The sequence below is a fragment of the Frieseomelitta varia genome, unplaced genomic scaffold (genome assembly GCF_011392965.1).
Source record: "Frieseomelitta varia isolate USP_RPSP 00005682 unplaced genomic scaffold, Fvar_1.2 scaffold_918, whole genome shotgun sequence".
Lineage (NCBI taxonomy): Eukaryota > Metazoa > Arthropoda > Insecta > Hymenoptera > Apidae > Frieseomelitta > Frieseomelitta varia.
This window is the reverse complement of record NW_025110721.1, coordinates 70,982-139,100: the sequence shown is the minus strand read 5'-3', so window position 1 is coordinate 139,100 and position 68,119 is coordinate 70,982. Positions and strand designations below refer to the sequence as shown.

At 29.4% G+C, this 68,119-nt stretch overlaps 1 long non-coding RNA gene across 1 annotated transcript; it reads left to right on the top strand.

The window, feature by feature from the left end:
- Positions 1 to 7,642: 7,642 nt before the first annotated feature.
- On the top strand, positions 7,643 to 15,966 carry LOC122537579. Its single transcript, XR_006308649.1, has 3 exons — positions 7,643 to 7,956; positions 10,737 to 10,742; positions 15,952 to 15,966. It is a non-coding gene; the product is annotated as an uncharacterized LOC122537579 (long non-coding RNA).
- Positions 15,967 to 68,119: the final 52,153 nt, after the last annotated feature.

Sequence of the window (68,119 nt, the reverse complement as noted above, 5' to 3'; positions counted from 1 at the left end):
ATATAATATAATATAATATAATATAATATAATATAATATAATATAATATAATATAATATAATATAATATAATATAACATAATATATAATATATTTATAATATAATATAATATATAATACATAATATATTTCGTGAATCATAGAAACATTATATTATTCACGAAATATATAATATATAATATAATGAAATAATATATAATATTAAATAATATAATATATAATATAACGAAATAATATATAATATTAAATAATATAATATATAATATAACGAAATAATATTTAATATTAAATAATATTATATATAATATAACGAAATATATAATATATAATATATTTCGTGAATCATAGAAACATTCTCAGAAACAATTTGAGAGCAACTGTTTGGGAGAAGTAGAAAGAATTACTCGCGAAACGTACTTTAATATATCAAACGTTACTTTAATATATCAAACGTTACTACAATATATCGTAGATACGAAGAGCGCTTAATCTCTTGCGCTGGAATGACATGCCACGCACGTCGAGAACTTTTTGTCCCAAAATTACGATATTTTCTCAGTTTTAAGTATATTTAAGTATAACCCAGGCAAAACAAATAATAAATTTATTTCTCAATAATTTATATCCAATGATACCATACCGACGAGTTCAGAAGGAAAGCGACGAATTATTGTGTACGGTTTGGCCACTCGTCATGGTCCGCAATCAGTTGCCAGCGCAAGCGGTTAAATACATTTGGCACTTGTTTATTCCGTGCGTCAGAGCTCTATATCTTTGTATCAAGAAGTTCCCGTAAAAATAAATGAATTGAAACTAAATTAAATTAAACTGTATCATCTTTAAGCGTTTGCATGTTTGTATATAATTAAATAATTAAATAATTTATCGAGCTTGAATTTTGTCCCAAATTGCAACATTTTCGCAGTTTTAAGTATATTTGAATGTAACCCAGGCAAAACAAATGATAAATTTATTACTTCTCAATAACTTCTATCCAGTGATATATCATATCGAGTTCAAAAAGAAAGCGACGAATTATTGTAAACGGGTTCGGTCACTCGTTATGGTCCGCGAACCAGCTGCCAGCGCAAGGGGTTAAAGGTACTCGCGGCGGTTTAAAAAACTAAATGCTTTGGATATCATACTGCGACGCAGCGTTGGGGCAAAATTTTATTCGGATGACAGATAAGAGAGAAGAATAAAGAAAAAAGTTTCACTTGTTACTACATGAAGATTTATTCTTTATTCTTCGGATAAAAATTTATTCGGATAAGAATCTTATCATCATATTCATTTAATTGTGTAACACCATGTGTTACACAAAGAAAGATGTTTAATTTTTCACGCTCTTTTTTCGTATTGGCCTTTCTAATAATAATTGCCCTTCACTGATAGCTGTTAGGAGCAATCGAAATAAATTTTCTCGTACAGTAATATTTAGTTATGAATTTTTTTCCATCAATAATAACATTATTATTAAACATCGTTTCGTTGTTTTGGGAACGAAACAATTTTTTGGGCACTTGTAATCGTTGATGGAAACCATTTTAGTCGACAAAGAATAATTGTTACGACTTCTTTTCTAATTTTGATCGGAATAATTATAAGTTGGAACAGTTCTCTGCATAAATCTTCCAACGAAATTTTATTCAATTGAGCGTCACGTGACACGTTTATCCGCACAAATTATAAACCGAAGGTATATTATAAATTCAGAGCAATTAACTTGAATTTTTCAATAACTTTCGACGAGGTTTCAATTGTTTTTTTATTTTATTTTATTTTTTTTGTTTGTAAATAACATTTTAACTTCTCTCTCAATAGCCATCTGTTATAATACGTGAACTGTATCGGTCCAGTTTCATATCGATTCATCTCAATTTGAAGGCAAATAAAAACAATATTAAATTTAAATCTCATATTCGACACACTCGACTCGTCAACAGGCATTTTAGTTTGATCGAACATCGCAATAATGATAGACCAGTAAACAAAGGAAATCCTGTAATTTGAATTCACCCTCCTCCCCCCCCAAAAAAAAGAAAAAAGAAAAAAGAAAAAATGTAATAACGCACATCGTCAGAAAACTTCACTTTCGCGTTCTTTGGAGAAACTGTATCGGCGAACGAAACGGTCTAACGAGCATTCACGGTGCGCGACAAATTTCATAAAAAATTCGTTAGAGAATGTCGTTCTTGTTTTCAGCTGGAAACGCGAATACCGCGCGCAACAAGCCAATGGACATGAAAAGCTCGTTCGAAACGTTTCAAAGTTACTCTATTAACTTTATATCCTCTCAGAGGACTTTATAGAAACGGTTTCTATGCAACGTACTTGGAAAACTGTCGCGAAAACGTATTATTGTACATACAGGCTGATGCAAAAACGATTCGGCACACTCAAAGGGCTCACCGGCACTTTACTCACTTTAGTTCACTTTGAAATGGAAAAATGTTTAATCAACAAGAATTTTCGAAATTGATCCTTCTCGCGTAAATACGGTCAGCTTTTATTACTTTGTTATTTTCTTTTTTTTTATTATTTTATTTTGATATTATTATTATTATTATTTTTTTTTTTCTAATAGTATTCGAGGTAACGAAGTCATCGAAGATTCTCAAATTCTTTGAGAAATCGGAATATTTTTCAAGTACGTTAGGATAGTAATTATACATAGATAAAGAAATGCAATAAAAGTTTGTGCTTGTCAATATATATTCATCTTTGAGTTAAATTAAATTTTAATTAAATTATAAATAAACGTATTTTAACTCGAATTTTCATTTTAAGACACTCGGCGATCATTTCGCGGATCTTATCCGAATCTCAAGATTTTCAAAACATCAAGATATACTCGAGGCTAAATCACACTGAATTTAAAAAAAATTTATTTTTGAATAACTCGCAAAATTTAAAAATTAGGAATTTTGAATCACGCGATTAGAATTTTTTCCTACGTATAGAGACTCAAGTGCCATCATTGTTTGTATTATTATATATTATTTGTAATATAGTAATTAAGTAAAATATTATAGAATATAACAACAATATAAAGTAAGTATATAAAATGTAGTAAAATATATAACAATGTGTTTATCATTATACATTAATAATAATCTAATTTCATTGCGTTAGATTAATTTTAATATTAATAGATTAATATTATTGATAAAAATAAAAGAATACGTGGATAAATAATAATTAATGAATAATCAATATTGATAATAATATTGTCATATTATACTAGTTATTAGTTATTTCATATACTAGCACTAATTAGAAAAATTTTACGTTGAAGACTTGAAACTAATGTTCCTAGAAAACAAAATAGCATACACATAATTCTAAAATCATTTCAACGTACTATTTCAACAAATAGAATGGTTAACTAAATCCGCGATAATGTCATATTATATTATACGCGATTATATTATACGTTCAATGCATTGAGAAAAGACTCATCGAACACTGATAAATAATAAATTTATTTTGCGTCAAAAAGGATGTTTTAGAATCTGCTATTTCTGTTAAAAACTACAAATCCTTTGACACATTTAAAGATAGTTCCTATGTTAAAAACGATCTCCCGTGTTATTTAATGTGTTTCAGTAATGAAAATTAAATCCGAGCTAAAAATGTAAAGAACAAAATTTAGAAAATCGATTGAAGTTTTTGTCGAATTTGTCACAGAGGTGGAATATTTTGAACTATCAAAAATTAGATGGAGAAAAATCGTAATTTTGCAGAGCACGTGAATCTGATCTTTTTTTTTTAGAGCAAAATGTAACAAAATGACGGAACCATTCATTAGTTTCGGAAAGTTCGTTTCAAAGGACTGAAGCGTTTAAAGCAAAAAATTCCTACTGATCTGTAAATGGAACTGTACTGCCGAAAATATAGCGCGTAAATCATCAAAAATACGGATTTTCATGCAAAATAATTAACAATCGGTAGAAAAGTTTTCTACATCAAACATCAAAAAAAGTATTGTAATTTAAATATCTTATCCTTGCGATTTTGTATTTTAAAATTTTCTACAACTGCATAAAAATCATAAACGTGGCAATAGATTGAAATAGTAAAAACTGTTCTTCCCGAGAAAAATCAATTTTTACAAATCGAATAACTGAAAAATGATACATCACATTTTAGATAATTGATCAATAGAAAGTTTTCAATTTCAGAAATTTCAAAAATTTCAAAAATTTCCTGTAGCTTTGAAGGTTAATAACCGAAATGAAGAGAAAGACTAACTCCATGATTTTTCAACATTTTCTTTAGTTTAAGAAAAACGAAAAAAATTGAAATATAAAGCTGAAAGTCACATTTATGTATATAAATACATATCTCGAAAAAAAATTGGAACTTTCAGTTATTTTACAATTATCAACGAAAAACGTTTGAAAATTTTTGGACAGAATTCAGAATTAATTTCAGATCAATTAAAATCGAAGTTATTATTTAATTATTTATAACTGATATAATATATACAATATACGATTTATGAATTATTTAAGTATCCAATACTTCTTTCATTAATATGTGTATCTACAATATCGTAAATCCTATGTATAAAATCATAATTCAAGAGTACATTGTTAAAGTAATCGAATTTCACAAAACTGATTTCGTAAATCACGAATGCCGTGACATTCGTTAAACACGGTTAAGCGTACAAATATTCTTTTGGCTCGTACCACGCTGCTATTACGCAGAAAAAAAACTCGGCTATAACAATCAAATCGTTAGCCAAATTTTTAACAAGTTTCAGCCGTTATATTCTAAATGTAACTGCGCAGAAAATTCTAGTTAAAAGCGCGTGTTTAAACATTCCCTTGTCACAATTCATACGAAACAGCCATTTTTAGTGAACTTCACTTCAACAAAGAAAAACAAGTGAAACGAGAAAAGGAGAGTTTGATTTAACTAAAAGATTAAAAGAGGATCCAGTATCGAGTATGAACAACATAATGGAATTTATCGGTAAATTAGTTCGTGGACCTCACAATTAATTTAATTTAATTCCAAGTTTGAAATCTTCGAATTTCTCAAGAACTTCATGTCAGAGTTGAAAGACGAAACAAACGAAAGCTGTTGTAACCACACAAAATACAATAATCCACACTTCGAGCGTCTAAACTTTTCCCCATTTAAGAGTCCGTCGTTATTTTCACCAATTCTTGGAATTAGTACTACCCTCACTCTGCGCTACATTACCGTGTGAGACTTGTCGAAGGTCGCGTGAAACATGACACTTGTATAATACAAAGCGAGTGATACCTGATATTTCGGCACAATTCACCTTCCCACTTAAACATCCGTTTCGGTCCTACACTGTGGACACTTAACCTCTTGCGTCAGTAACTGGTTGACGGACCATAACGAGCGACCAAATCGTATACGTTAATTCGTCTTCTTTTTGAATTCATCGATATATCGCTGGGTAGAAATTACTAAGAAATAATAAATTTATTATTTGGTTTGCCTAGGTTGTATTTCAATACACTTAAGACTGAGAAAATGTTGCAATTTGGGACAAAAAATTCTCAACGTGCGTGATTTGGTCATTCCAGCGCAAGAGGTTAAATAGGATTCTACTGTACTTGGGCACAAGAATGTCACCTAACACTAAATTCTCTGTATGCATTTCAAGCGATAAATGCACAACTATGTAACAAAAGAAGCAATATATTCTATAAATATATATTCTATAAATATGTTCTATATATATTCTATATATATTCTATAAATTATATAAATATATTCTATATATATTCTACAAATTATATAAATATATTCTGTATATTCTATACATATTCTATAAATTATATAAATATATTCTATATATTCTGTATATATTCTATAAATTGCGAACTTATTCATGCTCGGATTATCGTTTGTTTCGATCACTTCCAAACCCAAGGATTTGAGAAAGTTACTAGTGAGTTTTTTTTAATACAAAATCACTATATTCTTTTATGAGAGAAGTTTCAAAATTTGACTGACCAATAATAGAAATGTACACAGAGATTACTTTTTCGGACAAAAATGTATTTCAGTTTTTCACAAATAAACGACAAATTTTTGAAAAAGAAAGAATTACGAATTAATTTATACTTGTAATATAATGTTGCAATGTATTTAACACACAGAACTCTAACCTATACTACTGTTCTATAGAACAATAATTTTTGATCGTTATATTAAAAGTATTGAAGTAACAAATTCGCATTTCTGTGATACATATATATTGAACAAAATAAATAAATCTACAAATGCGGACGAAAGAATTATTCAATGAAAAATGATCGATATTTCAAAATGTTTGATATTTCAGGTATTAAACATCGTAAAATAAAATCGTTGGCCTCATTTTAAATTTCGTGGAACCTCTATTTTATCGACCTCAAATTTTTTTTTCCCCCTGAAGATATTTTTACGTTAAGCAGGATATAGAAAAGCAAGGATACCTTTGTTGACAAAAACTGTGAAAATTTTTTTTCATAACTAGATCTACCATAATCTTGAAGATTAAAGTCAATCCTTAAAAAGTTTCTGTACGATTTTCTTTCACTATTTTCTATCGCACAAAATTAAACGACAAAAATTCAAGAAATTCTAACGTTTCGCTTGATCCTAAATGTTCCAAGTTCAATAGGACGGCGAGAAAAAAATCATACAGCAAGTTTTAAGAGATCTTTGTAAAAAGGAGACTTCAATCTTTAAGACCATGATAAATTCAATTGTAAAAAGAAAAAATTATTCAACGTTTCCAGGACAGTTGAATTTTTACAATTTTCGGAAACAAAAGTATCCTCGCTTTCCCAATTGCTACACGACGTAAAAATACTTTTGAAAAAAAAAAAAAAAATTGACACAGAACTGTCAGAATGAGGCCAGCTGAATTACCGTACGACTTTCTTTTACGAAGGTGTAATAGTTTAAAATACAGACGATTTTTTCATCGAGTCAACCTCCGTGGATTCGATCGATCTTTACTGCGTTCTTTATTAAAATTCTGCAATCAATAACAATTAAGGAACGGAATGAAAGAATGTATTTTTCGAGAGAATAGAATGGAGAATACCATATTCTGTTTCACGATCTATTTGATCAACTTAGTAAATTTGGGCTAGCGGAACGAATTCGACCAGTGAACTGGGTATAAACATTCCGGCTTTCATCTCTCATATTCAGTGTGGATGAACCACCCATAATCCAGAATGAAAAGATGTATGTAAATTCGGGGAAAATGTTACACGCAGTGTAATTTCCTGGAATTTAAATACCCTTTTACAGCTGGAATATAAAAGTCGCAAAAAGCACGTTTAATTTATTTGTAATTTTCTAACAAATGTATAATTATATTTTCTAACAATTATATTCCAACCAATAATAATTATATTTACAACATAATATTCGCAATACTGTTACATACTTTCTTGCCAATTTTTTTTTTTGTTGAAACCAGTGGGTATCTATCATGAAATTCAATTTTATATATGTCACTTCAATGGAGACTACATTCTCTCTAAGTACTCTTCGATCAGTCACATCAATTTTAAAAACAAAACTAAAAAAAAAAAGATTCTAAAATATCGTAATGAAATATTTCTCTGCAGTTTCATTATGAAATTAATATTTTATTTATTATTTAATTTATTAAATTTATTTAACAGATTAAATTTTTATATTTTAGAAATATTAAACATTATGAATATTAATAATTTAAAATTTGTTTATATAATTTTATCTTTTTTAGTAAAAATTCCAATATATATATTTCATGGATGATTATTAAAAGCTCATGTTGAAGCTTCATTTTTTAGTTCAATAATTTCAGCTTCAATTATATTAAAATTAGGAAGATATGGTTTATTACGAATTATATATATAATAAAATTTATATTTAATAAATTTTATATGAATTTAATAATAATTAATTTAAGAATTATATGTTAATGTCTATTAGATATAAAATTAATTATTGCTGTTTCTTCAATTCTTCATATAAGAATTATATTAATAAGAATATTATTAACAACAAAATTAAGATTATATAGAAGGTATTATATAATAATTAGACATGGATTTATAATCCACTGATAACTGATGACAGATTACAACATGTGTGACGAATACCATAAATTTATTAAAGTAAATAAGTTTATATTATTTGAAAAATAATATTCAATTGTTCAATTTTTTGAATAAAGTCCTAGCAAAAAGTGAAATCCAATAACGAAAATGTAATAATAATTCTTCTTATTGGATAAATGAAATAAATTTCTTTATAAAAACGAAAATTTCTTTTATATAATGAACAAATATATAAATTAGCTGAACAAGTATTAGGATTTAAATATAGCATAAATAAATAAATGTAAAAATACGAATTCTTCTATTCTCAGAAACAGTTCTTAATATGAAAGTTAATGTTAAGAATAACAATTTTTTTTTAAATCTATTTGAGAATTGACTGCAGAACCCGAAATTAATATTGTAATTGTAGAAATTAGTAGGATATAATTCTTACATTTCAAATTTATATTTTAAATAAATTTTCGTATCTTTTTCTCCAGATATATGAGATGAAGTTAAATAATTACAAAATTACTGAATGGAAACTCGTACAACATTTTAAAATATAAAATGATTATACAGGCTAACATAATGCAATTACTACTCAATATTATCACTAAAAATCTTTATTTACTAATTGTACATACACTAGGATGATCCTTATGTTCTAAACCTGTAATAAGGTGTCACAATGACACGTGGAAAATTTCGGACTGATTGGATAAATGGATCGATGTCGCATCCGAGTAAAAATTTTGACATTTTCACGACTCCACGTCAATTTCGAACGTGATCGTGTTCCGTTATCTCACATTAGAGAAGAAACGTCGAGATATCAGCCGGCAATAAAACTATTGTAAATAAAAAATGCTGCAGGACATGTGACAATGCTGTTTATTTTACAAGTGAAACTGAAGATGACTCACAGTACTTCATTCAAAACTAATGTTAATTAAAAATATTGGACGTGAGATCGATAGAATTCGGAAACTGCGCATTCGATTTTCTCGCAGAGTGTCACAAAATCGCAAACTGAAACTCAAAAAGAAACCACCTTATTCAAAACTCTGCCTTTAAGTACATACTTATATATAATATATATTTAAGTACATATACTTAAATATATATACTGTATATTTAAGTACATACTTATACATACTATACAAGTACAATCTATACTTATATAGTATAGATTAGACGAAAAGGGACTATGAAAACGTGGTTTTCAAAAACCTTGTTAAGAGACCATAATTTCAGCAAATCTCATTTGAACCAGACGTAAGTAAATGCTAATTCAACAATTACATATTCCGTTAGTCATATATTATTCAAACATTTACAGTTATTTATTTTACAGTTATTTTTTTCACATCCTCAAAATGAAAAATTGGAATAATAAAATGGTCAGAAAAAGCAAACATGACACAAGAAATGATTCATGGTATATATATTCATATTTTGTAGATACGATGTAATTATTTAATAACTTGGTACAATCACCGTACTACAAACTGAAAGAATAACCACGTTCTTTATTTTTAGAACGTATATTAAATAAGAATATATATTCTTGTACAATGTAAATTACAACGAATCAACTGAACTACTCTCTATGCTCAAACTCTCTTTTTTAATTACTTGACTGTGTGTTTATCTCCTTAGTGACTGTTACATATATCCCTAACGATTATTTCTAAATCTCCTTGACGATTGTTATAAAAAGCTTAACGTTGATGTTGAATTTTTAGTACGTGCACTAACAATTCAACACGGAATACGAATAAATATATAATATTGGTTGTAGTGGAATTCAGTGTTTCGATTGTTTCAATATACTGTCTCAGAAATGCACGCCAAATGAAAAATTTCGACGCGTAGGTCGGTGAATTCCTACCGTATGGTACGTCTGGTACGTCTCAAAGTCTGCCGTAGTCAAACCATTAATGACGACCGTTCGTAAATCGTCGAGGGACAGCAGGAATCGTCGTAGTGATCTAAATAACAAGAATCACCCGTGGCGGCGGCTTGTTCTCGAAGCGTGTATACCTATTGCGATGATACTTGCTTAAACGCATCGATAACACTAGGCTGACATACTTGGAAAGGGTGTGTTATGTTTCGTACGGCAGATTTGCACGTGATTTCTGATCCGCCCGTGCAGTCACGTCACGAACTGTCACTGTAACAGCAACTATCCTCACGCAGACATCCTGTTGACGGACCGTCCCTATAACTACGTTATGCACACGTACGTGGGAATCCTGTTCACCGACGGGCCACCGATTGCCTGTGACAACTGTCATGTCAAAACATTCCTCTCGAAAATGCTCAACAGTTCGCGACGATGACGTCGCGTTAACCCTTAACGACGTACTTGCAATCGATACGCGCAAGACTCGAGGAAATATATAACGGGCCGATAACGTGTTTTGCCGAGTCGGGTAAGAGAATCGAGGACCTTGGTGCAAGCTTGGTGCAAGTTTCGTTGTTTTAATCGTTGTTGTAGCTTGTTCAATGTTCCTTTGCAATTCAAATTGTATCGCATCTTGTCCCAACAGTGACTAGTTTTAGTGACTTTTAATCTCTTGCGCGCTGGAACGACGTGCCACGCGCGTCGAGAATTTTTTATTGTCCAAAATTCGAATACTCTCTCAGTTTTAAGTTATACTGAAATATAATCCAGGCAGGACAAATAATAAATTTATTACTTCTTAATAATAATTTCTATCCATCGTATCGACGTCGTACCGACGAGTTCGAAAAGAAAGCGACGATTTGTTGTATACGGTTCGGTCACTCGTTATGGTCCGCAATCAGCTGCCAGCGCAAGTGGTTGAGCGTGACTTACGTTACTATAGAGTGATAGACTTGAAAAAGTCGTAATCTGTACATTTTCAATATTCTGTATTTTCTTTTCTTGTAGGTTATAGGAAAGATACTGAAAAAAATTCATTAATTATATATCCAAATAGAATAATGAAAAATTTAAAAGACAATTTTGCTTGTAAAAGTTAGTTTTATTTTATATCATTCAGTCTTTGAGTGACCACCCTATAGTTACAGTGAGTTACTGGTTAATAGTTGTTAATTGAGCATCGTAATTTTCATTGTTCAAGAAATGGTGGAGTTAGTGAGTTCATCGATCTATATCTATGATTATAATAATTTCGTTTAAGTCTTTTGAAATTATGTTGGGATTTTGGTTAGGTTTAGAGAGCGAATGAAGTGCCTAATTGAGTGTTTTGTACTTCCAGGGCACCTGTCAGTTTAAGTATGTCTGTGTGTCGTTATGTATATCACGTATGTCGTTATTTACAAGTAAAATTGTAGGGAAAATTGAGATAAGATAGTCAGTATTATTGTTTCTGTTTCCGTTGAATTTCAGATGACACACTAAGGTAGACGAAAATATTCGCAAATTCGATGAAATACTGTTATAATTTCATAAAAAAAAGTCGTGTAATTCAATTGGCCTCCTTTTGAAACGCGAAGTCGCCATTTTGACAGCTCCAGATCAGTTCTTTTCAAAGATATTTTCACGTCATATAGCAAGCAGGAGAGCAAGCAGGGACACTTTTTTTATTCAAAACCTTCGAAAATATTAAAAAATTTTCCTCATGTTTGAATTTACCATGGTCTTGAAGATCGAAGTCTTTCCTTTTTACGACAATCTTAAAACTTGCTGTACCATTCTTTTTTTCTCAATCTCGAGCATTGGGAAAAATGTTTGGATTTCTTGAATTTTTATCGTTTAACTCCGATATTTAAGGTTCAATAAAATGGCGAAGAAAGATCGTGGAGTGAATTTTGAAAAGTTAATGTAAAAGAAAAACTTTAATCGTGAAAAACATTTTTCAGTCACTTTGGAGGCACTGAAATTTTTATAGAGTCATGATGCACGATGTAAAAACATTTTCGGAAAAGGAAACACGAGACTAATATAATAGAGATTTTATTAACTAACTTAGCTAGACTTATACACGATTTCATTTCATGAAGTTGAAACAGTTTAAAATGTCGATAATTTTTCATCGAGTACCGAATGTATGATACGATGATTTTTTTTCTTATTTCTGTTAATAACACAGGTCACTTTTTCTTTTTCTTTTTTATTTTTTGGTAGACCATCTATGTATGTGAATCAATATCTGATGTAAAGTAGACAGAAATCTAATCATATCGAATAAACCAAAAATATAATTTTTTAAATCTAATAAATCTAATACAAAGTAGACAAAAAATGGCAAATTATAATACAAGGAGCAATCGTGTATTTGTGTGGAACAAAATGTTCAACTTAATTTTTGTTATACGAATTATAAATAGTGGAATCGAGAACTTTCATAAATAAAGCAACAGCGGATGTCGGATCTGCAAAATATTACAATGAAAAATTTCAAGCATTGTACACAGGTCGTAAAATGCAATTACTAATCTTCTACGAAAAAAGAAAGAAAATTATGAATGAAATAAAAATGATTCAGGCAGACTATCAATGTTCCAATTGTTAAACAGTAGTATTGCAGAGAAATACTAGTTCCAAGTAGTATTGAGAAAAATTTTGCGGACGATGAATTACAATGCGATTTAAATCGAGTCGCATAAATATGTTACACATTTGATCATTTTTAGAGATACTGTTAGAGATAAAATATAAAATATAAAATATAAAATATAAAATATAAAGTATAAAGTATAAAGTATAAAATATAAAATATAGTAAGTATAAATATAAAGTATAAAATATAAAATATAGTAAGTATAAAGTATAAAGTATAAAATATAAAATATAGTAAGAAAAAATATAAAATAAGTATAATTATTTAAGGTGAAATATAAAATCGTTAAGCTTCGAAGCTACATAATAACTATCACGATATTGTTTTCAAATAAAATCGTATAGCAGAATTTTCAAACAATAAAAAATTGCTTATTTTGATACTTAAAAACGAATATAAAAAAAATTTTCGATACTTCAGAGTTCTTTTTTAGCTGCTAAATAATTCAATTTTTTAAATAGGTAAAGTAACCTGAATCGTTGAATTTCTTCATTAATTATATTGAATATTTTAACATAAGAAGATTTTGTATTTTCATCATGAGAAAATTGAGAGATATTTATATCTTCGTTACTCATGAAATGTTGATTTATTACGGAATTAAACACGGAATTATATTTAAAATTAGATATAATAATTTTTTGAAAAATCGCCACATCTTCTCGCGATATCTTCTCTGATATGTTATTTAATCATAGATCTCATTTGCTAGATGACCCAGCTAGATTAATAAATAAAAATTCGATAAATTAAAAAAAATATATATATATGTATTAATTCAATAAATTAAAATATTATATATATATATATATACACATATATATGTATGTATTAATTCGATACTTTTTTAATAAAAATTTGTATCTTTGTAAATTAGTGAATTCTTTTTGCACAAACACGTCATACAATATAATAATACGTATAACACAAAAATTTAATACACGAAACAAAGTAGTTCTACTAAAACAGTTATACTAAAATATTATTGTTCTGATGGTGGGAGGATTGATACGATGTCGATTCTACGTTATAAAACCATAGCTCAATTTGCACAAAATATGAAAGTTTGAATTTGAATAAAAATCCGCAGACTAACTGATGTTAAATCTCAGAATTATCGAATTAAAAATCATTTGGCCGATATATGTATAGTTGAAATGTACATAAAAATGAAGTTACAGTACGAGTACTAAGAATAGTGGTTCCGCGTTTCAGTTTCGTCTGGCTTTCTTCCGCAGAAAGTAAATCATCGTATCTTTCCTACCGCGAGTTTTCGGCACAGCAAGTCTCTATTACATTTCCTACCAGACTCAAAACGCCACGAAAATCTGATCGCACCTGTGCTTTTATCGCACTATATTGCTTCTCCATGGCGATCGATCGAACATCTCGAAAAATACAATTCGTATCAAGTCAGTGTTTCAATTGTTTCTTATTATGCAAGATGTCAAAAGTAGATTATTGTCTATTATCTAAGGAATCGAAAAAGAATTGGTAACGTAAGTTTGAAAACTCTTTTTTCCAATGATAATATATAAATATATAAAAAATGAAATATATAAATATATAAATATAAATATAAATATAAATATATATATAATTTTATATTAATAAATATATATATCAAAATAATTTTATATTAATAAATATATATATATATTAAAATAATTTTATATTAATAAATATATATTAAAATTAATAGAAGCTCTGTTTAAATTCTTTAAATTCTCATTTGCTACATTTCAAAACCGAAAATTTTGAAAGATTACATCATTATCTATGAAAAGACACGGAACACGCTAGAAATTTCTAAACATTTTCGATTGTTTTTTGAACATGTATTGCTGCAGAAGGAAACTATTTTCAACAATTTTTTCAAGTCCTGTATCTGGAAAAGTTTTTGATTTTTATGAATTTATATTTTCCCGTTTCTTTCAAAAATAGTGGAATAATTTTCTTGACATACTCGATTTTTTATTATTTCTAAATAATTAACTTTTATATCGATTAGGATTTTTAGGTGTTTTTTGTATCTAACCGAGCAAAGACTGATCGGAAAGAAACGCCTGTTTTCCTTAATTTTTTGAAAATCTGAATTTGGTATCAAGCTTGTGACGAGCGAACTGCGGATTTTCATGTGTTCGTAGGAAATTTTAAATTTAAGTAAAAATTAAGTAAAAAATTGCACAGAATGCACATGATATGAAAAATCGTAAAAAATATTTTCAATATTCGCAAATACTTACAAAACGATTTTTCAATTATGTTCTCAAAAATACAAACTTGCATAAAAATCCACAATTTAATGATGACACGCTCGTCACAACGAATTTCTAAGTTGAGCCAAGTATAAATTTCTATATGTAAAAGAAAATATATTCATTAAGAGTTCAAGTTCAAACTCGTTGTTAGGACAGAAATAAAAAATTTTCGATTAAAAATATTACAAATTCTCGATTTAACAATTTTTAATACTTTTCGTAAATCGATGCGTATTTTTTTAAACCATATCCCACAAACTAACTGTCGGCTTTGCTGAAAGATTTTTTGTAACCGATATCTCAATCATTTGGTGTCAAATTTAGATCGAAGGTCGAGATATCAGGAACAGGCGAAAAATGTTCGCTCGTCAATAGTTTCCTTCTTGGAAAACGAAAAAAGACGAGTAACATTGACGATAGGAGTCAATTGAACACATTAGATACGGCACGTAGTCAAAGTTCCTCTGTTGGACACGAGTGACATCCGTTTACGGTTCACACTTATTTGTGTTTAGTATGTAAGTGCAAGTATACATTTATTTATACTTTTCGATAAAAGTTGATTATTTTTAGCGATTCTGAATCGCTAAATCATCGCAAAAATCTGAATCATATTATCATAACTATAACAACATTATAATATTGATAATATTATAATAATTTCTAGCAAAAATCTGAATAGCATTATCTGAATAGTGTTATCATTACAAAACATTAAAAAAATTTATTAAATATTATATTCACGTTATATATTATTATTATATTATAATATCATTTCTATTATGTATATTACAGCTATATAATTTATTAAATTATATTTTCCACTCTCGCAAATTTTTGTTGTTGATACTCGAAAAGTTATGACTGTTCGTGACTTGAACATAAGCATGCAATTAATATTGATGAATGTGTAGTATATATTTTGATCTCACGACTCGAATCATAAACTTCAAACTATTTACAAATTGATTCGTTAATTGTAATTCATTCAGATTTCTAATGATACAAACGAAACGATACGATCAATATATGAATTAATTCTAAAATTAGAAATAATATGTTTATTATATAATAAAAGTAGCAGGTCCTCGTCTTTCAGGTTCTGTCTTTTGTACGATGCCTATAAAAAAAAATCATCACTGCCACATCATGGCCCCCTTAGTAAGGAATAACTTTCATTAACAAAGTTCATCCACGTCTCCAAAAGCAACAGAGTTATTTAGATTTAATCCCTTGCGCTGGAATGACGTGCCACGCACGTTGAGAATTTTTTGCTTGAAAATTGCAATATTTTCTCAGTTTCAAGTATATTTAAATATAACCCAGGCAAAACAAATAATAAATTTATTACTTCTCAATAATTTCTATCCAGTGATATCATACCGACGTGTTCAAAAGAAACAGAAAGTGGCGAATTATTGTACACGGTTCGGTCACTCGTTATGGTCCGCGGACCAGCTGCCAGCGCAAGGTGTTAAAAGCTTAAACTTCGTGTAATGATAGTCTTGAAAACTCAGCATTTAAACTTGAAACTTCGAAAATTCGAGCTTCGTGCAATACTAATTTGACCAATATTAGAATGAACTCGTGCTGGTTGAACCAATTTATTTGAACCTACATATAGAGTAAGTGACTTGTGAATCCAAGAATTTATACACCAAGAATTGTGTACTAAGAATTTATTGACTTGTGCACTAACCTACAATCCATAAGAAGTCATTATTATTAACAATATAAAGAAATTTGGAAAATATGCCTAAACGAAGGAATGGAACATAAGTAGTTTGTTTTCGAATAATTGAATGGAAAGTTCTTGTCTCTAACTATTTCAAGTTCTTGTCTTTGAATGTTGAGAATTTATCTCTGAACAAATTGACAGTCAAATATTTATTCCAATGACTGAATAGTGAGTATTAGTGTCTGCGTACAGAGGCATATACTCTATCGTAATAAATAACTTTCACAACAATAAATTTCACACATCTTAATGAACTCATGAATGCATGACTCGAGCCTTGTACAATACTACTTCCAAGTATACACAAGTGAATACACAGTTATCTTTGTGAAAAGACACGAACCATTTATTTTGAGAGTGACAAAAATCCATTTTCCGAGGAAATTGTAGAATCCAAAAAATGTACATACACTATAATATGAACCTTTTATCTGAAAACAATAATTTATAATTAAAGTCGTTGGTTTTCGATCGGTGAAAATTTCGAATTATTATACATATGGTTTGGTCACTCGTTACGGTCCGCGGACCAGCTGCCAGCGCAAGTGGTTAAATCCAAGTGATCCAGCCTGTATACCTTCCAAAATATCAAGATTTGGACAAGGGGGGATGTTCGTTGTTGCAGGTGACATTTCCTAAAGAATCTCAAGGGGCTCTGGCGTGACAGTAGGGAGAGAGAGAGAGAGAGAGAAAGAGAGACATGCAAGGAAGGAGGCTGCACAAATACCCGTGAGACAGGGGCGTCGCGTGCATCATTCCCTGTTCACGCACACACGTATGAACCATATATCCACCTGTAGGCGCGATACACGCGTAAGGAAGCCAGAGGAGAGAAGTCGGTCGATTCGCCTTGCACATTTTGAAACGTCGTCGCCGAAGATGGCGTCCGTTGAACGAGAGAGAGAGACGAGAAAAGGAGGATGGGGTACGAAGGAGGGATGCCAGCTGAGGACTACGCTCTGTTTGCTAATTACTCGGCGTCGGCACATTTGCATCCACGTTCGCGCCACCCACCCCGACCGGCAGCGTTAACCTTCTCATTAAACGTAATTGTTTGCAATAATTTGATGCCACCTGTCTCTCCCTCCTGCCGTTTACGACCAGCCAACTTCTCTCGTCGCTCTCTCCTATCTACCCATCCTCCCGATCTAGTCGCGAGAGACTGTTGCGCCCGCTTGTCTCCACCCTCTCTCGCGCTTCTCACATCCGATCCTTTCACTCTTCACGCGCTTGATCGAGTTCTCGTGTGTGTGTGTGTGTGTGTGTGTGTGTGTGTTCGTACACGTGCGTGTGCAACGTGCATTCACCGAGCACGAGTATTTGGACACTTGTGAATGATTGCAGTTACGGTGGTTGGGAAGGATAACAAAGACACCTCGGCAATGGTGCACGAAGCTGGGCAAAATTTTGTCAAATTCAAGCAGAATGCCATTTCAAATAGAAAGTAAGATTTTCATTTGGCCAAATCAAATCAGTAAAATATTTACAGTTCGGTTTAAATGAGAAAAATAAATTAGGGAAAGGAACAATATTAATACTGGAACTACCAAGGACTAAAGGATAGAATTTTCATTAGAGGTATTAAAGTGAAATAGAATACACAAACTTTTATTCGTGTATTTTATAAAAAAAATCATTTAAACTTCTAAAAATACACTGTTCTGTATCTGTAATTTATCTGAAAAGGAATCATGAATTAGTCATTTTGATCACTTCGATAATTCCGTGTTTAATTTATTAATTTTTTTAAGTAAATAAGTTTGCTTTTCCGTCACTTTGGTTAGAGAAAGTAAAAAACTTCCAAAGAAATAATTTTTTAAAAATATATTGAATTCGAGAATCATTGTCACTCAAGTATTGCAACAATTATCACATCGTCTTTGCATCGTCGCTTTGCAAAAATAAAGAGGATTGGTTTGTACACCTGGAGTTGTTACTTCTTCTAAAGCTTTCAATATTGTTTGTTTAATATAATTACTAACTGTATTTGCCACTAAAGACAAATACCAAAAAATTGAGGAAACATTTATACAATTAAGAATATCGAAGAGAAATATTGCAGAAATAATATTCGATCGTTGCCAGCTGAGAGAAAATAAAATAAAATAAATATTTTAAATAAAAGTTTCACTATCCTAAGTGTATCCTCCAATTAAATATAATTTCAAATGTTATTTCAAAAACCATTCCCAACGAATAAAATATACTATTTTCATACGATTCAAAGTGAGATAGACCATTTGCTATTTGTTGTTTGAAATAATATTTTATCTTCGTGAATTAAGTGGATTTTCAATTTTAGATTAACACACGTTTGCTATTTAATTTTCGCGGGATCGTTGGATCATTTCTGACATATTTATTGAATTTTATTTTTGCTGGATATAAACTACAAAAGTAATTACAGAGATTTATTACTCCTACTTATAATGACGAAAATAAGAAAGTTCCAAACATGGAAGAGATCGAATTCGTAAAAAATTTTAAATAATATACAAATATATAATTATTAATTAATTATAAAAATAATCAATTAATCAATAATTGATTATATAATTTTATATAATAACGTTAATAATAATGTTAATAATAATAACGTATAACTATATATACTGAATAATTTCGTAATTCAATTATTCAATTGAAACACACGAATGAATATATTCTGAAATTTAGTGAAATTTAGTATAAATATCTCAAATATTTAATAATTATTCAAAATTAACCTATGCAACAATTCGTAAGTAATAATCTCTGCGAATATTTTTATTTTTCATTTCAAATACCTTTTTATCCCGATTTGGGCGAGTCATCTGAAACTAGAAATTGAAACATTTTCGAAACGACTAATTGTATCAAGAAATATTTCAACGAAACAAAAAGTTTTTTAAACAAAACTTGAACGATTTCGAAATTAATTGACGTAATTGATATGTTTCAACGCCGATGCATAGAAAGTATTTGAAAGTCAATTTTTTTCATTTCTTTTTCAGGTAACATTGCATATTTTTACGTTAAAAAAATTAAAAAAAATGTTAAACCACGTCAAACTTTAAAATAATACAGCGCGATAGTTGTTCAAAGTCGACATTCGACGAGCTAACGTATTAAAAAGTCAACGTATTAAAAAAATACCAATACAAAATATTTTATAAATAAACCATTAACAAAAAAAAAAAAAATACCAATTACATCGATTAACGCTTCTGTCGACTAACTATTATATTTCATTCTTGTGTAAAACATATTTTGAAGATAATTAATCGTTCCAGAGATATTTCAGCCTCTGGTTTTAGGTGCCCTCGCTCTGCATATTTATTAAATAGTTTTTATCTAGCACCGTACATTTACTTTATCCAGCATTGTACACGCGAACCACTCGTTGGCTTTATTCGAGCCGTGAATACGAGCCACCATGCATGTACACGCGTTCCAGCCCAGAGATTCCTGATTACGCAGTTCCTCCTCCTAAAGATGGGAGAGAGGAACGTAGTCGTTTTGTCCCGGATCTAGCTGCGAAGCTGCTTTTGTTTCAACGATGACATCCGCGCGCCGCGTATACGCAAGTAGGTATGCTGTACGCACGTAATAATGGCAACTTCGCGTATAGGCGCGTCCTTGGACGTGACAATTACAGATGACCCGATTAATTGGCGGAGATCTCGAATCGGATCGGCCATAATGGAGCCGAGTAATAGCCATGTAATTTCTGTAATTACGCGCGTGGGAAATTTATTCATCCCGAGCGTTTCTTCTCGATCAATCGTCGAACAACGATTGCAGTATCGCGGTAAATTGTTTACCTGACTGTTCTGTCGTCGGTGTTGGTTTTAACAGTCGACGAATACCAAGCAATTGTGTAACGACTTCGATACCAATTATAAATTCACCTCTCGCTGCAGGGTGAGATTGGAAGTTACACACTCTCTGCTTGAAAATTAATATTGGGGGCTAATATTCGTTTCGATCGAATTTTTTTGGAAAACTTTTCTTTCCAGTCTTTTGACTACTTTGGGGAAATAATAATGTAGTAATGTAAATATATAATATAAATATAATATTAATATAATTTATATTAATATAAATATAAATATAATATTAATATAATTTATATTAATGCAAATATATTAATTAAATAAATATAATTAATATAAATATGAATAATATAACTAAACCTAATTTACGAGTTTTGTAATTTGTACCTAAACCTAATTTACGAGTTTTGTAATTTATACCTAAACCTAATTTACGAGTTTTGTAATTTATACCTAAACCTAATTTACGAATTTTGTAATTTATACCCAAACCTAATTTACGAGTTTTATAATTTACACCTAAACCTAATTTACGAGTTTTGTAATTTATAGTTTTATACCTAATTTACGAGCTTTGTAATTCCGATTTACCACTAATTATCGGATTTGCATCTTGTTACAAATTCTTTCAATAAATAAATTTTTTAGAATTTTCAGAATCGTCACCGTCTTCATTTTCATCGTTAGAAAAGTTTTCATTGCACGACAGATCATCTGTACTATATTTCTTCGTCACTCTGTATCCATTGTTTTACCAAATTGTAAAAAACTACGTAACAGTAATATCAATAAAGTAAAAATAAATTATTCTAATAAAGTAAAGATAAGTTTCACAAGAACGGATGAGAATCGATATTCGGTCAAACGAAATAAATAAAAAACACATCAAGAAAACAGAAACTGTAATCATATATAGCTTTGCAACAGAGATGTTAATATTTTTTTCTGTAGAAATATATGAAAACGCATTTGGGCTTTAGCGTCAGTCAACGTATTATGCCTTAAAGCGGATCCGGCGTCACAAGTGTTTATTTGATTAGCTTTTATTTAATTTCATCTTCACGCTTAAGTGAATATTAACAGAAGCAGTTTTTAATATGTTTAATGTTCATTTACGTTTTGTTTTCTTTAGTAAGTTTATTCAGTCGATATCGAACCAAATTCAAACGAAGAGATTTTTACTTTTGACTCACTCGAGATGAAAGGAATTTTTCCCATCGATCTGTAATTTATGAATTTTTTCGATCTCAGATAAATTTTTAGTAAAACGTTTATTTTTATTCGATTAACTTTTTCTTAATTTTTTCTTCATCTTTGGGTGGAATATTAACAAAAAGTAGTTTAATATTCACTTATGTTCCGTTTTCCTTAATGAATTTATTGGCACTCGGTCGATATTGAAACTAAATTCAAACTGAAGAGATTTTCAAATTTGATTTTCACGAAAAGTGAGTTTCGAACGAGAGAAATTTCCTCGGTCGGCTGCAGTTTCTAAAATTTCTGTTTCGAGCGAATTTTTTGCACATTTTCTGCAGAACAGTTTTCAATTAATTTAATTAATTTTGTCTTCACGTATCTAAATGGAAGAGCTAAGTAAAATATTATTTAAATAATAAATAGTAAATAATCCTATTTATTTTAAGATATATTATCTACTTCACTTTAAGGAATGTGTATAAAGTTTGAAAATAAAATATTTTATTTTGGCACTTTAAAATAGCATTTTATTGAAAATATTTCAATTTCTTTTCTTTGCTTTAAACATTACTGTTAAAAATGATGATTCAATATTTTTATATGCACGAGTATAAATAATTTTTCTATGCATAAAAATGTATCATATTAATTAAATGTAAGAACTGTTTTTTATTTGGATCATTACTAAGACAAGAAATATTATTTCATTCCATAACTGTAGTTTCTAAGAGTTTTAAGACAGGAAAAGGAAATATTGAACATTATCAAAAATATCTTTCACCACCAGTATATTTAAAACTTATTCTGATCTAAATTTCTTTATAATACCTCAACGATAGAAATTAATTTACGTCAACGAATGAATTGAGAAAAGCGCATTATTATGTGATCCAAATGCTTGAAGAGAGATTAAAGTATTTTATTATTTATATTTCCTATTTTATTCTTCTAAAATAGATAACTGAATTGAAATACTTCGTCTTACACATTTAATCTTTCAGATTATTAAAACGAAAATATTTCATTTAAATCGTTGAAATGAAAATATTTTCCGTTCGCCGACATAAATATATATATCGTTTTGTTTAAGCCGAGCAGAATCTAAAATATTAAATAATATTTAAAATACTCGAGGTTTAAAGTATTTAAAAATCGTAGAAATAACTCTGTCTGATACGCGATAAACGCAATTCTCGGTCGGAGAATCCCGCGCCAACGAATTTCCTAGTTTAGCGATATTTTCTCGAGCTGACACTCCCAATATCCATGTTCGTTTCTCCGCCTTCGGCGCAACTCCTTTCAAAACTGCAACTCCGCGTGTATCCTCAATGTTTGCCGTGCAAAGTGAGTACACCTTGTATCATTTCGCGACGCCGAGCCAATAAGCATTCACCGGCGATAAATCCTTCGTTCCAACGGCTCTCGCAGCAAACTTTGCCCCGTGGCGAGACGCAGCGAGAGGCCTTTCCAAAACTTTTATACTGTACGTTCGCGCGCAGCGTTCTGCCGTGCATATCGATGTGATCCTTATCGAACGTCGAAACGTCCTTTGATCTCTTCCACGTTGAAAAACGATTACGGATTCTTCCCGTGGCGTCTCTCTCGCGGAACGGTTTGTCGAACGACTCGCCCGATGCGTCTTATTGACGCGTTGATTTCATTCCCGTGGACGATTTCCGTACCGTGCATTTCGGTCTTTATCGTGTTTAGAGCAAATATCGGAATTTTTATCCTGCAGAGTGATTCGAATCTGACCGAGTTTTAACGCGATCGAGGGTAGAAAAGTATCCGATCTTTTCGGAAGGGATTGTATTATTACATATATATACACGATGCGCAATACTATGTATAATATTATATATATATAACGAGCAGAAAACGATTTCTGACGGAGAAATAAGAAAAAAATATAAAAAATACGGAAATAAGAAATAAGGTATAGAAGTATAGAAATAAGAAATAAGATATAGAAATACAGAAATAAGAAAAAAATATAAAAAATGTAGAAATGAGAAATAAGATATAGAAATATAGAAATATAGACATAAGAAATAAGATATAGAAATGTAGAAATAAGAAAAAAATACAAAAAATATAGAAATAAAAACATACAAAAAATATAGAAATAAGAAAAAAATACAAAAAATATAGAAATAAGATATAAGATATAGAGATATAGAAATAAGAAATAAGAAAAAAATATAAAAAAATATAGAAATAAGAAATAAGATACAAAACTATAGAAATAAGAAATAAGATATAGAAATATAGAAATAAGAAAAAAATATAAAAAATATAGAAATGAGAAATAAGATGTAGAAATAAAAAATACGATATAGAAATATAGAAATAAGAAATAATAAAGATATAGAGACATAGAAATACGATATAGAAATATAGAAATAAAAAATAAGATATAAAACTATAGAAATAAGAAAGAAAATATAGAAATATAGACATAAGAACTAAGATATAGAAATATAGAAACACAGAAATAAGAAAAAAATATAAAAATAAAATTTGTTGGTTTACCCTCTTGCGCTGGCAACTGATTGCGGACCATAACGAGTGACCAAACCGTAATAATATAATAATTCGTCGCTTTCTTTTTGAACTCGTCGGTATGATATCACTGGATAGAAATTATTGAGAAGAAAAATTTATTGTTTGTTCTGCCTATTTTGCTTTACTTAAAATATACTTAAAATTGAGAGAATATTGCAATTTTGGAGCAAAATATTCTCGACGTGCGTGGCACGTCATTCCAGCGCAAGAGGTTAAAGGCTTCGTTTGCGAGAAAACTGAGTTTGAAGATTCAAGTACACTTGAATTTAACTAATTCTAGACGTGATAGGAAAGAATAATTAACAGGTGCAAAAATAGTAGAATGAAACTTTTTCAGTTTGAAGTTCTACCAATGCAGACTTTGAATATGTTCCGTTGAAGACTACTTTGGTAAATTGTCAAACTCGATCTTCTCGAAAACAAAGCATCTTACGTAACAATCTTTATTGTACACTTTTTTACTTAATTGTGAAATAATCTGAATGACATTCTGTCATGTTTAGAATTAATTAACTTCAAGTCTCGGGATCAATTGACTTGATAAATTTTTAAATCAAAAATTTTTTTCTTAGAGATATAAGATCAAGCGATAATTGTTTTATAAAGTTGTAACAATTTCAATTGATAATTTTTCACCGTTATTGGTTCAATTATGTTCTTCACTGTATGTATAACATCCCGATCAAATTTAATGATAAAAATTTTTTTAGAAGTTCCCTTTTGTCTATTAAAATAAGAATAATAATGAAATATAAAACTTCAAGGATTTTAGCTACACACTAAATAATCTTAAAATAAATAATTATCTTTAAATAGTATCATAAAGATTACAAAACAACAGTAAAATACGTCAAATTATTAAAATTTAGAATTTCTTCTGCAATATGAATTAATTAAAATTAAAAATTTCAAAATTAAGTAATTGCATCCCAAATTGTTACAGTCCCTTACAATATAATAATACAATAATCTTTATAGGGTTGATCTGGCCATATAAATTTTCTATCCGTAAAAAAATATCCTCAAAGCAAAGTCTTTACGTGATAAAAATCGCATGTCAATCTTTATCGTCATAAATGATCAATGAATAAAATTTCAAATTTAATTATCTGGTTGGTGTAATTAAAAAAAAAAAAATTAAAATATTGGAAAATTTTATCAACTGTCGCAACGTTTTGCTCCGCTTACTTCAATATATTGCATTATTCTACTAAAATAGAGACCAGGCAGAGATGAGTAACTATTAGACTGTGAATTTTTATAAAAATTCATATTTTCAAAAACAAAGTGAAAAGTTTCGGTAAACAATTTTTTTACGTATCAAATGTTACAGAAGGTATATTATACTTTCGATATTTCATGTTTTTTATCATATTATGTGTACTCCGCGCGATTTTGTGAGTATTTTATATGTATAATTCTATAGAAGATTCATGCATGTGCGACATACATTTGGTAAAATGTTTAGAAATATGCATTTTGTATGAAATATAAAAGCACTTCGGTTTCACAAATTAATAAAATCTATCGTCGACAATGATTTCTTTGTAAATATTTTAATGTACTTTGCATGCGAAATGAACATATTTGTCACTGCATTATCTTTATATATATGTATATATAAAATATATAAGTTAATATTTATAAATATATATATAATATATAAGTAAATATTTATAAGTATTATAAGTAATATATAAATAAATATTTATAAGTATATATATATATATAAAATATATAAATAAATATTTACAAGTATATATGTATATATATAAAATATACAACTAAATATTTATAAGTATATAAGTATATTATAAGTATATAAGTACATTTATAAGTATATATATACATTCTGCAAGTACAAAATATAAGAATATGAATTAATTCGAAGGAGTGCAAAAACATAATTTTCAGATAAAGCTAGTGTAATTCACAATCACAAGAATGAAGAAGTTTCAGCAATTAAATCTAAAGATTGCATATTTTTTCCAAAAGACATAAAAGTATTGCTTATGTACAAACAGCAAAGAAAATTTGTAAGATACATTTTATTGACAAATGCAAAGAGTATAAAAAATGAATTTCCACTCAATTAATGAATATCAACGGCACTTTTTATTTTCCAAATGTTTCCTTTTTTACTTAATTCATGGAACGTAAAACGAACCTTTCACTAAATTGTTTCATTATGTGGCCAACAATTGAAATTATCCTTTATTTGCAGTCTATATTTATTTTTACTATATTGATTTATAATTCCTGATTCTATTGCAAAAATATTCTCGAAACGAAGCATGGTGCTCGGATTATCTGTGAATTGATCCAAACGAAAGATTATTAATTAATTTGCAAACGATGTATTTAATTAGAACAAGAGCAAGATAAAGTCACCTCTCCTGCGTAATTTTTATATAATAAAAGTAATAAATAATCACTTTCTTTGTCCTCATTTCAAATAACATTCCTCCAATTGTTTTCAAACGAGAATTTGTACGAAGATGAAGCTGTTCATAAACGTACGTTCGTTCGCCTATTGTTAGTAACGTAGTATCCAATTTGAACGTTTGGTTCGTGCTTTTTACGGTGAGTATTATTTATGCAAAAGACGGAAACATTATCAAAAGCCTGTTAAATATCGGTTATTATAATTAGTTTTCTCTACTTGGCAAAATAAGCTATTTCGCGCCTGAAACTATCATTCTTGATATTTTATGACGCTCTGCATATAACTATTATCATTCTCGATTTTAAATTTGAGTTAACAATCAGATGTTTATTAGAGTTTCCTACTGATTATTTAGAACTTTATATACTAAAAATTAATTTTATATTTGCGAGAAGGATATTTTAGAGACGAATGATGTCATATTCTTTCTGTATTAACTACGAAGAGGAAGATATTTTTATTAAATGTCGGAAATGACATTTATTAAACGTCAGTTTTATTAAATGTCAGCAAATTAAGTAAATTTCGAAAATTAAATAAATTTGGAGATTTAAGTAAATTTAAAAAATTAAGCAAATTTAGAAATTTAAGCAAATTAAGTTAGCGGCTTTTCCCAATTTTGGCTATTTCGCTACAGTTTCTTTAATAGGAGATCGTTTTATCATTAAAACAAGAAATCAATCCGGAGAGATTAAAAAAAGAGTTTCTGTTACTTTAAAAAAAAAAGTAAAAAGTGTAGAATGAAATTTTTTCATTTAAAGCCTAATTTTCAAGAAAATAGACTTTAAATATTTGTCGTTAAAGACTGCCTTGATAAATTCTCAAACTCGATCCTCTCGAAAATGAAGCATCTTGTACAAAAATTTTATTCTACATTTTTTAGTTATTTCCGCATGTAAAATAACCTGTACACTGTCGTGTCTAGAATTAATTAACTTCAAACCTTCCTCAAATTGAAAAATATTTTATTTTACATTTGTTTTTTATTTTTATTTTGTGAGGAAATCAACCCCTGTCCGCTTGTACATTTTATTCCAACGCACTTTGTATATATCAGACTATTTAATGTCTCATTTGAATTAATTAAATACATATCTTATCAAAAAACAACGCATTTTTCATAAAGAATTTATAAAAATAATTAGTGTTATAAAGAATAGAATTCAATTTATTGAATAATTTTCCGCGATTTTTGTTACTTTCATTTTTCATTCAAGCTCCTAAAATTACTTAATTTCATAATATATCTAAAATTCAATTAAACTGTTTTCCTTTTTAACGTGTGTGTATCATCTTATTAATTTACCTATGATGTATCATCTTATTAATTTACCTATGATATACGTATGATAATTTAGAGTAATTTAGGTTACAAATTAAATTTAATATTATGAACACACTTGAAACATTTTATCTACCATTTCCTCTACCGACTCGATATGTCGGTTTTGCAGTATCCGGCCGGAATACTTGGCAAAAACAAGTTCAATTATTCTTATTCTATAGCTTCATCTGCCGATGAAGCCATAAAATCTTCTCGAGTAACCTATTTTATCTTTCTTCGATGATAATATCCGTGGAAAACGCTTAGATAGCACGCGTCATAATCCAGCGAATTACTCCCAAGGAATCGTCGTTATTCAGGTTCTAGGTAGATGATTCTCCTTCGATATTTTCATATAGAATGAAGCATTATACCGAACATGCATTTACCAGTGCAACATTCTTGGTAATATTACGACCGAAAAGAATATGCAGGCTGAAAATTGCAGTTGTAACTCTTGGCTGTTAACTATGTTATCAGACGTTCAAGGCTGTAGCAATTTAGTATTTTTAAATTATTTTCAAATATTTCTGGAACTTTTTAATTTTATTTTATTTTGTAATTAATTTCAATCACAAAGAATGTAAAATGCCTACATTAATTCAAAGTTTTCGTTAAGAGCGAAATATATTTTTGTCTGAAATTCAATTCGTATTGTTAAAAAAAATAATGTCTCGTGCGTATATCAGAATTAGGTTTTATTTATAATAACAATTCGAAATAGTGAGTCATTTCTACTAATTTACCATTTTCATTTATTATTATGTAGATATATCAAATTTTATTCGAAATGAAGGTAGAAAATAAGAATTTGAGATAATAAATCGTTTCTACTAATTTATCACTTTCGTTTATTATTTCATTACATACTAATTTACTAGTAATTAATTTGATGAATTATCAAAAAAGGTAACCACATCGTGTCTAAAAAGATATATCATTGATATAAAATAATAAATAATCACAGCAGCTGGGTATTAAAGATAACTGAGACATTGTTTGCAGAAACAAAAGACAGATACAAAATACACAATAAAATAAACAACTGCTTTATTTGATAGTCAAATAATTTCAAGAAGAAATATTTACTTATTTAAATAAACTAACGCAGTTTTACATCGAGCCGAATGAAATTATTTATTATTTAAATAATTATTTCAAATTGTATTATTGTATAAGTTGCATATATAATATGTAACAGTTTAGAGTTGAATTATTTAATGATGCATTTATTATCAAAATAGAGAATTAATTAGTTGAACTTTATCATGAAAAATTGTAAAATCTTCTACAATTTTGTGTAAAATTTGGAAATTATTTTTTCTGCAGCTATTAATTTGTATACATATGTACGTAGATGATTTTATATAGTCGAGATATTTGTGAGTTTAGATCACACATATGTAGCACATTAGATAGCATATTAAATTAAATTAAAAATTTCTAAATTAAGTAAATTAATTTTATTAACTATTTTTTACTCAGCAATTTGATGATACTAATCTTGAGTTTAATATACTTGTACTCATTTAAAATTACACGGATTCGTGTACATAACATGTACACTATTATGAATAACTAACTGTATTAATAAATTAATAAATTATTGCAACATAAAATATAGTTCAAATGAATATCTTTGATTCGATCTTAACTTAATATACCATTAAAGAATATTAATATCGTAATAATTAGGTGACTGAAGATTCTGCAAAATGACTTAAGTATGTTCATATTGTTCAAATTTCAAAACGATTGAAATATATATTTCTAGTAATATCATTTATAAAATTTTATGAAGTATTATTTATTAGAAATAAATAATGATATATAAAGTTTGCAAGCTTTGAGACTCAATTTAAGAGCCGAAATTTTGAAACTAATATCATAGGAAGGCTGAATTTTCGAAGCTCTGTGACTAACTCAAATGTCTCAAGATTCATAATAGGTCTCGAATCTTTTGAGACTCATTTCATGAATAAGATGGTACACACCAGTATCATTGAAGTACAAGTTTATTCTGAAAGTGGCGTAAGTCACTTTATGGCAAAGAAAAATGGCGACTCGTTAATATCTATGCGAAATTATTTACACTGACAAAAATACAAGTTAGCATTTTTCTATACACGTTCACAAAACACAAATCCTTGAACATTTCGACTTTAAAACAAAGTGATTTATGCCAGAAAAAGGCAAAATAAGCTCACATGTAACGTTTGACAGTCCACGATAGTATACAATTAAAACAGTCTTCGAGTTTAAAGATTCAAACGTCGAGAACTTCATAATTTAAACAGCTCGACACTTTAACCTTTCAGGTTCAAGCAAGATTTAAAACCGCCGCTTGAATTTCCCAAACTGCCGATTGAAAGACTTAATTAAGAACACTAGAAATAAACGTGGATCTTGAACGACAGGTATTATAAATTTACCAGAGCATTGGCCTGAAATATACCAAAATTATGACCAAAATTAACAGTAGTAAAAATGTTCAACGTCAATCATAATTGAAAAAGCGTAACAAAAATATCGAGCTTTTAGTTAATTATGCACGTGGAAAGTAACGTATAATAGATCTCGTAATTCTGTAAAATGTAATGTAGGATTTAATAATACCTTCGAATGTTATTAACCTCTTGCGCTGGAATGACGTGCCACAAGAAGCTTTTGTCCCAAACTGCAACATTTCCTCAGTATAAAATATATTTAAATGTAACCCAGGCAAAACAAATAATAAATTTATTATTTCTTAGTAATTTCTACCCAGCGATATATCGATGAATTCAAAAAGAAGACGAATTAACGTATACGATTTGGTCGCTCGTTATGGTCCGTCAACCAGTTACTGACGCAAGAGGTTAAGTGTCCACAGTGTAGGACCGAAACGGATGTTTAAGTGGGAAGGTGAATTGTGCCGAAATATCAGGTATCACTCGCTTTGTATTATACAAGTGTCATGTTTCACGCGACCTTCGACAAGTCTCACACGGTAATGTAGCGCAGAGTGAGGGTAGTACTAATTCCAAGAATTGGTGAAAATAACGATGGACTCTTAAATGGGGAAAAGTTCAGACGCTCGAAGTGAGGATTATTATATGTATTTTATGTGGTTACAACAGCTTTCGTTTGTTTCGTCTTTCAACTCTGACACTGAAGTTCTTGAAAAATTCGAAGATTTCAACTTGGAATTAAATTAAATCGAGTTGAAAGAAAAAGGAGGCGACGAATTATTGTATACGGCTCGGTCACTCGTTCTGGTCCGCGAGACCAGTTGCCAGCGGAAGAGATTAAATCGGACGGATATCGTTCAACTTTAATGAACCGCGATGATGTTTCAGACAGTTCGAGAATCACCACGGGAATTATCAAACGAGGCCGGAAGAACTGCCGCTGGAGACTGCTGCAAGAAATTCGCGACGCGGGCAAAAATATCTGAACACCGCGGGCGAACGAGTATTCTAGGCGTAAAAGCCGCGATAAAGCGGAGCAGAGGCGACGGAAAAACGGCGTTATCGAATCGTTAATTGCAAGATCGATATCAAATATTTCCGACGGTGTGGCGGGATTTTGCGACGGGATTTTTACATCTGTTCTTCGACGGCGACGCATTAACGGTACATTAGCGCGATAAAAAGCCATTTGCGCGAAACAGCCAGCGGATAGAGACTCTTCTCGCCGCGATTTCTGCACGGTCCACCGGAAGAATCCGATTCGTTTCAACGAATCGGCGATAATACACAGCACCGCTCAGCGCGCGCAGCCTTAATGCGGGCATTACCGAGGCTTGATTGCCGGCCGGCGATCGGAAAAAAAATCGAGGTCGCCTCTCGTTCCTCGCGCTTATTTGGCGCAATATTTCGCGATATTCAAGCGACGAACCGGTCTCGCCAAGATAAAGGTCCGAGACGGAATAAAGGAAGAAGGAGGGCGAAGAGAAAAGAAGCCACCGGAACTCACTACTATCCGAGGCCACAGCTAAGCAGCTTATCTGTTGATGATGCACTGTATTTTCCGCTAGTCAGCCCCCCTCGCCCCGTGGCCTGCTGTCTAGACACCGGCAGCGACACGACCGAGTGTTCCCGCTTGATAGCGTGTCGTTTTCTACCCCCGAACCCACCCCTTTATTCTCGCTTCTCCTCCTTACCAGCAGCAGAGTCCCCTTGGCCATCGTTTTCCCTCCAACGAACAGGCATCGGCACCATCACCAACCTCCTGCACACGCAATCGAGGTCCCTCTCTGTTTTCTACCAAACAAGAGTCTTTTCCTTCTACCCTCGTTGTGCGCTACACTACTTTTTCTCGGAAACGGCGCGGCGAGCTGCACGCGCGCGTCTCCTTCAACCCCCCGGGGATTCCTGTCGAGACCAGTGCCACCTTTTCAGACCGGCGGCGAACGCCACTTTCACGTCCGACGCGTGCCACCAATTTACGAAATCTTTATTGTTACTCTTTGCCAACGTAATTGCTGCTTTCTGCGTGTACTTTCGTTTGGCGAGCACACGCAGTGACGAAGAGTTTCAACGAGTTGCGTCGAGTTACGTACCAGTGGTTGTAAAAAGCATTCGTACAGTGACTAATTACGACTAAAATGCTGGATAATAATATTTATTAAACAATATTTTTTAAACAAACGTGGTACCTCTATTCTCCAATGTCTGTAGAACAATATTAAATAAACAAAAGAATTTTCATATATAATTTTATATATAATATCGAAAGGAATGAACGAAATGAACGCGTAATAAATATTCGTACAGTTCTATTGTCATTATCAAGTGTACAATAAATAATTGCAAAATTTTGCAATAAATAATTGTACACAATAATAATATTTATATTTAATTTTGCAACAAATAATTGCAAAATTAATATTTATAATTAGTATTTAGTAGGGTTTCCCTTTGATTTTATTATTGCAGCTAGTCTTCTAGGTATTGAATTAACTAAATTCAATGTGAATTTATTCCATTCGTTGATTAAAGCATTTTTTAAGCCTGTTTTAGATGAAATTGTATGTTTTCGAATTGCTCGTTCCAGATAATCCCACAAATTTAATAGGGTTAATGTTTGGTGGTTGCGGGGATTGTTTTTAAATGTGCTGACGTATTATATGCAATCCACGTTCTTGTATTGTAAGCAAAACGCTCAGGATCATTATCTTGCATGAATACAAAATTATTTTTAATACCCGTTTATCAGCACTTGAATGCAGATGAGTTTCTAAAATATTAATATACATCTTGTGATCCATTGTTCCGTTAATCAAATGCAATTCACCCATACCTGCGGCACTCATGCAGCCCCAAACACATATTGAACCACCACCATGTTTTATTGTCGGCTGTAAATTCTGAGGTTTACACTCTTCATTCCTTTTTTTCTTTTTTTTTTTTTTTTTTTTTTTTTTTCTCCACAGTGTAAAGTGTCCATCGGAGCCAAAAATGTTAAATTTGCTCTCATCCGTGAAGATGTCCTTGTTCCAAAACTCCATCGGTGTTTTCACGTAACTATGTGAGAACTTCAAACTCTTTTTTCTGTTCCTTTCATTCACATAATATTTCCTTTGAGCTGTTCTGCCATGATAACCTTGAATTCGCAAGAAATGACGTACAGTAGAGATACAGTGATATTATTAAATTATTTTTAAGCTCTTCAGCGATCTTTGTTGCACTCATTTTCGAATTTTCCACTACGTTCACTAATAAAGTCACATCTAATTTGGTTAATTCAATAACTAGAAGGCTAGCTGCAATAATAATAAAATCAAAGGGAATTATAATAGAAATACTAATTATAAATATTAATTTTACAATTATTTGTTGTTTTTATTATAAATGTTTAAATTACTTGTACACTTGATGATGACAATAGAACTATACGAATACCTTATTACGCGTTCATTTCTGTCATTTTGTTCATTTTTTTTTATATTTATATAAACAATATGAATATTTTTTTGGTTTGTTTGATATTGTTGTTCTACAGACTTTTGAGAATAGATGTACCCTGTTTGTTTAAAAAATATTGTTTAATAAATATTATTATTCAGCATTTTAGTCGTGATTAGTCACGAATACTTTTTACTCACTGTATGTACTGTGTACGTACTGGAAAAAAGATTTGAATCGTATCGTAATGTAATTCGGTATTTTTGAAATTTCTGAAAGCAAAGTTTCAGCATCACGAAATTTCGAAGCTTCTTAGTTTTCAGACTTGAGAGTTTTGAAACTTTGGAGGATGTCGATGAGCAATGGATACTTCAGTATTTTCAATGTTTTATTTCAATGGCTGACATAATATGTTAATAAAAATATTGAAAGTTTGGTATGTGATAATTACGTTTACATTTACTTCATTCGTTTCTATAGTTGATTTATTGGAAAATGTTCTGTAGTTTTTAACCTCTTGCCACGCACGTCAATAATGTTTTGTCCCAAATGCAACATTTTCTCAGTTTTAAGTATATTTAAATGTAATCTAGACAACACAAATGATAAGTTTATTACTTCTTAAATAATTTCTATCCAGTGATATCGACGAGTGCAAAAGAAAAAGAAGACGACGAATTATTGAATACGGTTTGGTCACTCGTTATGGTCCGCGAACCAGTTGCTAGCGCAAGGTATAGACCTAAATATATTTATGTGCTTCATTCTATAGAAAGCGAAAAAAAGTGTGTAAAGTAAAAAGATTCCCAATGATTTCGATAAAATTCGTTTAAAAATAGTATTTCATATAATTTTAGTATTTCATATATTTTTAAAAAATTTTCATTAAATTTATTTAATAGTATTTCATACAAATTTATTTAGCATGAAATATTTAATAACAAGTATCGTGTTTAAGACTGTATCTTTTAATCTACTTCTTTTGATTTTCATAGTTTTATATACCACGCGCTTGACTAATAAAAATAATACTTGGAAGACATTGAATAGTTAATCTGTCACTTATTGAGATCTATTAATCATTTATCAAGATCTTGAACGCAAAACCGATTCGAATTTCCACTTTATTAAAAAATTTCGGATTATTTCGAAATTTCCTGTAGATATATCAAGAATTGATTGTTTGCTGCGATACGAAATAATGTGCATGATGAGGCGAGCGTGATATACTGCAGCTGTTACGTCTATAGAGAGTAATTGATTCAATTATCCTTCAATCTGATTTTCTTTTGCTTTTGTAGATAACGTGTACATTCCAAAAACTTAGAACTACTGTATCTGCTTCAAAATTGAGAAAATTAAATAACGCTCTCTAAAATTGAATAAAAATAATTCTATGTATAGTACATCAAAGAATTTGTGGTATTAATAAATTAACAATTATATTATAAAATAAGCATGAAATTTAAAAACAATGAAATGTCCTAAGACTTTTGACTCTATAAAATGTACGAATAAAATTTCATTATGCCAGCATACTGAGAACACACAGTAGTGTCTTTTACGTTTTCAAACGCAAAATATATACGCGTTGCTTAATTTGGCGATTCTCGGCCATTTTTTTCATCGTTATACTCTTTTAGAGGCGAATAACAAATTTCTCAAATAAAAATAAATTTGAATTTGTTACTCAATAAAAATTTTAAACTGTATCTCATAACATGTAACATGTTACAATACGAACGTATCAAAATTTCAAATAACAGAATCATCTTAAATTCAGCGTACGTAACATTGTTAACATTTCATATCCTACAAACCTGTCATCGTGAATTCTGGCTATAAGAATTAGAACTAAATAATGTGGTATTGTAATCAAAAAGCTCGATGGATTTTTTTAAATGTATTAAAAATATTTGATAGTTGATACATAGGCCGCTAAATAAACAATATCTATTATTTATTTCACGCACAATACATTAAAATAAAATTTATTTAAATGCAATATATATTTTAGAATGTATATATATATTATTTAGAATGTATTGTAAATAATGTTTATGCATCTATATATTTTTACGAATATAACCATCAAAAAAATAGATTCCAAATGGAAATTTATTTAATCTACTAAATGTTGTAACAAGTATTCTAATTTGAATATTTTACGTATTATATGCATTTTGTAGAGTTTCAAACCTTAAATTCCTCAAAAATTTATACATATCTTGACAAATATATTTTTGCATAATAATGCAATATATATATTTAATAATATATATTTAATGCAAACATAATGCAAGTATTTATTTAATAATGTAATAATAGTACAAATATTTTCTTATTTTATGTCAAAAATAATTATACCATCGATCGTAACAAAATCGTAAAAATGATCGCTATTATCGACCGTGGTTACCAAAGGTCAAATTTACACCTAGTGAACGTAAAAGATGAAAGCCGTAGTGTTTATACCAATTCACTGATCAAATTCATTTCACTAGTCCAAATTTACTCAGTTGATCCAATAGATCTTGAAACAGAGTATAGTACTCTCCATTCTTCTCTTTTAAAGAACACATTTCATTCTCTCGTTTCGTCTTCTTATTTGTTACTAAAAGACTAAAAATGTCTAAAAAATAGTTAGAATCGATCAAATCCACATGTCACAAAAATGCGAACTGGTTCTTCTGATTTATTATAATTATACTTATAACAACGTGCAAGCATAAAATTTTTCATAAAATATAAGGGAAAAGTATAGAAAACAAAATTTTTTTCGTTTGAAGATTAACCCTCGAGGAAGTCGAATTGCAAAATTTGTTTAGCGTGCACGTGAATTTGGATAATTATCTATTTAACGAGTAAAATCGAGCAATCATCATTTGCATCCGAATAGACCACTCAAAATTCTTCCACTGTACGTCTCTTACTTGTATTAGTTGCTCTCAAAATTTTATGGGTCGAGACTTACTTTCGGAAACAATAATATTCTGCAACTCACTTGCTTGCAACGTAATAAATGTGGAAGATAACTCGATAAGCGAAATACTTCGAACATGTAAATATTGTAGTATTTTAAAATTTTCCAAAATCAATTCATGACTCACACTTTAGAAACTTCTGTGCTATATAAATAAAAAATTTATTATTACTAAATAAAAAATTTATTATTACTATGTGCAGCGTACTGATTACTACAAGCTATCTTATCTTTGACATGATTATTTTTTACCAAAAGTATCAATAGTAAAAAAAAAAGACGCGATTTGTTTAAGTTCATCAAGAAAGCTAAACAATCAAACCAAATTTGACTGTTAATTGAACCCTCACTAGTAACTGCTGACGATAGCTATTAATCTGATGGTCAAAATCTCATTAAAAGAAAAAAAATTAGAAGTTTTCTAGGAAAATAAATGAAAAATGTAGTTTGTATTGTTTATTCAAGGAAACTTATAACGTATTAATTACGGATTTTTATGCATTCATGAAAATTTTGAAGCGCGAAGTTTCCCAAACTATACATAAGAAAATATACATGAGAAAATATATAAAATATCCAAAATACATTATGCTTTAAATAATATTTGGTACATGATAGAGTTTTCTATCAAAGTTCCATTTTGTTAAATTTATATTCTCAAAAATATGAATTTGTATAAAAATCCGCAGTCTATTAATAAATATTCAAATCTATTTCGGAAACAAAGAGTTCAATGGATGAATGTTATTCCTGTTCAATCTGGAAACAGTGAAATTAAGTTTTGTCATAGATATTCAGTGGTTTCAATAAGAAACCACCTCAAGTACCTAACACTAACAGAAGTATTTTATTAGAAATATAATTATTTTTATTCATTTATTAATTCTGCCTCCGCAGACACATTCATCCCCTATTCGAACTTCTCTACTGTAATAATACTTCTGAACTTCGCTCTAGTTCTTAATATTTGGTACGTGATAGATTTTTCTATCAAAGTTCCATTTTTTTTAAATTATATTCACAAAAATATGAATCTGTACAAAAATCCGCAGTCTATTAATAAATATTGATAAATGAAACTTGATCATTAACAGTATCTGTTACGATAAAAATAAATCAAGAACTTGTATCGTAAAGGGTTGTAAAAGGGTTAAATAGACTTCGGTCTAGTTTTTAATTTTTGGTACGTGATAGATTTTTCTATCAGAGTTCCATTTTTTTTTTTAATTATATTCACAAAAATATGAATCTGTACAAAAATCCGCAGTCTATTAATAAATATTGATAAATGAAACTTGATCATTAACAGTATCTGTTACAACGATAAAAGTAAATCAAGGACTTGTATCGTAAAGGGTTAAATAGACTTCGGTCTAGTTTTTAATATTTGGTACGTGATAGATTTTTCTATCAGAGTTCCATTTTTTTTAAAATTATATTCACAAAAATATCGATTTATATAAAAATCCACAGTCTATTAATAAATATTGATAAATGAAACTTGATCTGCTACAACGATAAAAATAAATCAAGGACTTGTGTTGTAAAAGGTTAAATAAAGAAATTTTATCCTCCCTCTTCGATTTGTTCCTTCCCCATAGAGTCACCTTATACCGTCCTCCGAAAATATACCACACCCATTCGAAGAAGATACGAATACTTTTCGCAACCCGCTGTAATTACTTTTCTCAAGTAACTCTCGCGCCCCGATTAGCAACATTCAACCGACGACGCTAATCTCGCGGGTGCACCTTTAAGCTCGAATCGTTCGTAACTTTTTTTGTCCCCGGCGCGAAGGAGGTTTTCAATTGTTCGACTGAAACTCTACTTTGACATTCAGCGCGAAGGCTCGTATATTGACCGCAATCTTGCCACTCAAAAGAGGTGATAAAGAAAGGAGAAGAAAAAAACCGAAGGAAACGTTGCAATCGCGATGGAAGTCGTTCCGCAAGTATACTCGGGCCGTTCTAGAAGTCCTTTCGTTCTGAAAGCATCGCGAAAGATTCTTTGCAGCATCTTAGCCTCGAATCCCGTGAGATTGCAGAGGCTATGATGCTTCTTACCCAACTCGTAAACGTTGTACGCTAAATAAACATTATCTGCACATTATGCAAGGGAGAGACAAAGTGAAACGATCAGTGTCATTTTTTTTTTATATCGGTAAGGTTCGATTATCTTTGGCCACAGACGAGGTATATGATTATCCATCTTTGTAGAACAGTCGGTAATACAGTGAGTGTAAAAAGTATTCGTACACTAACTAATCAATTATTATTATTCAACAATAATTTTTAAACAAATGGTACATCTATTCTCCAAAGTCTGTAGCACAACAATATCAAATAAACAAAAATAATATTCATATTGTTTACATAAATATCAAGAAAAATGAACGAAATGACAGAAATGAACGCGTAATAAGTATTCGTACAGTTCTATTGTCATTATCAAGTGTACAAATAATTTAAACATTCATAATAGAAACAACAAATAATTGTAAAATTAATATTTATAATTAGTATTTAATAGGTAATTAGTTTTCCCTTTGATTTTATTATTACAGCTAGCCTTCTAGGTATTGAATTAATCAAATTAGATGTGATTTTATTAGTGATATTGTTCCATTCGTTGCTTAAAGCATTTTTTAAGTCAATTTCAGTTTTTTTAGATGAAATTGTATGTATTCGAATTGCTCGTCCCACAAATGTTCAATAGGATTGATATCTGGTGATTGCAGAGGTATTTTTAAATGTGCTGGATGTATGTAACTTTTTACACCCACTGTATATGAGTCGTTGTTTTTGAAAGTGATATACATAAGTCCACTATTGGAAAAAATTAGATTAATGGTAGATTTAGTGTGATATAGATATCTTCGTTTTATATTTATAACCACACATTTAATATTTATTTTATTTTTATTTTTATTTTAAATCGTTTATTTTCTTCAACAATTTTATTAATTATCATTGCATAATAAAATTTAACAAGTTAATGATTTTAAAACCATCACCCAAATTGATTAACATTTTTAACAATATTTTTAAATTGATTCAAACACAAACCCTTAAATATCTCAATACATGAAAAAAATGGACTTATACCACTTTCAAAAACAACAGCTCATATCGTAGTTTAGCATGATAAGATAGATGAAAAACGACGCGACAGATATAGAAAATTCTGATGAAATAATTTTCCTATTCGCGTGTGAATCTTATGAGAATTTGACGTTGCAAATTAGGGAATAGAAGTTTAACTAAATGTAAGTAATTAAAATTTTGGTATCTATACAAGTGTAGAAGGAATATTACGTGATTGTTTTTAACACTCTGGGTGCCAAAGGTTTGTATTTGAAATATAATATTTCGTTAAATAAATGAAATATGTAATTATCTACATTTATATGTTATTATATATTATTTATATTATTTACATGTATTTATATGTATTCATCTACATTTATTTATCTGCAAATTAAGACTTCGTTAAGATTTAAATTTAATATACATATTTACAAACAAGTGTGAAAATCTTTCCTATTTAATTGTTCCTACATAATATCGTCTCCCTGTGGTAGGCTGTGAATTTTGGAAACGTTGCACTCAGAGTGTTAAAACAAATTTAATGTTTCAATTTTATTTTGATATCATTTATTCATATAACCTGTATGGGGCAAAATGATAGAAATGCCATTTTATTTCATGTATGGTATTTATTCACTTTATAATTTTCGTATTTTACAATTATTTTAATATAATTGTAAAATGTCACGAAACTACATTAAAAAAATCAAATAAATCAAATAGATGAAATAAATAAAATAGATCAATAGATCAAATAAATCAAATAAATTAAATAAATCAAATAGATCAAATAGAACAAATAGATCAATAGATCAAATAAATCAAATAAATTAAATAAATCAAATAAATTAAATAAATCAAATAGATCAAATAAATCAAATAGATCAAATAGAACAAATATATCAAAGAGATCAAATAAATCAAATAAAGCAAATAAATCAAGTAGATCAAATAAATCAAATAAATCAAATAGATTAAATAAATTAAATAAATCAAATAAACGAGTTTGATTACAAGAAACTATCCAAGATATGGTGAAATGTGTACAGATCTTCCTTTGGAGGACAGTTATAGTATTTTAAGTTAAAATATTAAAACTATTAAATTTAAAACATTAAAAATACTAAATTTAAAATATTAAAAATATTAAATTTAAAATATTAAAAATATTAAATTTAAAATATTAAAAATATTAAATTTAAAATGTTAAAAATATTAAATTTAAAATATTTAAATTGGTGGCATGAACTTTATATTAAATATCGAAGAATTGGCTTATTCACATGCTAAAATTAAATTAACAATAATCATGTAAAATGATTCATTTAGTCACAAATTAATTTTAAATTTTAAATCTAAGGTTATAAATTACATGTTAAAATAAAATTTATTTTTTTAACACATATTCTTATTTGTAACACGTGTATGATTGTTTTGCTAAAATGTTACATATTTGTACAAAAATTACTTCACACTTATTTTTACTCAGTATGCCCGTCTTACCCCAATTTCCCATACTTGATACATATTATATGTTACCGAAGCCTTCGCCAATATTGAAAATCAATAGGTTTTACATTTCGATACCTGTGATTTCTCTCGGGTAGTTGGAGTTAACATTTCCACTTTCCACGTAAGCCATGGCGAATTATTCGATCGATTCCAGACGAGCGACAACGCGGCTCCACATTTTTGGAAACAATCGTCCGCACAGAGTTGGGAAGAAGAATTCTTGTCGAATTGCAATGGTTATTGGACGTGAGATCAATGATACGTATAATGAAAAGCATAAGTGGGGATCGGTAATTACAGACTGAGAATTGAGAAAAAAATTAATCAATGATTGACGACTAAATTTTTTTCAATAATGTTTAATCGCATTCAATGGTTACACTCCAATTTTAATTATTAATCATGATACATAAGGATTAAATTTCTACTTTGATCGTTAATTGCGATGAACGATTAAATATCTTTCAAAGATATCTTTTAATCGTTAATTGTTATTAAGCTGTAAGTTTTCTTCAATTTTAAAATTGTATCTCGTTAATGATTAACTATCGAAATTCTTTTTAGTTAAATTATTTAACTGGTTATTTAATTAAATTATTTTCTTATTCGTTGCTATGTAAATAAGTTATTTAGTTAAATTTATTTTCTTATTCGCTGCCAGAGATCGAGATACATTGCAATAATGTATAAAGAGATGATAAAGTCTCTGCAAGTGATATTAATGCCTAACCTTTTCTTTTTTATTATTGCTCGTTTATTTAACAAATTTTTTTAAGGATTTCAAAATAAATTAATCAGACTTGCAATTAAATATATGATCGCTTTTGATCGTATAAATCAGGAATATATTTTATTTTGACTAAATATCTTAATCCTCAAACGTCGGAGCTTTATTGTAATTTCAAAGTATACTTCCAATTTAAATGAAATTATAATCGAATTCGACGTAATAACTAATAATTGATGATTAATAAGTTTCGATTTTGCAACGATTAATTTGATTAATCGTAAACGTTAATCGATCAAATGAACATTTTCATCGATTAATGCTCAAACTCTGGTGGAGATTTCGCGCGAATTATTTTTTATATTTCTTTTATATTCCCGCTGAAAATTCTTAGACTGTTTTTAATCAATCATGGGTAATAAAATTTTTCAATTACACGTATATAGTTGGTTCTATATTTAAAGCCTCTCATATTTAAACTAATAATAGAGTTTTCGTTTTTTTTTTACATTAAATTGCATCAAAATGAAAACACAGAAATTTGAATTTATTTTCAGCTGAAGCTGAGGAAGGTTTTTTTCTATACTTGACCATCAAAGTCCTTCTCTAAATTTCAACATAAGAACACACATTTTTGTCATTTTTATTTGTTTCGAATTCTGAAAAAATTATGTCCATGATATCATCCCCAATTATCTCATTACTGCTCTTTTCGTTAAAAAAGAAATTCTTTAAAATTTGGCTCACTAAATGACAATTCGAACAATATTTTGCTACCAAATCACCGAAAAGTTTTGGAAAAATGACACTACGAGAGTTTTGGAGAGATGAAAGAATGTAATAAATCAGAATGGATCGCAATGACGAAAAACATAAAATATCGTACATCCATTGTCTATGAATAAAACGAAAGTAATCTAATTTTTATATTTTAATATTTCAAAGAGATTTGATATTTTGATATTTTGATATTTTCAAGAGAGCTATGAAAATTTCTATTAAACATTTGCAAACAATGCAAATCGTTCCCTTTGTTTATGCATTCCTTGTTTATCTGTGCCTCGCGTTTTTTCGATCGACAATATTTTCGAAGTATGAAATTCAAAGGAGAACAGGTGAGCACTAAACTCGTTCGTCGAACGACAGTGACAGACGAAAAGATCCAGACAAATACGTAATCTAGCTGATGTATTGTGTTACGAGCACACGGGAGGAACGTAGAAAGCTGTCCGTCCGACAAAAGGAATCTTTTAGAAAGGGGATCCAAGGAAGAAAACTTTGAGGAAGCTGACGTTCAAGTTCCTACAGGGGTTTCCAATCGACACTGATAGATAGGTAAAAACATTTGACATTAGAAAGAATCCTTTGAAAACTAACTCCCCGTCGTTCCCAAGAGTGATTTTACAGATGCATTAATTCTGTCTTAGATTTCATCGTTCAATTGTGGAATTGATTTAGTATGGACTGGTAGTATCCTGATCAAATTAACTTTTGAGACATTATAGGTATACTAAATATTACGTCACTATTGTACAAGACCTCACAGATTGGTAATATTTATTGTTCTCGTTTTATATTGATATATTGATATTAGGTTTGGGCGTTATATTTCAAAAATTATCTTATTCAGTTAAACGATATTTAAAATAATTGTACGTTAGTTTGGTTAAATATGAAAACAATTTTTCTGCAGATTACATCGTTATTTGGCTATCAAATAAATAATTTTTCTACTTTATTGAATTAATTAATTAGTGAATGAATTTTTGTTTCAAATGAATTTTACATCTATTTTTTTTTCTAATCCTTTGTGTGTCAAGAAGTAATCTCAGATTATTTGTTACTTTATTTGAATAATCAAATTGGCTCAAATAATAAGTTATTTATCTTAACCTTGGAAGTTATTTTCTCTATGTTCTTCGTAAAGTAACAATAATAAATTAATTGAAATAATTATTCGTTTTAAATTGCTATACCAAAAATCCACTGCTATACATTGGAGATTTCCTTTCAAAACATACTATGGAAAATTAATTTTATTTATAAAGATATAAATGGATCCTCTGACTATGCAACTTTCATAAGCGTGTTTTTATTCATTTATGAGAATCTTGAAAATACAAAAATGCACAGAATGCATGTAACGTGCAAAAGAATATAAAATATTGAAAGTGCGATATTTAATAATTAATATAGAAAACAATTTTCTATCCAATTCCATTTTTCTAAATTTTATTTATAAAAATCCGCAGTCTATTTATAAGTATTATTTAACACTATATTATATATTTAGTAAATGTAATTTAATTGTATATCACTTATGTTATGCGAGTTTCGTATTTCTTTTGAAACTATTAATATTTTCTGCCTTTCAGGCGTATATTTGCATCGTTGAGAATAAAAAACTAAAGCAGCACGGTTAACGGGTTATAGAGAAGTAAACTTCTTCACAATTGTGTCGTTACGTATCTTCACGGGTGTATTAGCCGTTTCAAAGAACTTATTTTAACTTCAGTAGACAGTTAAGGAATTCGCGCGCTCTACGAGCACCACTCAAGACTAGGGTGTTATTAAAATAAACTTTTCAAATAAAATTTTTATTTCAGCCGTTATTTGCCGCTCTGTTATGCTATCTTAGACGACGTCAGTTAAGTATAACAATGTATTTGAAAAATAAGTGATTTTATTATTTATAACTTTATCAAGGAAACATGATAGGAAACTGATTTTCAAATAGCTCCATTTCAAAATAAATACACAAGGAAATTTGTTACTGTTTATTTGACATTGTTGTCTGAAATAAGATTATACCTATTTTATTCTCATTTCGAAATAAACTTATTTCGTATCTTATTCGAAATGGTCATTTGTCTATTTTTTTTTTTTTTTTTTTTTTTTTCACTTTTCTGTCGGCGAACAAGAGCGAAGAAAATGAAAAGCGTTTAAACACTCCCGATTTAATGTTGTTTTTAGTAGATATATTCTCGCGTGTATTCGTATAATATGTAATGTGTTTTTTTCCACGAAAGCGTGAGTTATTGTGTTTCTACAGCGCTGTCGCTAGCACCGAGGTGGAAAGATATATGACGTGTCGTTGTAAAAGAGGAAAAGAAACGTTTTCAGCGGAGAAAAAACGTGTAAAATTTACGGCTGGCAAATACGATTACCAATGCCAGTTACACCAATTTTCATCAAATGGATAAATTTCTTTTTTTAACGAACATTTTAATGACACGACACAAACCAGAGTTGGACAGCTTTTTTGATTTGAAATAAAAATAGCAAATAAAAAGAGGGACAGGTATTTAGTTCGAAAGAATAATTTCCTTTTCCGGAAAATATGCAACTGACAAGTGTAGTGCATTTTATTTAGAGTGTGCTAACATTTTGCGATAGCAGCATTTGGGAAATATACAAAATGAATTTAGGAACATAAAAAATGAATAATTAACGCTAGAGTGGTCGAAATGATTAATACGTGATTTTTCGTAGAAGTTCTATAGATCTGTATAAATCGTGTGCTTTTAGAAAAATTTTTCGTAAAATGTATAAACAAAAATTTAGTTAGCTGTTTATAATATTGTAAACTACTGTATTGCATCACATCCATAATACAATATTTATTATTTTTACAACCAGGGGCATAGACAGCATTGTGAAACTGCAGAATCCTCAATTTGTTCCTAATATATTAATTAATTTTTATATTTAATTTTACAAAGTAAGAGATTTATATAGAAAGTAATAAAAATCCATTGTATTTATAATATGTATGTGTTCTAAGTTGCAACATCCCGATTTCAAACCACACTATTACACTATTTACATGTAACAAATTTAATTCTCAAGTAACAGTTTGAATAATAAATGAGATAAAAATTTTATTGAAATAATTATTTGAATAAAAATTTACATCAATAATACCTTGACGCAAACTTATTTCTCTATTTCGTACTGATAATTGATTTTAAAGTTCATTGGTTTCCTTTTAATCTTAATTAATGAACTTAAAAAATTCTAAAAGATCGAGATAAACATCAGGAGCGATCTTTGTTCGATTTCTTTTTGAAATTATAGTGCGTAATAACATGCATAGGATGATAAAAGAAAAAGTTCAAAATCTTAATGAAATTATTGAACGATGATAATCACGTTTAGCTACTATTTTTTAATATTCTTAAAATTATATAGAAATTTACATTCGCAAGATCGATAATTATCGAACCAATCTATATATATTTGATTGGAGAATTGTTTCTTGCTATTGTTTTGTTATATAATTAAATTATTTAATTAAATGAAAACACTGAATAAATACTCTAGTTGCGTATTACTTCTATTGTTATTTTGTCAATTTCAGCGAATCACGTTATCATAGCATTGAATTGTTTCCATTTGATGAATTTATCATGTTACAAATAAAAATATTTCATTATTTTTCACTTATTTCCATTTTTCTTTCTTCCTTTCTTGTGTTAAGAATTAAAAATTTTCTTGTGATTATACTTATCCAATTTTATACATTCGTGAATTGAAATTTCAAAGTACAAAAATGCGTGCAAAGAACAGAATATACAAATATATACAAAATATTATTTTTCATATCTCTATATATACGTCTATTTTATCCAAAACAGAGTATTTATTACAATATAATGTAATAAATGTATTTAGGTTCTAATATAATAATACAATATAAAAAAATTGCATTTAGGTTCTACTTTTTCATAAAACTATAAATTTTTAAACATTCGTTTATTACATAAAGTCGTAAAAGTCGTAAAAATATAAAAATACATAAAAAATCGTCTACTTATTAAACATATTAAATTAAGCATATTAAAAATGATAAACAGAATATAAAAATTAAAAATATAAAAAAATTTCTCACCGCTGGAGGATTAACTCTTTCAGTTTCAAACCATAAAGTGAAATTCTGAAGCATTTTACCGGGAAATAAATATTCAATTCTGTTCAGCTGAAGTTTCAGTGGTATGCTGCTATCTTTGTTAACATACTCGCCAAATTGTTTCCACATTGAAAGTGTGGTAATCACATAATTGTGCTCGTCATAGTTAACTTTTTTCAATCCCAGCGAGACTAATAAGTCACAAACAAAATTTTAAAGTACGTTCTTTAACCCTTTGAGTGTTTAATCCGCACTGGATCATGCAAATAATATGGGTTGTTTGAAGTAATTAGTTTTAAAGCTTATTACAAGTTCACAGAAAGTAATATATTATTGTACAATATATATACATCATATGCTCCTCGTTTTGAGCTTTTGGTAATTTTAGCGAGCAATCAAAAGTTTCAAATTTTTGCACACAGTTTTTTTGTTCAATCAGAATATCACACGTTTGATGATTTTAGTGAGCACTCAAAGATTTAAAATCTCTGCACGCAATTTTGTTCAATTGAATATCAAAAAAATTGTCGATATTGAAATTCTTGATATCTATTTTTCACGGAATAGAAAGATATTGCTATCAATATTGATATCAATGAGACATGTATGTCCCATTGCGACGTATGTGCCCCAATCCTCAACATGAAGCCTTTAAGCCGGATTTCTTTTTTTTTTTTTTTTTGAAACCGGTATTTTTCACTTCTATAGGTACATATAATCCAAAATAAAATGAACGTTGCAAAATGAAATGGCTTGATCCAACGCAAAAAAGTATAATTAAACATTAAATTAATTTAGTAAATTTTGTAAAAATAAAATTATATAAAATTATTACATATTAAACAATTAAATAATAAAATTAAATATTATTACGTACTACTAACATAGTTTTGTACGGAGGAGTACAAGTTTATAATGTGTATTTCTGAGATTTCAAGAAGCGATAAAAAGGAAACGTTCCCTTTGCCAAATATTCGAATAACCAAAAAATGATCGCATGGAAACATGCTCGAGTCGTATGAATTATTAGATACTCGCTTTTGCACTCTCAATATCAATAAACGCCCATTGATCTAAATTGTATAAATATCTATATATAAATCCCTTGTTATAGCAAGTGATTTCTGGAAAATTGCCTAAGAAATTAATTTGTTATATTGGGTAAAGATTAGATTTTTAACCAAAGAAACAGACTCATGATGTTTGCAATGCAAAACATGTTTGCAAAATATTTTATTTGGAATAGAATTGAAAAATAATAATTTGAAACAATGAATTATTTCAAATAAATTATTACTATTATTTTATCTACGCAATATAAAAAACTAACTTCATTTAACGTGAGACTTCAATAAATCATTTGTACGTAGTTTCTTGTTCGAGATAATTCGACTAAAATAAAATGATAAATAATTTGAATTACGACAAGATTATATATCGATAATGTTGATGTATTTTAATAACGAAATTATATAGAAATTACTTCGAATACAAAATGAAAAATCAAATAAAATGTTATTCCATTTAATAGTCAAATACTGTAATAATCATCAAGAGGAACATCATTTTCATGTTCAAATAAAACTAACGCATAGTTATTTCAAATAACATCTAGTTAGGCGTGATCCGAACTTTGCCATTTTCAGTAACTACGGAAATAAATATAAAATGAGGAATAAACTAAAAAGTTTTTAAAAGTAAAAAATTAAAATGAAGACAAAATATGAAAAATATCCAAATTTTCAGTTTATTCAAGAATTTTTTACATTCATATACCGCTGCGTATTGCCGTATATATTTGTTTAATAATTTTATTGAATTAACTGTTTTTCAATACACTTGTTAAAACAAGTATTTCAGATAGTAGAAATCCGAATAATGAATTATATTAATTATGTAATTATATAATACAATATAAATATATTTATATGATGTAGATGAGTAGTTTCCAACTTTTTTTATCTTATACACCCTTTTTACCATATATCAGAATGTCATCTGCCTCCCTTACCCTAAGAGACTTTTTTAAATAAAAAATTTAAAAAATCTTTTATTTTAGAACGTTAATATCTCATACAAATTTACTAGGTTAAAAATTTATTTTGTTTTTTATTAAATAAAAATAAATCAAATAAAAAAATTCAACAGTATTTAGTATATAGAACTAAATTATTTAAATGCATTTAATTCTAATAGATGTAACAGATAATGAGAAATCTGTGTTTTTCTTCTGTGTACGAATGCATATCACGGTCGACTAGTAATAAACATAATACACTATATAAAATATTATTTCATATTATTTTCTATTAACTAAAGGGTGATATTTTATTTTTTTATTAAGTAAGGGTAAATAAGTGTATATGTAACGTAAAGTTTCTAAAGGAACGCGTTTTATTACCTGCGGCCATCAATGACGTATGAAAACTCTGGCGTTTGCTTCCACGGTTAAAAAAGTTTGACCTATAATCTGATTGGCTGTCAGCATGCTTCAGAAATTTATAGAAAAGATATAAAATGTAGAAGCTTTTAGTTATATTTTTCTGGTTTTAGATTTTTTGAAAGTTCTCCTGTATGATGCGTTCTTTTTTTTTTTTTTTTTTGAGAATATTACATCGACAAAATTGAATGAAAAATAATATCATTTCATTTAAAATAAAGACCTTGAAATCACCTTGAACCCCTCCACTATTAGTATCATATTATGATCTCTGTACTAAACAATTTTTATTAACAAATTCTCTTCATATTTTTAAAAGCAACAAAAGAAAATATTCAAGGTAGTTTTAATCATATTTTAACTCATCCTATATACTAATCGATAGTATTAATCCTGTATACCAATTGATAGTGCAATAGGGATGGGTCCGAAACTAATTTTGAAATTCACAAAACTCCGAAACTTGGAGTGTTGATTTTATTTAGAGAAATAAAGGAATTTAAGAACTGGAACTTTTATTAACAACAAAATAAAAACGAAACAAACATACTGAATCCAGATTCTTTTTAAAGAATTTAATTTAAAAACTTTTTCTGGATCTAGTACTTTTTTCTTTGTATCGGATGTATTAAAATCTTTCAGAGTGCACAATTAATGCTGACGTAATAAACTTTTTTTCCCTTCAGATTTCGATGTTTCGTCATTTCAGAATTATAATTGATCGCATGTCTGCTTACATTTTTAAAACCGAAAATTGATTATCGAACGCCCGAGATGCACCTGATTCTTCTTCATCTTTCTTATTCACGCCGCTTCTTTCGTTCCGTACTTTTTCTTATCCGTATTTCGAGAGTTTCAAATCAGAAGAAGATAAATAAATATGTCGAAATTTATTTAAAAAAAATTAATATATTTCGACATTTATTTAAAAAATTAAATTAAATTAAATTAAATATATTTCGAAATTTATTAAAAAAAAAAAAAAAGAAAAATAAATTCCGAATTCTCAAAACTCGAAACTTTTTCGAAGAGTTTCGAATAACTCGTCCCTATTCTAATCAATTCCGAGTAAGTTGCAATTTTCACAAACAATCGAAATTCTACAACGATTTTCTGCAGATTCGCAGTGCAACGAAAAATTGCATAAAGCATCGAGTCAGTTGTCACAGTGGCTTATATGGAAAGGGATAAAAACGAACCGATTCCGGCAGAATCCATCCGTACGTTAATAAATTCTGATCAACGTTATCAATAGTTTGTATAAAAACTATTGAAGTATTTTCTGCAACGATTTTCGAAATGCAACGAAATCGCATCGTGTCGCATCGGCTGCTGACATAGTGGCTCGCGGAAACGGATAAAATGATGCGATTCCGATATACACGGATATACAGGGCGCGAAAAAAGGAGGGAGAGAGCGAGAGAGAAAAAGTAGGAGAGGTAGGGCCGCGTGTTAACGAATAAAGAATGGCATGTTGCACCAGCTGCATCGGATGGGACGCGGCGCAATGCAAAACGACATGCAACCGACAACGTGTCGGCACGAACAAAAAAGAGGGGGGGAGATGGGGGGGACCCGTAGGCAAAAGGACAAAAGTGAATGGCCAAGTCAGCTTCTGGGGCCATCCGGCTATCTATAGACGAGATAATTGCGATCAAGCCTTTTAATGGGAGGAACGAGGAAATTTCAACCGGCGGGACACTGATTTGCGAAACTACGAGCTTTTCCAATCTTTGTGCTCTTGATTTGCGATATTTCATCCGAGATTCTTCTCGATTCTTTCATCTGTAGAGGGAACTAATTATGCTGGCACGTTCCGATAATTACCGAGGATTTACAATAACGTGGGAATTTTTAGTAGAATAAAGCGTAATTAATCACGTCGGAACTGACTGATTGAATGTAACAAAGTAGAATTTTTCAGACGATACTGTAAAATTACAGCTATTTCTGTATTAAATTTCACATGTGTCGTAAAACCTCCTTTATCTGAAACTTTATTTATCGAATGTTGGAATATTGTATTACTGCAGTAGAATGTCGGTTAGTAGGTGATGATTTTTCAGTTACTATCAGACATTCTTTTCTGATACTAATACAACATTTACGCTCCTCAGAAATTTTACAATAATTATTTGAATAATAAATAACATTATATGAATAGTAATATTATTTGAATAATAAAAATTATAAATTATATACAACATTTATAATATAATTATAATTATGATAATATATTATGTTATAATTATAATATTCAACATTTATAATAAATTATATAAAAGTATAATTTACACACACAATATGCAATAATGTATGTCAATTGTAATGTATTCACAATGAATAATTAAATACAATAAATACAAAATATATTTTGTATATAAAGAATCTGTTAATATATTATATTACTGTATAAGTAATATATTATATATATTAGTATAAGTAATATATTATATATATATATAGAATAAGTAATATATTATATACTGTTAATATATTATATTACTGATACAACATATTATACCGTATTATAAAATATACATACATAATGATCCACAAAATATTCTGAATGTTGAAAATAAAAGTGCCTCAAGACTTTTGTGCAAAAGTTAAGATGTTCCAGAAACAACAATTTGGATAATCATATTTTTCAACCCTTTATAGATTGCTGATCATGAAGTATTGTTGTGATAGTCTATACTTTATGTTATATGTATGTATGTAAAATCACATATATCGATCATCGATAACAACTGATTTCAATATTCTCTGGTTAAATATTCAAGAGTTTATCAATCCTCAATATACCTATATTTATTATCATTCATAAATCCCTCATTTCTTTTATAATTTTGTTTAAATTTATCTTTTCAACATCAATACTGAAATACAAATTTTATTATTGATTATATGCCTACAATATTTGATATGTATTTTCACTAAAGACCACTGTAGGTACATATTCAAAAAATGTGACAATGTTTTTGAAAAATCATTGTACCAGAACTCCAAGAAAATGAATATTTTCTATTTCAATTCTGTTTTGATTATCAAACAAACGCTATCCTACAAAAGGATGAAACGAAGCTATAAATGATGAACATAACCACAAATGATGAAATATTACATATTAAGAATTCCTTATTTTTTAAATCATTAACGAGAAAAGCTCTACAACTGGAAAATGTAGAAAATAAATAATGTAATGGTGTATAATTTCATTACACGATGCACTTACAATCGGCGTTGTACGTTACATAATTCATTCAAAAAAGTTGTTGATTCTACTCATTTATATTTAATAGAAAGACAGTTCGAAGACTATCTATGGAGTAAATGGCAAAACTTTAAAAGAACAATGGAAATGAATTTTGAAACAAAATTTCTTTTTAAATTGTTCATCACAACAATCTTTTATTTTAATTTCTTTTTTTTTTTTTGTTAACTCATTGATTTCCACGATGACTGACTGTTTAGTATCTTTTAGTATCAAAAAAAAAAAGATTGAAGAACTAAAATTAGAGACTGAAGATTATAGGTTAAAACAAAGATGATTTTTATGCACTAAAAGATGTTCAACGACAATTTAGTAAGATCGAATATTATTGTTTAATGTTACTATAGTCATTTCTAAAGGAAAGTATGTAAAATTCGCGTGGAGGCTAATTTATTAATAATATCTTCACAATATTACCAAAGTAATTTCTCAACCACCAATTTTACTAAAAAAAATACTTTACTATTACATCATTAACATTTTACCTGGATTTCCTAAGTATATCTAGAAACTTACAAACAAAACTGTACTTAAATTGATAATACAATGCTCTTCTTGTTCGAATTATAGCTTGTTCTAGCTACGTATGTTCTGTACAAACGAAAACATCGTTGTAAATAAACGTGATAAATTTTTATACCATTGTTCTTCCCCTGCTACATCGCAACACTAGAACCACAAGCGATAGCATCGCCATAGCTAATCCTTAACTATAGCTGAGAACAAATGTTTGTCCCGATTCTTTTGGTCTCAATCGCAGCGATAAATCAGGTCCATAAAGAGATAAATTACGAATTTATCGAAAGGTGATTTACTAGAAACTTTATCTTTCTCTTACTATCGTCACGTAATAGCAAACTTTAATCTTACACGACGATTATCGCTACGATTTTTAATATTTTTGACACAACAGTGCTGAAGAGATCGTTCTGTTTCTTTCATTATATTCTAATATATTAAAATACCTATTACAGTTGAAAGTCTAATATACATATAAATACATATAATATACATATAAATACATATAATATACATATAAATACGTATAATATACATATAAATACATATAATATACATATAAATACATCAATTGTAATTTATGGAATATCGCACCAAATGTTACTTGTATCTTAACCACTTGCGCTGGCATACCAAGATTGCGGACCATAACGAGTGACCGAGCTGATATACAATAATTCGTCGCTTTCCTTTTGAACTCGCCGGTATGATATCACTGGATAGAAATAATCGAGAAGTAATTTAACAAATTTATTATTTGTTTTGCCTCGGTTATACTTAAATATACTTAGAACTAAGAAAACATTGCAATTTTGGGAAAAAAAATTTTCGAACCTAAGATTTTATATCTAGGTTTCCTTCTTAGACCCATAAAATTTTGTACTCGAGTTTGTCAACGTTTGCCAATATTTATATATTTTTTTATACTCAAACGCAAACCCCGAAATATCTCAATGTATGAATAAACTTTCAAAATAAAAAAAAAAAGAGGTAAAACTTATATAAAAAGAAACGCAGGCAATTAACATATCAACCAGAGCTATCAGAGAGGCACGTACGACGCGCCTCGCCTTTCAATTTTATTTCCGAATTTTGCCCAAATTTACAAGTTCCTAAACGTTCGAACGTGCTTGGGATCGCACGTACGTCGTTCGAGCGTAAAAAATTGGATCGGTTATAAACGTCAGAACGCATTCACGTCGCGGGTAAAAATCCTCCCGCGGAAACCGGAATAAAAGCTGTCAACGATCCCATCGATCTGCCGCCAATTTCCCCCGCGTGTTTCCCGCGCGTACCAAAACCCAATTCATTGTACGCGGTGCTCGTATCGGTCCTGTGCGAAAGAAAACGCGGTCGCTTTCCCCAGTCTCGGCAAGTGAAACTGCCCCGGCTGTTTATCCGGCTCATTTATCTGCCAGTTCGAGCCACACACAGATCGCGTTACGTTTTTCGATAGAAATCGAAACGTGTTGCCTGGCGGTGAACGACGCGACGCATCGAAAGTAGAATTTTCTATAAGTCGCGTTGGAATGCACCGACAGAATGGAGGAGGAGCATATGCTTTTGCTTTTCTACGCGCAATTTTCGAGAGGCGGTAATAGATTTTTTTTAAGTGAATATCGATCAACTTTGTCGACTTTTCACCCTTCTAAAAATGAGTTAACGAACAGAGAACTTTTAATACGGTGTATGTATGTAATGTATTTGGTAACTTTTGAAAAATAATTGTATATTATATTATATTCATTAAATATTTATTTAATATATTTTATATTAAGTATAAAAATACTTATTTTATATGTTTTATATATTTTATATTAAATATAAAAATATATTTATTTTATATATTTTATATCAAATATAAAAATACTTATTTTATATATTTTATATTAAATATGAAAAATAATTGTACATTATATTATATTATAATTGTATATATTGATATAAAGAATTCGATTTGGTTTTTAGTTAACTACAAGTTAACCAGAGGCTGACTGTTTTCTCAGTATTTGTGACAATGATTTGATTTATCATAGTACACAAGATGGACACAGTAGATAGTGTTCGAAAGAATTGACAAAGACTAGAACTTTTTTATCGTTTTATATCACACTGGTATTTTAATCTTCTCGGTATCTCGCAATTCTTTTTATGTATCATTTAAAACCATAAAACATTCTACGATGTAGAGTGTATAAAAGTCACAGTGAAATATACAAGGTGTCTCGTAACTAGTGGTACAATCGAGTACGAGCTGATTCTACATGAAAAAACGAGTCGTTTCGTTTTCGAAAAAAATCGAGTTTTTAAATTTAAAATTTCTCCACATTTTAAATTTAGTTAATTCCGTACTGTAAGGGCGCGAATAATCGACACAGAGGGCATTTTACGCGCAAAAATAACTGGATAGCGTTGAATAAAGTTTTTTTTAATTGTCAATAACCATTAAGAGACGAGATATATTTCGATTACCTGCAACAGTTCTCGGTGAGCGAAACGCTTCTTTCGATCGCTGATAATAGTCATCGACAAGGGAAATTTATATTTCTCTTTCTTCGTTAGTTTCCGCGAGATTTACATCAGAAAATAACTCTACGGTTTTTAAACTGTTTTAATGCGGTACGCGGAGTTTCAGTCGAATGTAAAGCTTTACACTTTACATACTACGAACGATCGAAATAAATTTCCCTTATCATTATTACTATTATAAGCGACTGAAATAGAATTCCCCTTGTGCATAATGATTATCGGCAGCGAAAAATATTCTTAACCACTTATAATTGTTATTTAAAAATAATTATATTATTTAATAATAATTATTTTATATAACTGTTATAATTGTTATTCGTAAAAGTGTTTGATTTTTAAATAGTTCTCTTTACATGTTTGAGATTCATAGAACCAACATAAAGAATAAACAAATTTCAGTTGCTGATTTTTTCACAAAAATCTTCGTGACAATTATTATTTTTTGGTCAGAACGTTGGAAAATAAATGCATAATTACAGCCTACTTAAGATAGATCACATCAGTTAACTATTATTTTTCCTTACTGTCTGCTAACTGATGACTGAAAAAGATGCTTAACCTCTTGCGCTGGAATGACGTGCCACGCCGAGAATATTTGCCCCAAAATTGCAATATTTTCTCAGTTTTAAGTATATTGAAATATAACCCAGGCAAAACAAATAATAAATTTATTACTTGTTAGTAATTTCTATCCAGTGGTATACCGATGAATTCGAAAAAGAAAACGAATTATTGTATACGGTTTGGTTACTCGTTATGGTCCGTGAACCAGTATCACAAGAGGTTAAAGCACACATATATATATATATATATATATAATTAAAATAGATATATATATTAAATATATATATTATTAAAATAGATATATATATATATATTTTTTTTTTTAAATTTTACTCTTCACAGTGCGTCAATTGATCGTTCAAAGAAACGCGTCAGACGCAAACGTAACGTTCGAAAATCGAGAGATCCCCCGAGACATTCATAGAAAAGTCCGGCCTTGACTGGGAAATTCGCGGTTAACAAACAAAGTGTCGGAGAGGAAAGCTACGCGAAGAGAGGCCCACGCGAACAGAAAATTCAAGGGAGAGAGAAACACCGAGGAGAGAAGGGAGGGATAAACAGGGTCGGTGGATAGAGAGGCGAATAAAAAGCTCGTTCCCGTCTCATTTCGCGTACGCAACATCAAAAGCAGCCGTCGAAATTGTCTGGAATGAAAGTGGGTTGCGAGTCGAACCGGCCGAAAAAAAGCCGCGGCGAGCTATCGTTCCAGAACGATCGATGCGAGGCCGCCCAAAAGAGCGAAACACGGAAGGGAAATCGAGACGTGTCGCGCAGCAGCTGAGTCGGCAACGTTGGGTCGTCGCTCGTTACCATTACGCGGTGCCATTCGTTTCACCTTGCCGTATTTTTCACCGGGACGAACATGGAGGATCGAGTATCGATCGCGGAGGCGATGTCTCGCGTTTCTATTGGCCGAACTCTTCTTCTTGAATGACGTTCGAACTCGAATTCCACGAGAACTCGATTTTTCGGATCAATCCACGTTTCTGCAAACTGGAAACAAACGCCAAGAATGGCGGCGTTTTACTTTCCAATTACCGCGTCGATAATACAGGGTGTTATAAAGTCTCTTTACAATTTCAAAAATTTATTACGAAGGCAAATGAAAAGATAGATAAGTGGAAATTATTACAAAATGAGACGTATATATTTAAGTTTTTTTTTTTTTGACTCATTTAATATACCTTTATATGGGTACCATTAGTTGCACGAAGTATATCAGGACGATATTCGATTTCTTGCCATGTTCGCTGTAGCATACTCTCATCAATGGTCGCAATGGCATCAGTGATCCTTTGTTCGATACACAATATCTTTAACGTAACCCCACGTGTTCATAAAGTCTCTTTACAATTTGAAAAATTTATCACAAAGGCAATTGATGAGATATCTTCATCAGGTTTGTTCCATGTACTCAATGGTTATCAAAGTTTTCATCACACTGCATTTCAGGTACCCTGTTGATGAATGAGATAAATGAATCCCTTACGAAATGGCTACTCCTCAAGAGAAGACACAGTGCGTATCATGGTTTATTGAAATCAAATCGGATCTGCAGACTCACAAAACTTCAGAACTAATTATGGAAGAGATCCACCGTCACGTCCATCAATTCGTGCATGATACAAGAAATTTATTGAGACAGAGACAGTGTTCGATAAAGGGAGAAGTGACCGATCTGAGGAAAACATCGATCGTGTAAAAAAATCGAGTACAGTTTTGATATTCTTCGTGCAACTGATGGTGTCCATGTAGAGGTGTATTAAATGAGGCGAAAAAAACTTAAATATATACGTCTCATTTTGTAGTAATTTCCACTTATCTGTCTTTTCATTTGCTTTTGTAATAAATTTTTGAAATTGTACAGAGACTTTATGCACTCCCTTGTAAATCACTGGTGGTGAATATCGTTGGACCATTTGGTTTCTGCAGCCGCGTTTGCGTTACGATTGCGACGAGTAGGTTTACCCAAAAATGGATGGACGAGTGAGTTCTGCTTGAATAAACAGAAATTATCTCGACCCGGTTACGCGGCTGATTTTGAAGTGAGTTAACGTATTCGAGAACTATACGATGGTTCGTGTCTCAACTAAATAGCCGAAGACGCAATTGTGTAAGTTCGCTCAGTTCTTGAAACGAACTGGAAGTAAAAAATTATTTCTTAATAAAATCAGTTGCAAAATAAAAGTCCCTATGTTTCATTTTATGAACAAATTCCAAATGTAATAACTAGATGGAAAATTTTTGTGCATTTGTACGAAATTTCAAGATTTAAAAATAATTACAATGTCGAATATATAATATTCAAGAATACATAAAATATTCAAAATATAGTACTTTTTATAGTAATCAGCGGATGGAATAAATTATCATTTTCATAGAAATATGAAATATGAATTTGCATGAGTATCTACATTATCAAACATTAGTTCATTCTCATGATCAAATTATTATATTCGCGTTACACGTACCTGCAGATATTTTAATACTTTCAGTTTCCATGTTTAGAAACGCAGTAAAAGGACTTTTATTAAACATGACATTAGGATGTTAAAAATGTGTTTTGAAACTTATAATGATATACTAATACCAAAAAAGTAAATTTATTTCTCTAGGTTGTGAAATTGGTGATTGAAAAATCGATCGGAACCAGTCTTGAATGTATTAATGTGGTTAAAACGATCAATTGCTTAGAATAGTTCTGCAGATTCGCGATGCTACATTTTTAGAAATTTGATTTTTGTAAAAAACGAAAGTGTGGTATTGAAAACTTTTTCCTATTCCTTGCATTCTAATTTTCATATTCAAATAGTTCTAACATTTAACATGTCGTACACACAAATTTATTTATTAGTTATAGTTATAATGCAAATTTTGAAAAATGTTTTTTATAGTTGTTTACTAAAACACAGAATTATGCTTATACGTTAATATTAATTACCAGAAGTACATCAGAATGTACAAAACATGTTCTTAATATTATTACAATTATAATTAGAATTAGTTTTCGTATTGTATTTACGATAATTATGCATAGATTTTCGTAAAATCAAAATAATATAGGAAATATTATCAATATTTTAACAGCTAATTTTAAATTAATTAAATATCCAAAACTTATATTTCTCTGTTTCAAATATTTGTTTGACAAATATAATTTTCATTAACCGATTAACCGATTATACTAAACGAGCACAAATTTTTTCAAAGTGAAGGATGAACGAGCATTCCAAACATATTCTAAAATAAATCGTAAAAATTCAAAAGTTTAGGTATTTTATATATCTTTGTACATATCATGTACAGGCTGGACACAAATGAATAAAAATATCGGCTTTAATTAAATAGAAAAGAGAGGATCATCAAGCTTAATCTCGTCATTTGCATACTAAAAAGCTGAACTCTCCTGCGCCATTTAATTCAGTATCTTCGTTTGTTTCTGACAAAACAAACTGTAACTCTTTATTTGCTTATATTATTCCACATATTCTGGACATTTACGAATTTTCAAATTTCCTATGAACACACGAAAATTTGTAATCGAGTTATTAACCATTTGCGCTGGAATGACGTGCCACGCGCGTCGAGAATTTTTTGCCACAAAATTGCAGTATTTTCTCAGTTCTAAGTATATTTAAGTATAACCCAGGCAAAACAAATAATAAATTTATTACTTCTCAATAATTTCTATCCAGTGACGTGCCGACGAGTTCAAAAAGAAAGCGACGAATTATTGAATACGGTTCGGTCACTCGTTATGGTCCGCAGTCAGTTGCCAGCGCAAGTGGTTAAATACATTTGGCACTTGTTAGAGCTCTATATCTTTGTATCAAGAAATGAATCGAAACTAAATTAAATTAAACTGTATCTTCTTTAAGCGTTTGCATGTTTGTATATATAATTAAATAATTAAATAATTTATCGAGTATGAATGCTTGCTTGGGTTTGAATTTTGTCAGAGTGACGAACAAACATCGATTCGTTTTGTTCATAATTTTATAATCATAATATAAATATAATCCAAATTATGATTATAATCATATAATATAATATAATTATAATCATAATATAATCCTAAGAAAAAACGAAAAGACATGGACTCGATAAATTTTCGACCGGGAGAATTCGCAGTAATACCACGTGTCAACCAAAACGAACCGACATGAATCTAATTCCCGCCTGGTAGAGCTTATGCAGTCCAACGAATATGAAAAAAAAAAAGCTGGATTAATATCAAACGATTTCGATTGGCGCGACAGAAGGGAACAGGCTCCGGCTAATAGCAGAGGAGAAATCAATTTGCAATTGTAATTCCTTCGTGTTCCGCAAACGTTTTCAAGTCCAGGCCGCTTCGTCGTGCGCTTTTTGTTTCCCGTCCTTCAGGAAATCAGGCCATGCAGCTAGCTGTTAATTAAGGAGAATCGCCGTGCACTAACAATTTTTCAAAGTTAAATAAATACGAATCGTACTCGCGAAAGTTTCAGAGAGCTAAGCCCGACGGTATTGGAAAGAGAAGTTTATCGCCACGTCGTTGCATTAGTCGCACATGTTGCGAATGTTTAGTGAAAATGGATTTTTTAACCGATACACTGTTCCAACAGTCACGTGGATTTCGATTCACGTATGCACGTTCTAGTTCCAACTAGTACGTGACGGAATAATTTAATATCGAAGTTTATATTAATAAATAGAAATGTAAACTCTTCGTATATCAAGAGATACACTATAATGACGAGAATATTTTGTTGAAGTTTAATCTTCCATTTTTAGGAAAAAATTATCAGCTGTTTTATGTTCTATTTGAGTTAAATCATGTAATCTGGAAATCTGGTAATCCTCAAAATAACGAAAAACGAATTAAACACAATATGGATCTTCTAATTTTCTAATCTTGCAAAAATCTACAAACTCATAAAAGAATTCTTATCAATTATTGTAACTAACAAACAGTAATAAACTACTTATACTGTACTATAATCTCTAGTATTTATGCCAGTCGCTATTCAATAAATATTAGAAAGCATAGTAAGACAAAAACAAGAAATAAAATATTTCCCTTACAATGAAAATAAAATTCGCTTCTTTTTTTATATTAAAATTTTCAAGTTAAATTTCAGATCATTAAAGACTGACAGCTTTCTATATAAATAGTACCATTTATTTTTAGAGATTTTTAACAATTTACAATTAGTTAATTGTTCTGAGATATTACTTATCTCTATTTAATTTGTGCATTCTTTTCACTCAGACTTATCCTGTGTTATGTAGTTGTATCTTTGTATCAATCAGATAAAATTAACAGCTGTCTCAAAAATTTTTACGAAAGAAAAAAATTAATAAACGAAGTTGTTTAGTATTTAAATCTCAAATACAGAAAAATTTTCAAAAAATTACACGATTAAAAAATAAATTTTTAATTACAAATAACAATTGTAAGTGATTGAAAATTTCTTTCGTTGCCCATTACTTACAATACTTACAGATGAGAACTATTTCGATTTCTCACAATAGCATAAAGTTCAAACTACTGAATTAAACACAATAAAACATTTTAAAACTCAAAAAGTCACTTGTAGATGTAAATCTTGCGGAAATTAATGAAGAGAGAGAATTGATAATTGTTATTGAGCAATCGAAATAAATTTCTCTTATCAACAACTATAACAAGTAATCGAAATAAATTTCTCTCGTCAATAATGGTTATCGACAACGAAAAAATTTTTTCGGATATTAAAAATGTTTCGAATTACAAATAATGATTATAGATCAGAAAAATAATTATTGTCTTACGACTTTTTTCATTCTATCCTGGTGTTACACCTTGATAATATTTTCTGTCCATTTGTTAATTTCATTAGAGAACTTACACAAGACAATATCGTCTTTTCCATATAGAAATATTTTCAATAAATAAATAAATAATAAATTAATAATTATTCATTATTTATAAATAATTCTTATTCATTTATAAATCAATAATAGTATAATAAATCATTGATAAAAAGTATTTCTCTTTTGATCAGTGACAACTTTATATGCATACGTCAATATGAAAATGATGAAATGTTTTTTCACGAAATCATTATTTATCGATGAAGCATTCTTTACAAATCACGGTCATTCAAATCTGAGACAAGTTTGTATCGAAGAAATAATTTCGACAAAAAGATGTCTCTCATGAACGAATTACGAAAAATCAATGCAACATTGGGCGAAGTGTATTAGAGTATTATGTGAAAAAAAAGATATATTATAATAAAAAAAAGGTAATTTTCCCGTTCATCTGAGATTTAAATGAAAGTAAAACTTTACAGCTCATACTCGTAAATATTGACGAATGAAACGAATTTTAATTGTAATACTCCACGACTTATAATGCTCTGCATAAAATGCTGACGTATGAAAGCAAAAGACTTTTTTCAAATATTATTCATTTATTAAGAAATATTAAAATAATATAGTAATGAACTTTTGTTTGAGAACTATTCGCTGCATTATATCTCCTATAGTAAACGTGATCATAATCACGTAACTAATAAGAAAATTTTTAATTGACAAACAATCGTACTGGATTCTGATTAATTGATGTTTAACATGGTGTTATCAGGGGATCACAAAAGAATTAATACAATACACCGTATTTAATTTTTGTAATACAACTTTGTGATATAATATAATATAATTTCAATTAAAATCTTCAATTGTTGAATAGTGCATTTTTTATTTCATGATATTGTCTAGTTATGATGTTCAAAATTTTTTAGTTAATGATATTCATTTTATTCTGCTTGTTAGAAACATTTGAAGCATTCCGATTACTAATGACCACCATAGCCGCCAGGAAACATTTTCCGGTCACGTGTCCCATGTCAACATAGTATAGTCAACGTGTTTATTAGAATCAGAGATTAGGTCAGTTAAATACAAAATTTTTACTGCGAGTTTGAAATTTAAAGGGCACAAAGGTACAAAAAAATATGTAAAATCTAATTACTTTACTAAAAAAAAAAGTCTTGACCACGTAATAAAACAATAAATAAATAAAATGTTTCTCTCTCGATCACGTATATCTATTTTATACTTTTTCTCATTTCGGTATCTTCGACAATACTTTATTAAACGCGCGTATAAACGAATAAAAAGTGAACAAAAAATATTGCAAAAAATCGACTGGAAATATTTTCAACGAAATCGCGTTTCAACGATGAATTCCTACAAGCCTACGTATATACGTATATGTATTTCGGCGCAATATTTTTCACCGGCAATTGCCGTGTAGTTAGAATTCATTGTGAATCTATCGAACGAGAGTCCATCCATCATTTTAACGTATCAAAAACAATCGAAACGAAAGCGATATGACCGACCAAAGTCGCATAAAACCGTAACAGCAGCAATTCTCACCGCCGGGACAATCAAGCGGCCACTTTCGACGGAACGTTCTTTCTCGGATTTGCGCGCGACGTCGGGGCGCTGCAGCAATCCGCAGTTCTATTTGCGAGTAAGGCTGATTAATCGGAACAAGGGTAAACACGACACGATTGCCATTAACACGCGTATACGTTTGATCTGTTCACGGGGTCTCACGCCTCCAGGCACTGGCTTTACTACGTAAACACATTTACTACATGGCTCTCGCTGTGAAGGGTTAATGATAATGTAAGTTCACGTCTCGTAACCGCAAACCAAATGCGTTCTACTGCTATAAGTGTACGCCGGGGTAATTGGGTTACTTGTGTTTGTACTTTCGGCAGCGTTCCAGCGCAACGATTGGTCAATTTCGGAAAATTACGTAAAACCCACGTTACATCCGTGAGTTTGCCGTTGGTCTTTTAAACCCTTTATACAGGGTAGCAATGTGCGTCAATCGGAGGAAAATTGGAACAAGTTATACAGACACACCAATCTCCAAAAATAACATACGACACAATTTTATGACGTTTGCTTTACAAAAGTTTATCAATCCATGCAATTGTTAAAACTGTCGAGCCTAAAATGAAACTAAGGTTTAATTTTAGGCTTGATTTCGATAAAGTTGAGATTGAAATTGTTAATCAAATCCACGAAAATTGTAGAAAACACAAAATAATATTAATTATAATACTCGTTATTGAATAAGGCATTTGTAAATAAAAATCTTGAAAAACTAAATTTATTGAATTCCAGGTCATTAAAGATTAATGTAATTTAGTTTAATACGATGATTTTATAAAAATTTTTTGTTATTTTTTGACTGTATCAATTAAAGAATGGTAACTATAGAATTTCGACGAGTTTCGTGAAAAATTACTTTTAAAGAAAAACTTAAAACTATAATTTTATCGATTACGACAATTAAGTTGTATCAAACCCAATATATAAAATCATTATAATACCAAAAATCGAAATAAATCTCAATATTTTTTTGATTTATTTCATTGTAGACATGATATGTTAAAACTAACATCTGTTTGTCTTCCTCGATAATTAAAATCGTAACTATGGTAACTCATTAATTAAACATATCGATATATTATGCGAATTTTATGTGAACTATTATGTGAATTTTATTAGAAATATATATTTGCTCATTTTTTTATACTCTAACACTAACTAAATGAAGTAACCAATAATAATCTAATAGTAAACAGTTAATAGTGTATTAATAAATAATGATATTTATATAAAAAATTAATATTATCAATAAACTAATATTATGTCATATAAATATTTGTTTCAAATCTCTTAAAAATATTTGAAAAATTGTAACAAATAGAAAATATATATATATATATATATATATATATATATATATATATATATAACATTTTCGTATTATAGATTTTATATTTCTATATTATTATATAAAACTATATTTTATATTATTATTACATTTTATATTTCTGTAAATTATCACCGATAATACTTTCATCAACTCAAGCGTATAATGATTAAATGTTTGTCGACAATTTCATCGTTTTGGAAATAAACAATCGTCGAAAGTTTGTGTTGGTCTTTTTGAAATCATCAATAATGATCCAATGGCAACCTAACATTTAGTAGGTCCAGTTTATTCTGATTATTTCCGTAATTATTGATAATACAAAGCAACATTTAGTTTTGAATTTTGTATTATAATTATTACAGAAATTTCAACGCCAACGAAACTTTTAAAATTGGATAATGTATGTATTTTTATTGCCATAAGTCTGTTTTCTAAGGTGAAACGATGTATAGATATAATTATGGTTGATTTATAATTTTGAATCATTAAAATTACAAAAACATTTTCTAGATTAGGTACTGTGTAGTAAGTGAGCAAAGCAATTAGGATATACAGTGAGATTCAAAAATAACTATACTAAGAAAAATAAGGTATTATACTTATTATTTATTAATATTGTTATTATTTATTAATAACGATTTATTGAGGTAATAATATACTAATGTACAATATTTCCGAAATTTCTAACATGTGAAAACACATAAAAACGAAAGATATAGAACTAGAGACAACAAATCATAGAAGCAACATCAAATATTATGGAGATAATATTATGATTTAGAATAGTGTGGCAGTCGTTTGAAAGTTTTAATTAGATCGAGACCCAAAATATTCTGTGAAAATAATTAAATTCATTTCTACGTTATTTCTATAGATTTTAGCACAACATAAAATTTTTAGGAAATATTAGATAAATTTACTTTTAATTTTTATATTCCTTTCCGACTCTTAATTTACGTAGCTCTTTTCATCGTTTTTAGCTCGCATTTAACATGTTCTGGAATTTGGTGCTAATATTTATACTTGAACTTCGGATTTTTATCAAATTAAAAAATCAATCACAAAAATACTTGATTACAAAATTGTTTCATATGCTGAATATTATGAACTTTCAGTACTTCATGTACATTTTTTATATTATGTGCATTAAACGGATTTTTGCACTTTCGAATTTCCTATGGGCGCACAGTAATATAATCCATTTATAATAAAACTGTATAAATAACGTGCATGTTGTACACGTTGCTTCACCTTTAAAAAATGCAACGAACTGATAACAAAAATTTAATATTTCATTTAAAAAGGTTACGTTGATATAAAAATCTCTGAGAATAATAATACAAAAAGAGAAAATAACTTCTTTCATGAAATCCAACAAACTTTCACATGAAACGATTTTTCGCATTTTCAGTAGTTACGGGAATAATAACCGGACATAGTGTATACTTCCAGTTACAGCTATTGAATTCAATGAATCGCTTGATTAGTTTGTATAAAGATAGGAAGGAAGAGAGAGCAAGAGAGAGAGAGAGAGAGAGAGAGAGAGCTAGAAGGAAGCAGGCCTTCCTAACTAACGTAACTAACTTGGTAACGTAACTTTGTAACTTGGCATTTAAGGCGAGGATTTACGGGAATCACTATATTCGTGTAAATCCTACTTGTAGCGAGAGCCTAGTTTCGTAGTAAACTACAGTTGTTCGTTCTACGCGGATCTTACTATAAATTGTTCCGATTCTTTTGATATCATTACTATTTAAACGTCGATAATTCAATTGATGTAACTTTTACTATTCGTATGTACAAAATGTCCCGTAACTGGTGGTATAACCGACTAGGAAAAAATAAGTCGAAAAGAAATGAAATTTTTTCATTAAGCCTTCGTTTCCGAGAAAACCTAGTTCGAAAATTTCTCACGTATACTTGAATTTACCTAATTTCGTACCAGGCAGACGTGAATAATCAACACGAGAATATTTTATTGTGCAAAAATAAATGAAAAATTTACAACAAAATTTTTTCGTTTAAGTAATCTCATCTTCAAGAAAACAAACTTTGAACATGTTTCATTATGAATTGCATTGGTATTTATATTTGAAAAAGGTTTTCTCGAAAACGAAGCATCTTTACTTACTTTTACATGTTAATTATTCTCTTCTATCTAGAATTAGTCGATTTTCTCGAAAACGAAACCTTAAACGAAGTGATTTTATTTTTTTTTTTTTTTTTTTCGATTCGCTAACTTCAGGCAGAATCGCCTCCTACTTGGTTGTACCACCAATTACGCAGAGATATCCTATACATGGATAATAAATATTCTTGCAACTGAAGGTGTATATATTTATGAAACGTACGGACGAAGTGAAAGAAAGAACAGAATTTAAATATTAAATTAAACAGAAAGTTTGTAAATTCGAAACATTCAATCCATTACACTTCACTGTATCATTTTTGTGAAAAAATGGCTAATTTAACGAACAATATAATTTAATTAATAATTTCATGTAAATTCATCTATCTCGTATGATATTATTAATGATATAATTAGAATTCATTTTTATTACCTTCTTCCATCGTTCCACAAGCTTTTCCTTTGATACGACAAATATTCTTCAAAATGGCGTCGTTGATTTCTTTATAAGTTTTAGGTTAGAATTTTTCACAAAACTTTGCAACGATGTGAATAAGTGATAATCAGTTCCCTAGTTGTAATTCGACGGTTCATAGCAAATTATCCTCATCTTTCCATTTCAACAATCCAGAACATGACGTATTATCATAATGATTTATGTTTGAAACCATTTTTGACACATACACAGTATCTCCTTTTCGGTATATACATAATTAAATGTCTTTTATTATTCCCTATAATCGTCCTTCGAAATTCGTAAAGCAGTAGTAAAGCATTTATAGCACTATTATAGATAATATGAACAG